The sequence below is a fragment of the Acinonyx jubatus genome, chromosome B4, assembly GCF_027475565.1.
Source record: "Acinonyx jubatus isolate Ajub_Pintada_27869175 chromosome B4, VMU_Ajub_asm_v1.0, whole genome shotgun sequence".
Taxonomy (NCBI): Eukaryota; Metazoa; Chordata; class Mammalia; order Carnivora; family Felidae; genus Acinonyx; species Acinonyx jubatus.
This window is the reverse complement of record NC_069387.1, coordinates 92532962-92602314: the sequence shown is the minus strand read 5'-3', so window position 1 is coordinate 92602314 and position 69353 is coordinate 92532962. Positions and strand designations below refer to the sequence as shown.

Below are 69353 nucleotides of genomic sequence, written 5' to 3'. Positions count from 1 at the left end.
TACAAAACTACAAAATGGAATATCAGGTAAATGGCATTCTCCCAACCCTGCTACCCCATTCCTGCCTCCTTGTTCTTCCCACCCGACTCCCACTCAATCCTGAGTAACCAATTTCACGAGGTTTAATCCTTCTTGTATTTCTTTTGCATAAAGGAATAGATACATGTATATTTTATCTCACCTTTTATCTTTCATGAAAGGAGGCATACTACAGGAACTCTTTCTTTTATTATTGAAGTACAATTCACGTAATATAAAACTATCCATTTTAAAGGGTACAGTTTGGGGGGCACCTGGGTAGCTCAGTAGGCTGAACGTCCGATTTTGGCTCAGGTCATGATCTCAAAGTTCATGGGTTCAAGCCTCACATCAGGCTCTGTGAAGACAGAGCCTGGAGCCTACTTCAGATTCTGGGTTTTCCTCTCTCTGCCCTCCCCCATTCTCTCTGTCTCTCTCTCTCTCTCAAAAATAAAACCAAGATGAAAAAAATAATTAAGTGTAAAGTTTGAGGTGCCTGGGTGGTTCAGTTGTCTGACTCTTGATTTCAGCTAGGTTCATGATCTCACAGTTCATGGGATCAAGCCCCGTGTCCAACTCTGTGCTGGCAGTGCAGAGCCTGCTTGGGATTCTCTCTCTCTCCCTCTCTCTCTGATCCTCCCTCACACGTGCACACATGCTCCCTTTCTTGCTCTCTCTCTCTCTCTCAAAACTAAATAAATAAACAAACATTTAACATAAAATAAAAAAATAAAGTGTACAACTCACGGGTGTTTAGCATATTCACATGTACAGCTACTGTCTCTGTTTAGTTCCACAATATTTTTATTGCCCCTCAAAGAACACTCATACCCATTGAGAAGGTACTCCCCAGTCCTCCTTCCCCACAGCCACTGCCAGTGACTAATCTGTTTTCTGTCTCAGTGGATTTACCTATTCTGGATATTTAATCTAAATGGAATTACACAGTAGGTGTGAACTTTGTATCTGACTTCTTTCACTTAACATAATATATTTGAGGTTCATCCAGATCATAGCATGTGTCAGTACTTCACTTCTCTTTTTGGCTAAAAAGTGTTCCATTGCATGGATATACTGCATTGTGTTTATCTGTCTGTCAGCTGATGAACATTTGGGTTGTTTCCACCTTTTCGCTATTGCGAATGGTGCTGCCATGAACATTCATGTACAAATATTGGTTTGAATATCTGTTTTCAATATTTTGAATACAAACCTAGAAGTAGAGTTGCTGGGTCCTAAGGGTAATTTCATGCCTAACTTTTGGACAGTTTCATGCCAAACTGTTTTCCAGAGCAGCTGCATCATTTCACGTTCCCGCCAGCAATGTACAAGGGTCCCAGTCTCTCCACATCCTTGCCAACACATCCTAGTGGGTGTGAAGTGTATCTCAATGTGGTTTTGATGTGCATTTTCCTAATGACTAATGATGTAAATATCTTTCTTTCCATATGCTTTTTTTCTATAGCTACTCTTTTGCATTTGCTTTTTTCACCCAATGCATCCTGGAAGTCACTCTATATCAATTTATAAAGATCATTCTTATTCCTTTTTGCATGCGTGTAGTATTCCATTTTGTGGATGACCATAGTGTATTCAACCACTTGCCTATGTGAAAGCATTTAGGTTCTTTCCAACATTTTGCAGCTACAAATAATGCTTTAATTAATTTCCTGGTACATATGCATTTTTGCATTATTGGAGGAATACATCAGGGTGGATTCTTGGAAATGGGATTACTGGGTCAAAGGTAAGTTAATATATAATTTTGTAGCAAAAGAACAGAAGAAGCTAGCAAGGAACAATTCTAGTTCTCATAAATAGTCTAATGATAAATATAATAAAATTAAACTTTTTTAATTTTTTTTCCTTTTTTAAGTTTTTTTTTAATGTTTATTTTTGAGAGAGAGACAGAGACAGAGCACGAGTTGGGGAGGGGCAGAGAGAGAGGGAGACACAGAATCCGAAGCATGTTCCAGGCTCCAAGCTGTCAGCACAGAGCCCAACACAGGACTTGAACTCATGAACTGCGAGATCATGACTTGAGCTGAAGTCGAATACTTAATCAATTGAGCCACCCAGATGCCCCAACAAAATTAAACTTTTTTTAAAAGGGTTGCAGAAGGGAAGCCCAAGAGAAAGAAGCACCCACCTAGTTGTACCACGAGGAAAAGGAAACTGTATATAGCTTACCTTTTTCTTTAGTCCTCTTACAGCAAGATAATACTGTGCTAAGGGAGAATCTGTAGTCTTGTCCACACACAAACACACTTCATTTTCCTGAAGGCAAGATTTATGTTTTTATAGGATGCCATGAGGTCTGGTAGAGGCTGGGTTCTATGAGTTGGCTTTTATGCAACTCATTTTTGTGTTTTTAATTTAGTCTAATCATGAGTCTATGTGAAAAACAGATGAGAGTGAACGTGAGTCATCCCCAAGCTATCAGAGTATGTAGAGGGTGGTAAGGAATGAAGACAGGAGATTACTTAATTCTCAATTTAACTCCATTTTTGTGTCACAGAAATATTGAAATATATCAGAATATGCTCTGAAATACCACCTTATCAGTGGATCTGAATATCGACACCCCTCATATTCTATTACTCTGATATTGGATTTAGTCATTGTAATTACCCTAAAGGACTTTTGTAATTTAATCTTCACCAAGAATCCTATCCCCTATCCCAGAAGGGCATTCAAAGTCAAGAACCTCAAGGCACCTTATGAGCCACAAGAATGATATCACCACCACCGAGACCATCATCAAAGAACATTTACTGTATTCATCCTTTCATTACACTGCTATTTTAATGGCTGTGCAATGCATTTGTCACCAGCAAAGTGAGTGCTCAGTCCCATGCCTGGAACAAAATGATGCTATGGAAGAAGTCAGTAGGAAGTAGAAGGAATCAATTTATTTCTGCCTCTTTCCTTATTGTTATTTAATGGACAGTGGTATCCTAGTCTGAATCTCCTTGAGGTCAGTAAAAGAAAAGAAAAGAAAAGAAATAGATAAAAGGTAGGCAGATGGATGCCTGAAAGAGGCCATTCACACCCCGATTCTCTAAATTCCTGAGTTATTTAGCTAAGGATAGAGAAACCCAGGAGAGAGGTGACCACACAATGCAGGTGTAGCTTCCCACAGTACAGAGAGAATGCAAAGTCGGTACTCAGAGGTCCCTAAGTGGTATCAGTCTTTAGTTTTCTGGTGCGCTGTAATAGTGCTGCAGAAAAAATACTGAGTCTTTTCATTTTCATTCTATAAAAACCATTTATATGAAAAAGATGGGCTAAATTCTGAGTGAAAATGTATGTTCTCTTACTCATTTCAGTAATATTTATTGAGTACCTATTAGATGCCAGACACTTTTCTGGGCATTAGATATAAAGCAAGTTACAAAATAATGGAATCTGTTCTCATGAAACTTACATGACAGAAAGTGGAAATCCCTCTAGTCTTTTTAGATTTATTCATTCAATAAATATTTATTGAACTAGGCATTGGATGCACTTTGTTCTCATCAGTGAACAAAACAGATGGCCCTCTGCCCTCATGAAACTTCCAATTTAGTACAAATACATAGACAGTAAACACAATAAATGTGTGAATTAGATGGTATATTTAAAGGAGATAAATGGCATGGATAAAAAAACAAAAGGATAAGGGGGGGTCAGGAGGGCAATGGAGAGAGAGGTGTGCTGGGTCAGTATTCAATTTTAAGTAGGATTATCAGATCATTGAGAAAATATTTGAGCAAAGATTTGAAAGAATGAGGGAGACAACCACTCAAATATCTGGAGGAAGGGCATCTCAGGCAGAAAGACGAGCCATTCCTAAACATTAGAATGGAACAATGCTGGATATGTTGGAGGAAGGAAAGGAGAGAGTAATAGGAAATGAGACCAGAGAGGAAATGGGGCAAGTCATGAAGACCTTGTGGACCACTGAAGGACTTGGGCTTTTACTGTGAGAAACAGGGAGCCATAGACGGGCTTTGGGCAGAGGAATGACACCACTCACCTGACTTACTTTTAGTATGAGCACTCCGCCTTTTTGTCAGATATTGAAGGGAGCAAGTGGAAATCAAGGACGCCTGCTGGGAAGCTGCTAGAATAAGCTGGGAGAGTGATGATAGTGGCTCTGGGGAGGTGGGAAGGGAGGAGACAAGGATGTGAGAAGAGAATGAAATAACAGATTCTGAGTACATTTGGATAGTGGAGAATTTGTGGATGGATTTGTGGAAGACTGGACAGCAGTACGAAAGAAAAAGAGGAGATGAAAGTGACTCCTAGGTTTTTTCTCTTTTGGAAGGAAGGAATTTTCATCAACGGAGATGAAAGGTTGCAGGGGGAGCATGTTTTGGGGAAAAGATCAGGGGCCTAGTTTGAGGCCTTTAGGGTTTGGGATATTGTTGAGAGTATTAAGGATATTCTGGAGTTGGGTGTAAGATCTGGGCTGGAGGAATAAATTTAAGATAAGATTTTTTTATTGCATATGATTAAATATGAAAATATGGATGGTATTTTAAAAATACAAAATTATATGGAGCACAAACTGAAGTTCCTTCTTCATTCTCTTACTCCAAACCCACTACTCTCCCCACGGTAGCCATTAAGGAGCAATCCACCTTATGGGAGAAGCAGAACCAACAACTGGTTTTCATATGCACGCGCATTTTACCGCAGATAAAAGGGTGTCTTAGACGTATCCAGATATTTATGCATAGAATTTTTCTATTTACCTGTATCTTCCCTTTACCCACATGATTTACCACATGATTTCCAGATGGCCATTGCAGTGGTGAAGTAACAATTTCTCAGCAGTTTGGAACAAACAACATACTTGGATTTGCGTGCTTTTTCATGCAAAATGAAACTGTTTTTGAATTGGTTCTATGTTGCAGGGGTTTTTTTCTTCAGCAATCAGGAATGTACCTGAGCTAAGCGGGGGTACCATCCATTTAAGAAATATTGATTAGAAAGCACAGGATACACTTTAAGTACCATAGTAAGAATTCTCTAGACTCTGAGCTTTCATCCCTAAAATAGAACAAAGTATCTGTACCTCCCATTAGAAAAAGGTAACCTTCAAAATTTGAACTAATGCATTTTGTTTTGCTGAGTTGGCAATTACTCTGTGTAAGGAAAGTTATGATGACTCCTCAAATATCCAGTCACTTATGAGCTTAGAGCTTCATCTGTAATAAAATTCAATAGTCTTTCTCATCCTAGAAGTTCTCTATTTGTCCCCTGAACTCAAAAAGAAAATAATTAATTAATCCCACTTGGATTTGATTTTTTCGGCAGATTTCTATCACCAACAACATGTATCAGAAATCTCCATTCATCTGGACAGACACAAGACTTGTCCCACTCAGCTGCTCATTTCGCAGCTATGGCATCAATCATGGCAGCCAATACACAGGGGAAAAATAAGAAAGAGTAAGGCAGGTGTTCCCAAGAGGCTTACAGTACCACTGAGCCAATAAAAAAATTGTCTGTAGGGAAAAATATCACCGTGAGTGGTTCTCAAACCAACTGAACCAAGGTATTCTGATGTGGGGGGAAAAATGAATGAATGAATGTTCTCAACTGGAAGTTTACTGTATGAATTTTTCTTGGGCCTTGGCACTGACTACCGTCTTTTTTCTAGAGAGATCCAACATATAGCAAAATGAGTAAGTGCCAGAAGAATCATTATTAACAGAATTATTAACAGAAAAACTGAAGATTAGCTAATCAAACATAATTCAACAACTTGACTGTTGATGCACACATGAGCTCCTCTTTGTGATTTTACTTTGCATCCATTTTTTTTCTAATCAGAAGTTTTTATTTGCAGGATAAACATCTGAAAGTTACATGGTGCCCTACAAAGAACTGTGTCATTTGAACAAATCCGAAATATTATGTGGTTCTCATTCTTCATGAGCAAGCGGGCTCAATGAACAAAGCAAGCGTCCTATCAGACTTCTCTTTCGTCCTTTGGCTCCCCCTTCAGTCGGCCCTCCTTTTTCTCCCCCCAGTGGTAGTTTTCCTCTGGACTTTATCTCACCATCCTTTTGCATTGCACTCACCCACCACCCCACTACCAACAGCCACAATAACTCCAAACTGGTTCCCTCTCTATGGTCCCTGCCCACTCAAATACATCACACACTCTTCTCACAGACTCCCCTTTCTACAACACAGATTTTTTTCAAGCCCTTTTCCTGTGCAAAACCTTTATGATTCATTGTTCTCCATTTAGTAATGTCCAAAAATCTGAGAGTCGGAATAAAATTCTCCAAAATACAACAATTTCTGGTCTTGGCATATTTATTTGTAAGTATTCTCTGCACCCAACGTGGGGCTCAAAATCACAACCCCAAGATCAAGAGTCGCATGCTCTTCCGACTGAGCAAAACTTGGAACTTATTTGAATGCAAAGTTTTGTGTGCACATGACCATGTTCAACCAAGCACTCAAAAGAAATTTAGCAAAGATTCCTCACATCAATGATACAAGTAAAAGAGTTTAAAATGAATGTGGGGCTTTTTCATTTTTTTTAATGTTTTATTATTTATTTTTGAGAGAGAGAGTGAGAATGGGGAAGGGGCAAAGAGAGAGGGAGACATAGAATCTGAAGCAGGCTCCAGGCTCTGAGCTGTCAGCACAGAGACTGACACACGGCTCAGACCCACGAACCGTGAGATCATGACCTCAGCCAAAGTTGGCTGCTTAACCAACTGAGCCACCTAGGTGCCCCTATATGTTGTTTTAATTATTAATAAGCATATGTTACTTTCAGAATCTGGAATATGTCTATTTTAAACATGAGACTTTAAAGTTTTCTTCAAAAAATCATATAAACAGTTAACTTTGCAATTTGTTTGGATATTTTGAAATAAGCTATAGTGGCTTGTCCCCTCTAATGAGTTCATTTCTGAATGGCATCTTTTGGTATGTGTTAGAAATAGCCGCCAGACTCAGAGCCCAATAATGAGAGTTTGTTCATTTAGTCTAGTCATTATTGACTAACTTGCATTTAGAATGCGTTCTCAACCATTAATTAGTCATTCCTTAAAAGAGCCTGATGGGAAATATGAACATCATTAACCTTGTTTAAAAGTGAGACCAGCCAACAGTGCCCCAAAGATGAGGCAGACTCCCCAGTTATGCAGTCGTGATTGCTGGGAATCATGCCACGTTTCAGGGCCAACCACACATCCAACAGGAGACACAAACGTGAGAGGTTTTTTTTTAATGTTTATTTATTTTGAGAGGCAGGGAGGGGCAGAGAGAAAGGGAGAGAGAGAATCCCAAGGAGGCTCTGCACTGTCAGCACTGAGCCCGACTCAGGGCTCTCATGAACTGTGAAATCATGGCCTGAACCTAAATCAGGAGTTGGTTGCTTAACTGACTGAGCCACCCAGGAGCCCCCAAAAGTGAGAATTTTTAAAACTACCTCCCACGTTTCTATTTCATAAGCACTTGGGTTTAGATTTGCTCAAACTCTATAACATTGATTAGTCTTGCAAACCTTTATAAATGCAATGTCAGGTCTATCCAGCCACTTTTCACGGCAACCAAATAGAAAATATGTGCTTTCAAAATGTTCACAAACTTAAATAAATAAATAAATAAATAAATAAATAAATAAAATGTTCATAAATTCCCCCAAATGTACTGACAGAAGTATCATAGTGACAAGGTGATAATCAAACGACAGATGCATATTGAATATCCATTATACACAGGGCTTCATGCTGGAACTATGAACAGGGATGGGGGCAAGAAATCAGACACTATAACTCTTTGCTCTAAGGTGCTTATAGTTTGATAAAGAAACCAGGCAAATGCATATAAAACTTAAGACTGCTGTAAAAAAAAAAACACCACCTTTTAAATGTATATATTCTCATTTTTAGAATGAGTGTCTTTTTACTCTTCTTTCCTCACAAAAATATATGGGTTTTTTTGGTAGTCATTTTAGTTAAGCTTAAGTTGCAACGCTGGGTGCACACATTACTTTAGAAGATTGCAAAGTCCCCAGTAATTGACCCTGAAATTATTTATTTCATTATCTAAAGAATACCAATGAACTCTCTCTTTCAAGAAGGAAACTATGGAAGTCATTTTGAATAATTTACAATTTTTCTTAGCTGACATGGAAGGATAACAAACGTAATGAATGAATCAGGGTGTTATTTTCCGCTACACTAAGCCATCACACATAATAATTTTCTATGCTCTGCTAAAATGCGCGCGCACACGTGCGCCCACACGCACACTGAAACACGTATGCTTGTTGCTTTTAATGGGAGAGCATTCTCAATACCTCTCAAATGAAAGGAAATTCTTATCTGCCCCAGTTTATGGCTTCACAACAGCTCATTCTTCATTTTAAGCACACACAGACTGTCCTAATTCCCTTTTTTGACCAGTGGAGCCTCTTCAGAACCTTGTAGGGGAAAATGGATCTCTCTTCCTTGATCCCAGGGTAGAACCAAAATGAAATAACGTACTTCAATGGCCCAATCTCCTTCACGTCACCTCCGACTTCTCATTCAAAGGGGTACTTTGGGCGGCAGGTGGAGTTATAATTATAGATGAGGAAAAAGCTACATCAGCAGCTGTTGCTTCTGTTTGTTCCCGGCTATAACTGTCATCAGTGGGCAAATTGGCATAAACAGGCCTCCACAAGTGGAAAAACATTTAACTCCTGTACTTGTCACCCTCTGGGTCTTCTCGGTGGCCAGGGAAGGAAAGAAAATCTGACTGTGCGTGAGTGAAGAGCGGAGCCGAACGCAACACCGACCTGAAGGCACCTCTTCAGGGGGAGCCTGAAATTGGAAGAGTTTCTTTCCCGTCGGAGACTTGAAACCAAAGAAATAGGTTAGTGCACAGAGAGTATATCTATGCATTTTAATTCTGATCTCTACTCTGTCTGATCTTAATTTTTCTGATAGCCGAAATAGAAGGGTGGATGGTTAAACGAAAAAAAAGTGGAGGACTGTTATTTAAAATGATGCTGCCCACGAGAACAAATTATAAAATGTGGTTAATTTATTAGGCTCCTCTCTCCCAGTTTTGACTGTACTCACATTACACAGATAGACAAGGTAAAATGGAAAAATGAAACTGGCTGTGGCATGATTCCCGTCCTCTCGTAATGCCACTTACTTATGCCAAAAGTCCTGGTTTCTTTACTAAAATCAGTGATGCTGAAGGCTTAAGTTTGTGAATATAGTGCCAGAGTTTTATTTCTTTAGGGAAACTAGGCAAATTAGAATTGGATTGTTTTCCCACCTCTGAAGAAAGACAGAACATCTTCCCGTTTAGATAAAATGTGGGTTGCAGGCTACTTTATATGAGAAATCTGCCCACTTCTACCTCAGACCTCCATAATTTCCATCTAAGTAGCTCTGGAAGACTCCCCTCAGAGATTCTTTGGAAACAAGAAAGATTTCCGAGAAATTTCATTTTCTCTGTATATGCTCCATGTTAGAAAGTGGTGGTGCAGGATTTTCAAACAAAGATTAGTTCGGGGCCGTCTCAGAACCTGAATGTTTGATGTCTTGTTGAAAAGCAATGAATGCCAGAGAACTCACTGAAACGAGGCATAGGGGTCCAATTCTCATTCTACCCGTATCTGTGGAACAGATCCACGTGGAGAGAGCCCTAAATAATGGCCTTATTTTGGTCGGCTCCAAACAGAAAGTGAACCTCCCTAAGCCTTTTACGCATGACTTCCAAAGGGAAGTGCACCTTCTGTATACTATCCCTGTGGCCCTGCCTTTTGAAATGTACAGTGTCAACCGTGCACTTGCAGCTCTGCTAGAGAGATACCCACATCCAACTAAAACCACCAAAAGTGACCCATCAATTAAATTCTCTTAAGAGTCTTGCTTCTTTTCAACAATATCTCCTGAGTTCTCAGAAGAGAGCCATTAAGTTCCCCTTATGAAATTTAAGGGTGAAATAAACACTTCTTTACATACTGTAGCAGATAAAGACCCAAACAGTAAGTATGGCCAGTGCCTTTGAAAATATCAATTAATATAGCGTATCAGTACCCTGAATCTTCCCGTGGGTTAGGAAAATAACATGACGGGTGATTCTACAACATATTTCATATATCATATTCATTCGTTCGTTCAAATATTACTAAGTCATGACTATAAAACTTGAAAATAATATTTATAAATTAAGCCGGGTTCTAATAATACTCTTTCCAGAGACTACTCTCCTCCCCTTTTCTACTAAAAGATTTAACATGGAGACGTTGGTTATCTCCAAATTCCAAATGGTTTAAACAGAGAAAGGCAAAATGGGGAGATGGTTGACTGGTGACCGGCTTGGGTTTCTTTGAGACACAGATTTATGCTCCATCTTAAGCACTGCTTTTTACTTGTGTTTTGTCTTCTTGCTCTTCTAGAAAAAAATAGAAAAGCTATCCGAGATGACTGTCACGTACTCCAGTAAAGTAGCAAATGCGACTTTTTTTGGATTTCATAGGTTACTCCTCAAGTGGAGAGGCAGCATCTACAAACTACTGTACAGGGAATTTATTGTCTTTGCTGTTTTTTACACGGCAATAAGTTTGGTGTACAGGTACCTTCCTTTGCATGTCTCCTTAAACGGCCATCAAATATCATGTAAGAATACAGTCTCAAAAATCTGAGCCTTGGGTTGCCGCTGACTTTTGCCTTATGTAATCTCCTCTTTTGCATGATCCTCTCTTGCATTCTTCATCTCAGGGTATTTTAATCCACACTTAACCCATGCTTAGGGATCTCAAGTAGACTCTATCATGTCCAGGTGGCCCTCATGCCAGCCCCATGTGAATTGATCACAATGTGATACTAGGCACCCTGCCAGGATTTTGCTGGAGGCATAAAATGGCAGATTTATTACTTAACTCCTCACTCAGTGGTGATTTTGAGTGGCAAAGGCCACGAACAAATAATCATCGGTGCCTCTCTCAGCTATGTCATTGATAGTTTGAATTTGTGACTTGGCAGCTTATAGCCACTGCCTACATAATTGAAATGTCCATGAAGGGTGTCTATCAGGTGACTTTCCTTTCTTTTGCCTGGAATGACAAGATCTCCTCCAGGGTGGTGCCGAGGCCTGAAAACGAATTTATTTTATTTTTACCCTCTGAGTGCGGGGTACATTATGTTCACAACAGAAGATGTTTATTCTTTATACCATCACAACCTAAGCCCGTCAGATCGACAGAAAATTTGAGCAAAATCATGTTGAGGAAATACTTGTGTGACTAAAATTATAGTCTAAATAAAATGTTACCAGTAGTGCAAATGGGAAGCTTTATGAGGTTTTTTTTTTTAACTAATTTTATTTTATTTTTATTTATTTATTTTTAAATACTTTATTGCCAAGTTAGCTAACATACAGCGTGTACAGTGTAGTCCTGGCTTTGGGAGTAGATTTCCCGTGGTTCATCGCTTACATGCAACATCCAGTGTTCGTCCCAACAAGTGCCCTCCACAATGCCTGTCTCCCATTTTCCCCTCCTTCACAACCATCACCCGCATCAACCCTCAGTTTGTTCTCTGTACTTAAGAGTCTCTTACGGTTTGCCTCCCCCTCTGTTTGTAACTTATTTTTCCTTCCCTTTCCCTGCGGTCCTCTGTTAAGCTTCTCAAATTCCACGTAGGAGTGAAAACATGTGATATCTGTGTTTAGTTTTTTTTTAATTAAAACTTATTGCATACATTTCTACTCTGGGGGAATTTAAAACTTAAAATAGAAAAGCTAAAGGTTTTTGAGGCTGTATTTCCACCTTTTCTATGTACTTCAGTTTGTTCTTTCTCTCCCGCATACTGATGAACGACTTCGTATTATCATTGCTCTTACTGACCTTCTTCTTTGCAGCCACAGGACTCCCTTTGACCAAGAGAGAGAGAGTAATTTGGTCAGCTGATAATTGTCAAAAATAGAATAGGAAGGGCTATTTTGCTGCATATCAAAATATCTGTAAAGGGACATCAGGGGTTTTATTTAAAAACCTCTAATAATTTTTCAGATGTGTCTTATAAGTACAACGTTATTTTGACAATGTATTTTTGTATCACCTAATGCTTCAGAATATGAAATAGTGGAAGACACATGACGTTTCAGAAGAATTGTCTCATTAGTTTATTTTTACTAATGTGAGTTTATTGCTGCTACTGCTGCAATAGCACTCTGAATAGCACTCAGAGCAGCTGCATCGTGGCCAGAAATCCTCCATGGGGCCTCCACTCTTGCTTCAATATCTTGCTTATACCCCACAAAATTGTATGCACGTATTTTTGCTAAAGACCAAAGAGTGCTTACATTTATAACAATGATCAGTCGTGCAAGTCATTCTTCATTTTTGTAAAGTTCAGCTATAAAATCTCGTCAAAATATCTTCTTAATCTTGATTGAAGGTATACCAACCACGATAGGTTGAATTTATCAAGAAAGTCAAACATACCTGTAGAAAATTATAGCATCATTCTCATGTCTACTAATCATCCTAAGTTTTAAAATTCTATTCTAAGCAAATAATGATACTTAGCAAAAATCATGAGACAAAACCAGACTTCATTACTTTTGAGTATACCTCTTTTTATTTTGGGGTGAATTTGACAAAAATCACCATTTTAGTACTTTTTAGCTAGTAAACTTTCTACGGAGCTATTAGCTAAATATTTTTTCCTTTGGCCAGCTGTTAATAATAACCACCACTTTATTATCGAAAAAGTATGACACTGTATGTTCAGTGGTTTTATATATGATATATTCTTTAATCCTCATAACATTCCTAACACATAGGCTTTATTGTCCCCATTTACAAGTGAGGAAACTGAGGCTCAGAGAGATTTAAAAATATGTTCCAAGTCCAAATTTGTAAGTGGCAGATCTGGGATTCAAACCTGGCTTTGTCTGACCTTAAGGTCTGTGCTTTCTGCCTTTAAATCCTCTTGGACCATTTCTATTTGAGTGTCGGAAACTGTTATGGCTGTGACTTGTCATTGGCATGACCTTGACAGGCCTGGGCAGCTGAATAAGAACAAGCTGAATAAGAATTTCTGAAACCTCCTCAAAGCTGAGGCAGGAACTCCAAGCCCATCCTGCACCCCAAACTCCTTTGTCACTACCAGCTCTTCATGCGCAATCTGATTGGTGGCTCGCTGTTACCCCATCATCCCTCTGCTTCCTCTATCAAAATTCTACTGACTCAAACAGGCCTTTTGACATATGTTGTAATGGATGTTTCCCAGGGATTTCTTCCTCCCTTGGAACAGCTGTACCATTCATTTATGCAAATTTCTTTGTGTTGCTTCTCCTTGTAGATCTCGACCATTACGATTACCCTGCCTTGGGACGTCTCTCCTGACTGCAAATCCCCTCCCTGTAACATAAATATCAATAATAGTTCCATTAAATGAACTTAGGTTTAGCCTAAGTTCATACCAGAAAATGGGTTTTGGTGAGATGCATAATATAAATTTTGATATGTGTATTATGCAAACACAAACCCACCAAATGCAGGAATAAAAATTTTTACTCCTTGTTGTTATGTGTTATTTTATATTTTAAATAATTGCGGGTTTTAAAATAAACGGTTATAATAGCCTTTGAAGTACAACACATATAATCAAGAATGTGCTAAGTAGCATACTCGTAAGATCAAGATGTCAAGGTTAGGGTTATAATTTAATCCTCATAATTACTTAACAACTGTAGTTCACTTAATCAAGACACCCTTTTTTAAAGTATACCTGATGAATAATGGAAAATTGGACTCTTTAATGAGTTATTTTGCTCTAAATCCAATGTATTCATCATATAAAAGTTTAAAATATAAAGTATTTAAAAATAAAAGTTAAAAAACATATAAGTAAATGGAAGTTAATAAATCCCACTGTCTAATGGCCAATAACATTTATGTACTGAAAACATTGGTACTTGAAACATTCAACAATTAAAAAGCTTTTGAGATCTATCAGCTTAGGTAGAAAAAAGCATTATCGCTTCTTAAAAAAAATTACAATTATTTGTGCTTAATTGTTTGCACTGAATATCACTTGCAAAGCAGGTGCAGAAGTATAATATCATAAAGGGCTGTGCATTTTATTTTTGCTCCAGATTGTTACTTACAGGAGCCCAAAAACGTTACTTTGAAAAATTATCAATTTACTGTGACAGATATGCTGAACAAATTCCAGTAACCTTTGTGCTTGGTAAGTATAGGTCACACGCAGAACGCAGCCACACTGTCTCTGTTCGGATGACATCAATGACTCTGCATGGGAGTGTTTCCAAGCTGAGAGGCATGCCTGAAAAGCCACTGCTTGCAATAGAACCAGAATCATCCATAAAGTTTGCCCTCAGGGCTGCTTTCGCTAAATTAACACCAAACAAGTTTGAGGTAATAATTTGCTATCAGACAATCAAGCTTTCTCTTCACTAACTGCCCATTTTTGCCATCAATATTTGAATTCTAACACCCACTTACTGGGTGCTATGACATTGCCAGGCACAAATTACATTTTTATTTTTTTTTTTGGAGGGCAAAGTCATAAGTATGGATAACAACATATTTTTACACCCCGATCCCTAAAGAGGCTGAAATTCTGCTAAAAGCATCAGTGTCAACAACATGTCTGCTATAAGAAATTGCTTTATAGCTTCCTGTTATTTTACAGGGTTTTATGTTACTCTGGTAGTGAACCGATGGTGGAACCAGTTTGTGAACCTGCCCTGGCCAGACAGGCTGATGTTCCTCATCTCCAGCAGTGTTCACGGAAGCGACGAACACGGGCGCCTGCTCAGAAGGACCCTGATGCGCTATGTGAATCTCACGTCCCTGCTCATCTTCCGCTCGGTGAGCACGGCTGTGTACAAAAGGTTCCCTACGATGGACCATGTGGTTGAAGCAGGTATTGTGAATGACTCTTCCCTCCACGGACTCCTCTCATCCTAGATGGGAACCTTCAAAATTCCTTTGAAAATGTCTTTTATTTATTCATTCATTCAAGGAACATTTATTGATTACCTACTATGTGCCAGACAGTCTTAAGAGGCAACGATGAATAAGATGTAGTTACCGCTCTGGAGAAGTCTGCCAGGGCGGCGAAGGAGGGGAAGCAGCAGTCAACCTTAAATTAAGTGGCAGAGAGTCACTGGCCTTTACATAAATATGCCAGAGTAAAAAGTATCATACTTATTAAAATCATCTTTAATATTGTATGATCTTTTCTTTTTTTTAACGTTTACTTATTTTTGAGAGACAGAGACAGAGCATGAGTGGGGGAGGGGCAGAAAGAGAGGGAGACACAGATCCCAAGCAGACTCCAGACTCTGAGCTGTCAGCACAAAGCCCGACTTGGGACTCGAACCCACAAACTGTGAGATCGTGATCTGAGGCAAAATAGGAGGCTTTCCGGATTGAGCCACCCAGGCGTCCCTAGTACCTGATCTTTTCTAGCACTTTATGGTTTATCCATTTTCATAAATATTTCATTTGGATCCAAAAAAAAAAACCCCAAAAACAAGACACGAGAAAGGTAGGAAATAGATTCAGAGGGGTTATAACTGGAGCACCTGGGTGGCTCAGTCAGTTAAGCCTCGCACTTAGGCTCCGGCCATGATCTCGTAATTCGTGAGTTCAAGCCCCATGTTGGGCTCTGTGCTGACAGCTCAGAGCCTGGAGCCTGCTTCGGATTCTGTGTCTCCCTCTCTCTCTGCTCCCCCACCTCCTAGCTCATGCTCTGTCTCTCAAAAATAAATAAACACTAGAAAAATTTTTTAAAAAAAGAGAGAAAAAAGAGAGGTTGTTACCGGCCCTGGACCATTAGTAGAGGAGCCAGAATTATGATACAGGCTCAAAACTCCTAAGGTGAATGCTTTTCTCCAAACAGAAGTAGATTCTAGCGGGAACCAGGAAGGTGAGTTGTCATCCAGGCCGTGCGGGTATGTCGTCTCTCTCATGCCTCAGAGTAGATGCAGGTGTTCTCCCTGGTCCTCCGGGACACAGTGTGCTGAGAACAAGTCATGGTGGAAGGATGGTTCTCTTCGGTGTGTTAATATTTAGGAGAGAAGCGGTTAAAGCGGCCTTCAATGTGGAGCGCATTAAATGAGATCATTGCTGGCACACACTGAATAAAAATTGGTGGTTGTGCTGGGCCGTTGTTAGCAATCTGCCAGTTTGTTGGAATATAGTAGTGAATACGTAGACCATATAAAAACCATGAGACGACTCTGCCTTTATACTGAGGACAGTCTCAAATTAGGTTGCCATATCCCGTCTCCTTTTCTGAAATGTCCTTGAAAACGGATTTTTAAAAAAGAATGGTATTTGGGATTTTTTTTTTTTGAGGCCTTTTTGGCCTGGATTTGGTTTTGCCTCCTTAGATAAACAATATAGGTAGTGACTCAGAACAAAGGAGGAGTTCAAATCCTTACTCCACCACTCACTAACTGCATGGCCTGCGTGATTTACTTAACCTGTTACGTTCAGTTTCCTCATCCATAAAACGCGCTGATGAGAACTTACAATACCACCTCACTCATATACCTCACAGGCTTCTGTGAGGATTAAATAAATTAATATTTGCACAGCGTTCCGAACGGTACCTGGCACGTGGTAAGGACGCTCTTGCTATCAAGAATGAAATCACCCAGCACAATGGCATAACGTCACCCTTCGCTCATTTTCGAAGACTCACTTGATGTGACATCCTGGGTCTTCTGGATCTGCTATGACCAGGTGGTCATGGAGGAGAGTAGAGGACGGTGTTGCAGTACAGGGTAAGACGTGAGAAAATAGTGCGGTCTGGGGTGTAGGCTAAGGATTCAGATAAAGGATACAAATGGCCTAGGCATACACACAGGTCTGTGATGATATAAAGCCAGGAGGGACTTTTAAAGAATTACCTGTCACCCCTCCTCCGAATTTAAAAGCTGAATACTGTTTCAGAATGACCTAGTTGAAAATGCCACATGATGAGTTAATTTTCTTACCCTGATGTCCTGAGGATCAAAAGCAGTAAGCGTTTCCACCTCTGAAGAAAGTCCTAAAAATGAGCAAGAAGGGTTTGACCTGTTCCAAATTGACAAGTGAGAGCTGAAGTTTACTTCGATGCATAAAGATGGTGTGTCGCTGGTCCCGACGCCTCCTTGGGGGAGAAGAGAGTGTGTTTGGACAGGAATCAGGCCGCCAGGCCCAACTCTCAAAGCAAATCCCTTCCAGCGTCACCTTCATATTCAAAGCACAGCAGGAGGAAGCCAGGATAGGTGGCGATGAAGAGGCCTCTGGGGCCTCTGGTCACAGCTGAGCTCAAACAAGGTCGAGTCGTGCACGGTTCTGAGGGGCGAGTTGATATGGAGGACGAATAGAATGATGTGATTTCATTTCCTGTACGTGTATCTTTCATAATGCCAAGGCTTACCCCTTGTCAAACTTGTGCAAATGCCTGTTTTGCACCTGTGTTTACCCTCTGCCCCTTTCCAAGGCGTTTGGAATATTGGACTCCTCTCTCCCCACCACCCACATCCGTGACCATTCTAAGCGAATCTGGAAGTATTCACTCCTTGATGTGCATTTAGACAAGTGTGTCCCAAGGTGTAGTCTGCGGACCCACAGGCACTTTACATCTTGAATTCCTTGAGTTATTTATTTAAAATGCATATTTCTGGGCCCTACCTCAGACCTGCTGGATCAGAACCATTGGCTGTAAAGCTCAGCAAATCAGCACTTAACCAGGCTCCTAATGCTGCTGTGTTAAACACTGAAGTTTGAAAAGAGTGGAGTCTTTTCTGGGATGCTTCTTTTTTTTAACCCCTTTTTCTCACCCCTGGGGTAAAAGGCTTTGGCATCCACTGAGTAATTCATTACTAATAGCAAAGTAGCAACAACTAAGAGAAGGGGGGAATTTGTGGTTTTGACCACACGAGAGCCTCCAGAATTGGAGAGGGGCATTGCCACCAGTCTGTTCGGAGGCTGCCATCCAGGGTGCTTGAATCAGACCTGCATGGCCATAGTGGGCATCATTCTGACTTCAATCTCTCGCTCGGTTTATGTGGAGCCTCTGAAGGAGGAGAGAACCGATGGAGCCAGGAGGGGGTTGAAGCCTTTGCAGGTGCCTCTGGGGTCTTCTCGGACCTCACAGTGGACACGTCCCCACTGCTCTCATAAGTAGTTTTTTTCTCAAAAAGCAGAAAAGGCAGCTTGGGCCCCCAGGAACATAAAGTCTGTGCATCAGGCAGCGAGGCAGAGGGTCCAAGCCACTGCCCTCGAAGCTGGGGGACACGCCCCAGAGTCAGGGTCCTTCCTGACCGCCCCATGGCCCACCCCACGACTGGGCGCCCTCTCTGCCGACTGGAAGCACTGACTCACCAGACTTCTTGCTCCTTTCCCCAGCAGAGAGGGCTGACTCAGTCTGCACATGGGGCTAGTGTCCAAGCTCCGACAACTGGACACACGCCTCCGCCACTGTCTGACTGTCTTTGGCCTGTGCCAACGTTTCTGGGAAGAACAGGAAGTTCAGGGATGGCGGAAAATGTCTGGCAGATGTCCTGAGCCACAGCCAGGACACCTGCTCCGCCTAAGGGCAGACAGGGCTGGTGAGTGGAGCACAGGGGCCCCCGAGGAGTGGGGGCAAAGGCTGGAGGCACTGTGGAGGACACAAAATACCTACTTCTTGCCAGGTGACTTTCCTACATAGAATCACCTGTCAGAAAAAAGTACATGTTCTCAAACCTCAGTGCACATTAGATACTGTTCAAAATCAATATTGCCAAAAATGCAGATCCCAAGACACCACCCCCAGAGATTTTGACTCAGTAGACCTGGGGTGGTGTCCAGGACTGAATGTATTTAACCTGCTCCTAGAGACTTTGAGGCAAGGGGTCCCCAGATCACATTCTGAGCAAAATAGGCTTTAAGGCCATCGGAGTTTCCTTCTAACCTTTTCTTTGCCTTGCTTCAGGAAGGGTCCCTGCCACAAAGATTCAGGGCTGGCCAGGAGGAACTGAGTGAGAGGGCAGAGAGAAGGAAGATCAGCATGTCCTTCTGAGGCACCTGGAAACCCCTAGACCAGAGCTGGATGGGCTGGGGCTCTCACCTGCTAGTCCCTAAACTTTCCTTGCTTTGAAGTTGGACAGTCAAGTTACATTAGCCTGGAAAATCAGAAGGACCAAATGCATGCTACCGGGGTAATGCATATGCTCTGATGTTACAGGTTAAATTTGTCAAATTAAAAATAAAATAGTTTTATTTCTGCTCACATGAAAATAGAAATAACAATTGAGTGCAAAATAGTATCAGTTACACTAAAAATTCCCTGAACTGGCCTGTCATCAGTTATTTACCAGAGGAGCTGTGATAGAAGAGTCTCTCTTATTTTTTGGCAACAAACCTGTCCTGGAAAATTCCAGTCATTCCAATCACCAACCCTGGAAGATGTCATTCATTCTAAGTCAAGTCAGGTGCACAATTCCAGACCTTCACCGAGTCAAGTGATGGCCTTAATTGGGTGTTTATGTTATGGCTTGAGACTGAACTGAAACATTTTATCTGGTGTTTCATGGTGACCAGGAAAAAAAAAATATTTCCCTTCAAAATTACTCACCAGAAGCACAAAAATAGGTAATGGGAAATTATATGCATTCCTCTAAAAGAAATGTTACTAAAGCTGTTGTTACATCTGTCTTGCATTTGCTTATTTAAAAAAGATCTATTGAGTGTATATTATATGCCAAGCGCTGTGCTGAGCACGGGAACACAGCGAGAAGCAAGAATAGGTATGGTCCCTGTCTTCAAGAATCCGTAAAAATTACTGTAAATCTTTTCTCACACGAATCGTTTTCAGAGACAAGTACAAATATATTTACGGCTAAACTTTATATCTCTGCATTGTATCTCTATTTCTCTAAAATAGTTTCCTTCTGTGTTTGGTGGCCAGTAAAAGTGGTCAGAAAAGAGTAAAATTTGAGGAAAGGGCACTCTTCAGTTTTCTTAAAGCCCTGGAATCTTAACATGATATTCCTCAAACTTCTTCTACAATGAGGAGACCCCACCAGCAATTTTAGCAACACTTACAGTTAACAGACATTAATACAACTAACCAAGCTCTCAATTGTCAAGTGGCTGTTAAGATACAAGTTCTGCCTTTGGATGCACTGGTTGGAAGGCTAGCCCCATACTTAGCTCACGTAAGCTGTGATCTTCTCTCACTAAGTAAAATCAAATAGATGTTGTATAATATTGACTTTCTGCCCTGTGGTCTGCTGTTCAATTCTTCCAGAGGCATTCCCTGACACTGGGGCTCCTTGGTCTCTGTAAAATCTCCAGCTGCTCCATGCGACACAGAGATGATCAAGGAGACGGTGGTATTCACGGGTTGTGCCAGTTTTCACTCCCTTGGCTGAACTTTTACAGGCTGAGTCAGTTACCCCTGTAGTCTCACATGATGTGCCCAGAACAGACAGAATGTCATCCTGTGAGTGAAACTTGGCTCACCTATGCACACTTGCTGTATATAGGAGAGAGAGTGCACGGTAGAACTAGCCCTACTTGAGTTAATGCCACGATGGGTAGTCTCAGCAGGTCAGTGTTTGAAGGTTACACACAGTTCTAAGAATTGAATCAAAGCAGCCACTCAATGTTACTCAAACTTTCACTGAATTATCAAAAGTACTTAATTTTTTTTAGATGTTTTTAGTGTTTATTTGTTTTTTGACAGAGAGAGAGACAGAGTGCAAGTGAGGGAGAGGCAAGAGAGAGGGAGACACAGAATCCAAAGCAGGCTCCAGGCCCTGAGCTGTCAGCTCAGAGCCCGACGTGGGGCTTGAACCCACAAATCGCGAGAACATGACCTGAACCACAGTCGGACGCTTAACCGACTGAGCCACCCAGGCGCCCTCAAAGGTACTTTAAATTTAAATTACAGGTTCCCAGACAGCTGACGGAATCAGAATATCTGGGGCTTACGACCTAGGAGTCTCCATTTTGAACAAGCTCCCGGAAGCACTGCAGGATGTTTGACTCGGGCCAAGAATGCTAAAATGGCCAGCTTGCCGTGTATTCTGTGCACAAGGGTGAATGATCCTAAATTTTGTCAGAAGCCGAAATCACTAGGGTTTTTTAAAAAATACTGATGCCTGGCTCCCACCCCCAGACATTAGGATTCAATAGATGTCTGATGAAACCTGGGTATCAGGAGTTTTTAAAGCTCTCCAGACCGTTCTAATATGCAGCAAAGTTTAGGAACCACTGCACTAGAGCATATCTATTAACTCCTCCAGCTTCACCTGCAGACGGCCTCGAATCTATTCGTTCAGGGCAAATGTAATTCTGGGCCACCTAGACGGGTAAGCACTTAAAAGCACTGATTTGGGCTATGTTATTTCCTGTGTGTCATGTGTAGAAGGCAGTGAACTACCAAATGGGATACTAATGTGGGGCCAGGGATATGGCTGAGTAGAGATGTTTTTCCCATATCAGAAAAAGAGAGGAGGTTCTATCTCTCTGTTCAGTATTACTCCCCCAGAAACTGATTTTACTCAACCAAATCCTATTTCAAGCTTTTCAAACTCTGGGCTGTAACTCATTATTGGGTTCTTAAATCATTTCAATGGCTTGCTAGCAGCATTTTTAATGGAATGGAATAGAATAGAACAGAGACGAACACTAAATATTAAAGAGCACATTATGTGAAAGAACCAATAATTGTTTGGGGAACCATACATATCTTACCGTGGTTCATGGTAAAAAAAATAAAAGTAAAAATAAAAAAATTCTGACATTCTGGCCAGGACAGTGGTTTCACAATGTGATTCCATCTCTCTCCCTCAATCTCATTTTACCTCCCTTTGATTTTCCCAGTTGACAAGGATTTCTAAACCCTTACCATTGAGTTTAAAGGAGAGTTATAGTTGAATCCGATGGCTTCATTCCATTCATTTAGAAAGTACAGTACAGAGATGAAAATGAGCCAGGCACGTTGCAATCTTCCTGAAAAAGCCATCTCTCTGGGAAGGGCTCAGATGCTGAACGCACAACTTTCTCTTACAGAAAGAACTGGCAACAAACCCATTCTGCCTCCAAGTTTTGAGATGCAGTGCTTTTAGCTCTTCTGCTAATAGAGGCTCATTTGCACACTCTGCTTTAACAGCTAAAGACACCTGCCTTGGCTTCAGCGGAGGCAAAATAGACCAACCATACAGCAGGCAAAATCCGTAAAGACTGGCATATTATCAGTGGACACAATTAGGCCTTTGGCTTGAGGGCTGTAACATTTTGCCTTAAAGTAACAGGTCTCACTTACTCCATCAAACCACAGTTCAAGTCGCAAGTAAACACTGTGTGCGTGTGTGCGTGTGTGTGTGTTACCCTGGTTTGAAATATTAAGGAGGTTTCCTGGGATAAGCAGTATGGAAATTGCCGAACAGAGCTGGACTGGCCAGAAAGCCAGAAGGAAAAGAGAGCAAGGAAGTTCTGGGCAGATACAACAGCAAGATGAAATAGTAACGCCAGGGGTGTGGACAGGGCCCGAGGGAGCATGGCATGAAGACTGACATATCAAGGTCATGGGGTTGTGTGAGGACCAGCCAGTTAACAGTGCTACCAAACTGTGGCGAATCAGTGCCTGTGGTTCACATAGTCCGAGAGATGAGGATTATGACTACATTCTGAAAAAGATCACTGGCCTGTGGTGATAATGACCTGACGTGCTGATGAGGATAACCTTGCATTTCATAATAAATGTTCTTTCAATTGATTTAACCAACAATCTATAGATTTCCTTTTAATTGCCCGATACCTTGATTTTCAAAGAGAGGGTTTACTTTAGATGAGATGTGTGACCATGCAGGGAATAACAAAAATCACCCTGCCTGTGCACTCTTGCAGGACGCGTCAGTGTCTCGCCATTCATCTTTGGTATTCATCATCGTCATTAGTGTCTTGTCATTCATCTTTCACGGAGCCTAGCAAAGCACTCAGTACGTTTGGGCTAAAAATTAAAAACCACCAGCTTTCCTTGCTCTACATGTCCCCTCCCAATTGGTGGATGTGCTGTATGGGGGAGGACCTAACTCTGGCTTTAGTGCACGCGCTGAATAAACCCTCACTCGGCATATTGCATTCTGCTAGCCAAAAAAAGAACTCACCAGCACAATTTGATCTATACTCCTGAATAAAAAATAACCAGAGGTAAAGTTATTCTTGGGTCAAATGACAGCGATTGCAGCCAGGATATAAATGGGGTAATTTTTGAAAATTGCAGTAGAAATCCCAAGAATAAAACTGCTAGACAATTGACATGAAATCTCCAAGAACAGGCTTCTAGGTAAAGGGTGACCCGTTGCCTCAAATCTTTAAGCACAGAGCCAGGACAGGTCAAGTTTATTAACTTCTCGTAATAAGGTTTACTCATGCTCTGCAAGTCTTTAAAAAGAAAAAAAAAAAAGCAGATTATCTGGATCATGCAAAAACTTGAGACGCACTGAGAAATGAGAAGAGAGTGATCAGGCTCGTTGTTATTTTTGACATCCGGAGAAAGTCCAATTCCTCAGGGATGGGCAGAACCACCACCCCCCCTTCTAAGCTAACATAAATAACCTGAGTATTATCTAAAATGAGTCTCATGTTGGTAAATATTGGCTTTGTAGTTGATACTCTGTTTACTTCAAATACTGAACAAATAGGATCTTCATTCGGTTGGGCAGTGATTTTCAAATATTGCTGTGTGCTAGAATTTCCGGCAGAGCTTGGTACATGTGTGACTGCCTGTATCCAATTCCATTAAGCCAATCAGGAAGATTTTACATGGATGCTGATGCCCGGATTCACTGTAGACCAATAGAATCAGAATCTCCAGGGATAAGGCCAAGACATTGGTATTTGCTAAAAGTACCCACATGAGACTCTAGGGTGAAGACCTGGGTTGAGAACTTCAGCACTACTGAGTCCGATTTAGTAGGAAAGGGTGGAGCCTCACCCTCTCCACGTGTAATAGATGTCACAAGTGACTCAGGTACCCATGATCTGTGGACCTTATTCTCAAAAACACTGACCTAGACCTAGGTATTTCCAAAATTCCATGAACCAGAGCACATCTCACTTCTCCTTTGACTTCTTTTCTGTTATGGTAACACCTCTGAAATAAAACTACATGGTAAAGAGGGCGGATTAGTTGAAGCAGGATAATCAGATTCATAGATTGATTACAGATCATTAAAGATATTAACTGTGCTACACTGGGGCAAAAGTGATTTTCATCTGAATGTGTTAGAATTTCATAAGCAAATGATTACATTCCTCCTGAGACAAAAGTAACTCAAAATCAATATCTAGCAAAACTCAGTTTTTGAGAACAGCATTAGTTCAGAAAACATTATTTGTACTAAATCATAATTAACATTGAAAAGTCCACTTAAAAAGTCAAAGGAGTAAGTACAAGGATAGTCATGGCATCATTGTTTTTGATAACAAAAAAATTTAAACAATGTAAAGGTCTACTCAAAAGAGGACTAGTTAAAATATCGTATAGAATTAACTAGAATGCAGCCATCAAAAACAATGATGCCACTCTCTATACATTAACAACAACAACAAAAAAGATCTCCAAGATATAAACAAAAAATAGAAGCAAATGGCAGATATGCATGTAGTAGAAAGCCATTCGTGTTCTTAAAAATTAAGCCTGTATAACTGGAAAGATACACAATAAATTCATTGTAGTGATTCCTTCAGAGAGGGAAACTGTGTGGCTGGGAAAATGAGACTTACTTTTCCTATTAATATTCTTTTGGCCCTTTTGGATTTCTGTACCATTTGAGTGATTCAATCAAATTTTTTTAAAAAAATAAAAAGTCAAGTGCAAACTGTAAGCTTTTAAAGTATATATTTGTATGAATGAACCCTGGCACATAGTAGATATTCAGTAAATGTTTATTTCTTAAATAAACCTACTTAATTTCTCCTCTCAACTTTTTCAAATCTCTTCTTTCCTTGGTGTGCAGGTTGAAGGTGGGGTGGATAGCTAAAATTTCATAATATATTATGCCTTTGCACGTATCGAGTGCTAAGTATGTGCTAAGCATTATGCTAAGCTCTCGACATGTTTCCATCAACTCAGGTAATTCTACAACATCCCTGGGAAGTAGATATTATCATCTTCCTTTGGCACTTGGGAAAACTGAGGCTCAGAAAGGTCACTGGGACTCAGGCAAACTGTGTTATACACACACATAAATAAAGATTATAAAAATTATACTTTTAAGGTATATGCAAACCGCTGTGGGGACTATGAAGACAGTATGCTCTTGGCCCTTCCAATGGGTCTTGGCAGGCAAAACCTTTATGTATGGCATTACTAAAATATAAGGCAACAGAGAGCACTGTGTGGGGAGCTTTGAAGGGGAGAAATTCCCGGGGAAGTAGAAGATAGAAATCAAGGAAGGCTTCACAGAAGGGGTCCTGGTTGATCAGGACTGTGCAAGGAGTGAGCAGTCAGGAGGAAAAGTATGTGATTCACGGGTTCCATGCTATACTAAGTGAGTTGTATGTGGTAACACCTTTAACTTTTTTAATCCTAACATTTCTAAGTATCCTTGTTCCCAATTTTAGATGAATAAACCAAAACCTAGAGAAGAAACTTTCCCCAGATGTTCTAGTCCACATTTAATGTCACCTTACTTTCTACTGGCCATCTCTATGAGGGATTGCCAACATGTCTTGCCTTATGTATTACTGATATAAAACTTGTGTGTGTGCACTCGCACAAACGCATTCCTTATCTCTAATACAAGCATAAACTACTTGAGGCAAGAACCATCATTTTATATATTTTTAATATTCCCCTCATTGTATGCTCACATACTAAGCATGAAAGTATTTATGGTAATGTATTAGTACTAAGCTAATTCTGTAAAATTGAGCTATCTTTATTTTGTGCTAAAGGTTTTATGACGGCAGATGAAAGAAAATTATTTGACCACCTCAAATCTCCTCATCTGAAATATTGGGTTCCATTCATCTGGTTTGGAAATCTTGCAGCTAAAGCCCGGAAGGAAGGTAGAATCAGAGACAGTGTTGATCTGCAATCACTGATGACTGTAAGTGCGTCACAAACCACCCATAAGAGATGCTAATCAGAGACCAACAGGGACCTGGATGTAGCAGGTCAGACCAGGATGTGTCTGCTTTGTTCATGCCTGGTTCCAAAGGAACCAGAAAGACTGGGCTAGTATTAGAACCCTTAACATGCAGGACAGGGGTAGTATACAGGTTTTGACTCAGGTTGATTGGGAGTGGTTTCTTAGAAATTCTGTCTAAACAGAATTTGGCTTTGTCATGGGCTCTGTAAGAAAGTGTCCCTTAATTGATTAGCAACAGCTGTCAAGGGCTCTGAATGACCTGGTGTCCACATGGCATATTTATCATCCCCCAGGATCCTAGAGTAAAATCTGGAGTAGAAATAAACCTGCCCAATCAGTTCCCCCAAACTAGAAGTTCCTGAGTTTAAGCCAACTTGTCAGATGCTCCAGGAAACAAAATTATGTTTTCATTAAACGAAATAACCCTGAATTCATCTGAGAAACAGATCTATGGAAGGGCTAGATATATATGCCCTATGACAGTCTCCTGCCTGTATTAGGCCAAAAGGAGTGAATGATATAAAAATAGCTCCCAAATTAACATAACACTTTTTCCCAGGCTTATATAGTAATTTATGTGTGATAAAGGAGAAATCAGTAGATTCAAGTCCTTTCCATTCCAGACAGATATTTTCTGCCAATATAAGTGTGCTAAAGTCCTCATTTGTGGGGGAGAAAGGTTTAGGAAGTACTTTTTTTCCCCAAACTCTACAGCAAGCATGTTTCCAAAAGAAGTAGAGAAACAAACAAACAAACAAATCTGCTCTCCACATAAATTTACCAAAATGGATAGAAATTACTTATTTAAAATACTAACCCCTGCCTTCCCATCAACACTTTGGACCAATATACATGTTGCAAATCATGGATTCAATAGAGTAGGCGATAGTTCTATAAAGTCCTGATTTATTTTAATATTTTTTTAAAAATATCCATCAGTCTCCATCCTTTTTGCACTGTTGAATGGCGTTGATTGTCATTTTCAGGATTTTCCTTTTGGAATAGCCTTCAGAACCAATTACCAGCCTTACAAAGTCAGCCTTGTCCTTCTACAGACATGTTCATAAAAGACATGGCCACGTTATGAATCCCAGGAAATATTTATTGCCACACGCATCATTTAGCAAACCATGTTTTATCTGTTTCTGGCTTAGGAAATGAACAGATACCGCTCTTGGTGCAGCCTCTTATTTGGTTATGACTGGGTTGGGATTCCGCTGGTTTACACCCAGGTATAAAATACTTTGCACGTGTGTTGTTTGTCCCCCCCCCCCCCACCCCAAGTTAGTTAGTTAGTTATTTTCAAAGAGAGAGAGAGAGAGTGCAAGTGGGGAAGGGCAGAGAGAGAGAGAGAGAGAGAGAGAGAGAGAGAGAGAATCCCAAACAGGCTCTGTACTGTCAGTGCAGAGCCCAATGCGGGGCTTGAACTCACGAACCATGAGATCATGACCTGAGCTGAAACCAAGAATTGGATGCTTAATCGACTGAGCCACCCAGGTGCCCCTGCATGTGGTTTTTAGCTACTTGCCCACTTAGGCACTCTGGCCTGCTGTGGGGGTCCAGCGCTGTGTTCTCACTCAGACTTCTCTCCGTTGCAGGTTGTCACTCTGGCTGTCTACACCTTCTTCTTTGCCTGCCTGATTGGACGCCAGTTTTTGGATCCCACCAAAGGCTACGCGGGGCATGACTTAGATCTTTACATTCCAATCTTCACTCTCCTACAGTTCTTCTTCTATGCAGGATGGCTCAAGGTAGCCCACCGTCTCTGTGCCTGAGACCTGCTCTGTAATCTGTCGTGTTCTGTCCTTTGCACCCTGGTCCTTTACTGAGTCACTCGCTCATGAGCGAGTCAAAGGTAGATTTAAGATTTAATCACTCAGAGATGTTATTACTTGTAAACTAGGGATTCAAGTGATGTGGTGAGTACCATATTGCAGCAATCTAAGCAAAGACGTTGCAGTAATACTCTTTTACGGCCAGTAATTTAAGTCTTTGTGTGCTCCCATTAGGATTATAATAATGTAATTAAAGTAATAACTGTGACTTCACTGATATTTTATGCCACAATAAGCAAGTAGGCAGAGTAAAAGAGAGTAAATAAGAAGCCTTGTGTATCAGAGTTAAGTATTCGTATTATATTATTATCTTGGTTCTGTTCAACTCTGTAAATAGTTAACTGTGATTCTCCGCAGTCCCACTAGCTGTCCCCCATTAAATGCATCCCATTTTCAAAACCAGAACCGAGACTCAGAAAATGATTCAACAGAATCAAAACCAGAAACACCAGGATTTGTGACGACATTTGGTTTGCCAGGAAATTAACAGGTCATAGCAGTGAGGGGAGGACTTGTCCAGTCATGGGTGTAGAATTGTATCTGCTCCAACCCCCGCCCCTCCCGGCACCCCTTACCCTTCCCTGGATGCACAGGTAAATACCAGAGCCGGAGCCTGGTAGTGAATGGAACACACACACACACACACACACACACACGCACACACACACGCACACACACACGCACAAAGACAATGGCTAAATCAAGGTAAATGAAATCTAATGACAGTTTGAAGATGAATAAAATCGAATTTTCAAACTTTTGACCTTTTGGCCAGCCACATGTTGACATGCACCGTGGAGGCCTTCCAGGCGGTGGCAACATTTTCCCTGCCAGTGCCTTTACCTTCACTGGTTTGAATCTTAACCAGGAACGATAAATACGTTGACATTTCAAAAAGTAAAAGCATGTCCTTTATAAATGGCAAAACCATTTTCAACCAGGTGATGGTAATTCTTAATTATTTTTACGCATTTAAGACAGAGAAAGAGTAAGAGAGACTAATAGCTCTCCTCTCCCATTAGTGAAAAAAGTAGACTCTAGTTTTATAAACAATAAATCACTACAAATGGCCCAGGTGCCCAATCATTCTAGTCTTTTATTGCCCTTTCCCCTGAGTTGTGCTAAGCTTCTTATTCTTTGCTTTGTGTCTATGTGAGGTGTTCGACCAGCCTGTTAGGAACAGTTAGCAGTTCCTGCCTTGGGAAATGCCCTCTAAAATATTTTTGGGACGAGCACCAGGTGTTGTATGTAAACGCTGAATCACGGGAATCTACTCCCAAACTGAAAAGCACACTGTAGGTTAGCCAACTTGACAATAAATTATATTTAAAAATTTTTTTTTCAACGTTTATTTATTTTTGGGACAGAGAGAGACAGAGCATGAACGGGGGAGGGGCAGAGAGAGAGGGAGACACAGAATCGGAAACAGGCTCCAGGCTCTGAGCCATCAGCCCACAGCCTGACGTGGGGCTCGAAATCCCAGACCGCGAGATTGTGACCTGGCTGAAGTCGGACGCTTAACCGACTGCGCCACCCAGGCACCCCTATATTTTAAAAAATAATAAATAAAATATTAACATTCCTTTCCTTTATAAAATATTTTTAAAGGCAAAATATGAAAATACCACATTAGCTCCTTTAAGAGATAGACAGTCCTAGGAGAAGTGTTTTCCCACTCAATGGATTATATCTCAATTTCTAAGCAGCTGTTTTATCTTGTCCATTCCAATATTTATAAATATTTTCAAAGTGTAAAAATCCCATCTTAACCTTATAAACAGTATATTAGTTACCTGCTGGAAATGAAGCCTCCAAAAGAGTAAAGGATATTTTTTGAGAAAATCAATTCTGAAACATAGGTATCATTTTGAAAGTTAAATGTAGACTCTCATACTATATGCAGGACTGATCCCATAAAAGTGAAATTCTGGTTATAACAAGAATATTTTCCAGGACTCTTCAGTGGCCCACTTAGGGAAAATCTCAGGCTAGGAAGGATAGACAGGCCCTGGAAAGGACCTTGACGTGGATGTCGCTGTGAGGCTGACTGATTCTGGGCTCAGGCCCTGCCCTGTCTGGGGAACTGGGGCAACGTATCTCTCTAAGTTGACTGTTCTCAACTCCATCCACATACTAAAATCTCCCGGGAGTTTCACCAGGTGCTGATATCTCAGCGCAACCTCACACCCATTTAATTAGAATCTCTAAGGGAGGAACCCAGGCATCAAGTTTTTTTAAAGCCTTCCTGGTGACTTTGATCTTCATCCAAGGTTGAGAACAACTGCTCTAAGTGGTTAGTGGTTAGACTTAAGTCCTAAAAAATAAGTAGACAGAATTTCTACAAAATGGTCTCAGAACATAGAAATTCAACTAATCAATGGTGTCTTTATTTTATACACTTTTTTCCCATTTAGACCGAATGTAAAATATCTCTCTCTCTCTCTCTCTCTCTCTCACACACACACACACACACACACACACACACACACACTAGATAATAAAAAGCAAGGGATTTAAAAAGAATAATAAAGGAGTCATATTTGGTAGCCTTCTCTTACCAAGAAGGCTATTCAATGCCAGAACATGGTTAAGATCATTTCATATTGACCAACTATTAGAAAATATACGGTAAGACGCTGCCTCAACTTTTCATAGTGGGGAAAACTGACCCACCAGATAAAAGTAAATCCTTTAGAGTAAAACAAAGTGAGACAAATTCCAGCTTCATAACCCCCCAGCTCTCTGACTTTTCATTCAACAGTTGGATCCAATAATTGTGAAAACTCCTTGACTTATTTTCTTTCATTGTGCTCTACATCTCTGCTGTTTTCCCTTCCTCATGGTTACATTTTGTCTCATCACTTGGGCCCTTGTAAGTTCCTTAAGCCCCCAGGCTACGTCGCCCTGGAAGTGCACCTTATCTGCGCTCCTTCGACATTCACGGGTTTGATTTGTACCCGGACATCAATCATTTGGCTCCTACATGGCACAACTTCTCCTGAAGGGCCTGTGCTGTCACCAGCTGAACAGACAGGTTCCGCTGGAGAGCAAACCCACGCAGGTGCCTCACTCGTGGTCTGAGAGCAGTGTCGCTTGCCGGTAAACATCGGCGTCTGTGGAGCCACCCACTCCCCTCTGGGCTTCGTATTATGAAAGTGGCAAAGGGCATCACCTCCGTCACCTTTAGCTTGCATTCCTAGTTTTCATAAGCATCACGATGGACGTATTCTATGTTCTCCACCGCAGGTAGCTGAGCAGCTTATCAACCCTTTTGGAGAAGATGATGATGATTTCGAAACCAACTGGTGCATTGACAGAAATCTGCAGGTTAGAGGAGCTTTTCCTTCCTTTACAAACATGAATAATGAATCATTTGTGACGTTTCAGATCTGAACAGACTCTGACGGCAAGCCCCTGAACTTCAGAACTGCAGCCACAAAAGAAAGAGGTTTGGCTTTTCAGTATCTTGTCTCTGCTCCTTTTGGAACTTCACAGGTCCTGGGTCTCAGTTGCAGTGAAATTTAGTCCCTTGTAAATAGAATTTATTTTTATTTTTATTTTTATCTAAATCCAAGTTAGTTAACATATAGCGTAGTTTTGGAGAACTTAGTGTTTCGTCACTTACATACAACACCCAGTGCTCATCATAATAAGTGCCTTCCTTCATGCCCATCACCCATTTAGCCCACCCCCCCCACTCACCTCCCCTCCAGCAACCCTCAGTTTGTTCTCCGTATTTAAGAGTCTCTTATGGTTTGCCTCCCTCTCTGTTTTTATCTTATTTTTCCTCCCCTTCCCCTAAGTAGAATTTCAAGCCAGTTTTCTTTGTAAGTTTATTAACTTTACACAGCCTCTTCCATCATACTGCAGAGCAATGTTTTAATTCATTCTTTAATCTGGTTTCTGTGGCCACCCAAGTGAGATTAGCAGGGACAGACAATGGCAGCCAGAAGTGATCTGGTGTGAGTTCCCAAATCCATGTCATGAAGTTCCCTGCAGTCAGATGTCCAAGCAGCTGGACACTGGAAACGTGGGCCATACCAGCCTATGTCTCAAATCTGACAGAACTAAACCTAATGGACCCCAGGACCCTTACCCCCAAAGCATTATTCCAGAGAGGTTTTTCTTAAAGAATCAGCATGAGAGAATTTTCCTTCCAGGCAGGACTCTCCTCAGACCATTCTCTGTCCTCACAGATAAGGAAAGAACTTCAACCTGGCTACTTGCTTCAGGCCCTTGCTCAGTTCTTAAGCAGGTTCAAATGTTTCACTATGTTTCACTGTTGGTTCACAAACTGGCCGCATACCTAGAGGGCTGGGAGAGATGGAAGAAAGAAGCTACTCCAGACTGGTAGGTGGCAGGTCTAATAAGCTAGGGAACTGACCTACAAGGCTTGTTTGGGGCGGCCACAAGACACGTAGATCTCCATGCCCACCTGCCAGAATTGTAAAAGTTTATACCAAGTCCTTAACTGGGTTCAGTCACACTTTCAGTCCAGATGGTCTCAATAATACACTGCTCTCTCAAGGCTGTGTCCTTGAAATGGCTCCACTGTGAGAACAGTGAGCAGAATGTACATTCCCATGACAGGGGAGGGGTGGGGGTAAAGGGCCTCCTGTAGCCTGGGTTCAGCTCTGAGGTCAGCAGAGGTTACATCCTCTCCATGACCTCCTCCAACAATCACATTGTCAATCTATCAAGGAGGAAGTATAATGGTTAGGACACTTGCTCTTTGTAAAGATCGGATTTGCAGGTTAATAATTTATTCATGCATTAGTTTGTCAAAGTCAAGGAGAGAGACCACTATATAGCCCCAACCAGGGGCACCTGGGTGGCTCAGTCAGTTGGGCGTCTGACTTCAGCTCAGGTCATGATCTCATAGTCCGTGAGTTCGAGTGCTGACAGCTCAGAGCCTGGAGCCTGCTTCGGATTCTGTGTCTCCCTCTCTCTCTGCTCCTCCCCTGCTCATGCTCTGTCTCTCTCTGTCTCAAAAATAAATAAGTAAAAATTTTTTTAAAAAATTTAAATGTTTAAAAATATATATATATATATATATATATATATCCCCCAACCAGTATAGACCTGCTGATATATGTATCCAAACAAACAAATAATCAGGGCACATAAGAAATGATATCAATTACAGGGTGCCAGGGTGGCTCAGTCCATTAAGAGTCCAACTCTTGATCTCAGCTCAGGTCTTGATCTCAGGGTTGTGAGTTCAAGCCCCATATTGGGCTCCACACTGGGCTTAAAGCCTACTTTAAAAAAAAAAAAAAAAAAGAGGGCTCCTGTGTGGCTTAGTCGGTTAAGCATCTGACTTCAGCTCAGGTCATGATTGTGCGGTTTGTGGGCTCAAGCCCCTCTGGCTGTCAATGCAGAGCCCACTTTGGATCCTCTGTCTCCCTCTCTCTCTACTCCTCCCCCTCTCATGTTCTCTCTCTCAAAAATAAATAAACATTAAAAATGATTTTAAAAAGAAATGATATCAAGTATAAGTACGTTTATGGAATCAACGGAATGGGATATTAAGAATCTTCTCCTTCCTATGATATCTGGAATTATGAGGTTGCTGTAAGGATAGCCACTAGACAATACGGTAACTTTGAACCAAGAAGGAAAAGGAGTCTCTCCTGCCTCCTAGTAAAATGTAGCTAGCTCCATTCTGGGCATGTGGCTTGATAAACCAAGTCTGGGCAGTTTTATAGCCCCACTTAACCCCCATTGCCAAGTGCCCTCACGCAATAAACATGTGCAAGTCTCTGCAACGGTCCTGGTTACAGCAAATATGAACAACGGACATTTGTGTATTTACTCTCTCAGACTGCTCCATCCTGCTGCAAATCCCATCCACCCATTGGAGCTTACTCTCTGTCTTTATACAATCCACATCCAAATTATTCTAACAATAAAACAATGATTTTAGGTCTCTCTTTTAGCTGTGGATGAAATGCACATGAGCTTACCCAAGATGAAGAAGGACATTTACTGGGATGATTCTGCTGCTCGACCACCTTATACACTGGCAGCCGCTGACTACTGCATACCCTCCTTTCTGGGGTCAACAGTCGAAATGGGGTGAGTGCATTTTTTTTAATCATCAATATTTAGAAAATAAGTTGGTCACTGTTCTGATTTTTTATGCTCTGGTCTTGAACTCACTTTCACGACAACTCTCAATTGGTAACATCTTATTTCAGATTTTCAGGTATAATTAATATGCCCGAGGAAGTTTGAGAGCAAAGAGACTATAGCTTCCAGTTTAAATGTGGTGTATGCGTACATGCAGGCATGTGTATTTGGGGGTAATTTGCATTTCACCTTGTTTTTATGCCACAGAAAACTTTTGCAATAGTTGTGAAATTATCCTCTTTTTTCCTTCCGATTTGAAAAGTAGTTTATTCAATTATATAATCATTTATTACTTAAGACGTTCATAACTGAATGTATTTCCAACAAGTGTTTATGAGGCATATACCACATGCAGGCACTGTGTTAGACTACTTGGAGACAAGCAAATCCTAAGGAATGAGATAAGTTTTCTCTAAGATTTTAATTCAACTATGTTTAGTAGACAAGTCAGTCTCTGTTCTGTGGTTTTAACATAACAATCTGTCCCTATGTACTTAGCTTTAAATAAATGGGCTGAGGCCTGAAGTAACTCACGCACACTTCTCGAATAATTTTATTAAATCTGATAATGTATTTGATTTTGGAGAAATGTGTGAATGTGGGGGAAGTTTAAGTATTTTTGCTCAAGGCAGCTGCCACAGTTTCCAAGTAACTTAAAGAGAAGACTGTGGACAAATTTAGAAAAATAAGGAGAACCCCCTTAAAAAAGAGGAAAACTTTTGCAGGATTTTTCTTACAACTTGTGACAAAACTGTGGTTTGCTGTTGAGACCAGCTCTCGGCAGATTTGTGAGGCAAGTTCACGTCCTGTAGTTGCTACCTGGGACCTTCTTTCCTCTCTCCCACGGTGTTCAGCCCTCCTGTTTCCCAACCACGAGGATATCCAGCTTCAGCCCTATTCCCACAAGGCTTCACTCTTGGCTGAATGTCTCTTAATCCTAACAGGTCTTCAAGACCCAAAGGAAAAGATGACCAAGTAGAATTTCAGGAGTGGGGTCAAATGATGAGATGATTTAGGAGCCAGGAGATTTGTCTGTTGTCTTCAAAGCATACCTGATAGAAGGTTGCACACCCCAGGCTAGGCTTGCCTTGGCTTCCAGATGGCCCGACAAGCCTGGATTCTCCTGTGCACATCCCAACCCCAGCTGGTTGCTCAGTCTCCACAAAGAGCAATTCACTGTTGTTCGCCCTTCTCGGCAGTTTGTGGTGGCAGTTTCATGGGTTTTGAAATCCTTCTCAATTTTAAAAATTAATAGATGCTTTTCTGTGGATTTGTTCTTGGATAACTCAACAGGCTTTAACCTTTCTCTCCCTTCCCATCACTGATTAATGCACAGAATTGAAGGTCTAATTTGTAAGAGAAAAGAGACTAGCACATTTGATAGGGCTGGAGAATCATTGTGGTATCACTGTTGGGACTGTAAGTGCCCTTGTGCTCCATATCTATCATCCAGTTAGTTGTTTTTGCAGGATGGTTACAATGACAGTTTTTGTTTGGTCTCAAGATTTTCATTTTGGTCTACATATTCATCCCAAGCATCATAATATTACATTCTTCTGTGTCCATGTTCTTTAGAAATTATTAAAATATCTATTTCTATTTCTAAATATAGAGACACAGAATTGGGGATTTATAAGACCTCGAAGAAAATATCTACCCCAAACAATTATTGAGAATATTAAATGAGATTGGAAACATCAAAACACTCTAGATGTAACCATATAGCATTGTTAATATTGACTCATGTAAGTACCCTGTTTGTGGATGTCAAAATGATTAAAGATTAAAGAAAGATTAAACAAATCTAAGCCATTTTTCATATTAAGCTAGCACTGGAAATTTGGAACAGAGAAAAAATTCTTGAGAGAAAACTGGGAGATGTGATATTTAAGAATGCAGCAAAAAGTTTTTAGTTATCAGAGAGAATTGAATTCCTCTAATTAAGACAGCCTATTTACTAGCATGATGGGAACGGCCACAGGCAAAGGCCAGAGTCTATTAGGGGAGGTTTCTGGGAGGCATTTAATTGGACTCTGGAACCAAATGATCAAAGAAACAATTAGGCAAAAGTTCACTTGATCTTGATTTTGTGCATGAATGAGGACCATTCAAAGGGAACCTCACAGTCCAGGAAAAGTCGCTACAGGAATGCAGGCTTTTGGAGTATTCACAGAAATGCCCACTGTTGATTCTTTCCAGGACTGTGCTGTTACACAAGTTGTTTCTGCTCACCTGTGTTGGAAAACCAACTCCAGCTAACTTAAGCAAAAAGGGGTTTCTTGGGTCACATCTGGAGACTAGCCTAGCTTTGGGTGTGGCTAATTTCAGAGGCTCAAAATATGTCACCGGGACTCACTATTGCCCTCTCTATCTCTTCAGTTCAGCTTTTCTCTCCACTGGCTCAGGTTTCAGACTGGCAAAACAGCAAGATGGCAGCCAGCAGCTTTACAACCTATCCTGTCAGCAAATCCTGTGGAAAGAACATGACTCTTAAAACTAAAGTACTGAATTAACTGGCTGGGCTTGGCGAACGTGCCCATTCTTGAACAGGGAAGCACAATATTTTGATTAGCTGAGGCCTGTTCACATGTCCATCTTTGGACCAAGGGGCATGTGTCAGCCCCAAGCAACCATAGGGAGGAGGTGATGTCTTAAGAAAATTAGAATGGTACTACCAGGAATAGGTGAATGGTTTGCTAGGCTGAAAGCAATGATTGTCCTCTAAACTCATAAAAGTCACTCCCTAAGAATTTCACTGTTCACTCACCAAATACAAAGTTAATATCAAGTGAGCCATCTGACGAAGGCTCAGGGGAAAAGGGAAGGTAAAAGTAAGGATTACTGTAGCACAGGTGATTTTGTTGATGATGACTGAGTCAATGAGCCCTGTGCATTAGGATAAAGACCGGGTGTCAAAGTAGTATGGATTCAAGTGGTTCAGAAAAATGTTTGCTGCTTGATGAGCATATAAAATCCTTTCCTGGTTGAGTAAGTTTTTAATTTTCTTATTCTATTTATGATGTACGTTCCTAGCATATTTAATTCAGAAATCAAATTTCCCTTACCTTTTCACATCAATGTTTCAAGCTTATGATCACAATTCCCATGACCCAGAAATTCTAAAATCAAGGCAATGCCCTTCAATAACTGAACAAAAGTACTATCCAAGAGAAACCTGAGAAATTACTCTGCCTCCTATTTTCTTTTACATTCAGGGGACTACTCATTTCCACATAAAAAGGAAACTCCTTAGGAGGGCCTGAGTGGCTCAGTTGGTGAAGCATCCAACTTCGGCTCAGGTCAGGATCTTGTAGTTCACCAGTTTGAGCCCCCCTATCGGGCTCTCTGCTCTCAGTAGGAAGCCTACTGTCCCCCCAAATCTGCCCCTCCCCCACTCTGCCCCTCCCCCACAGCGCGCGGGCCCACATGCGTGCTCTCTCTCTCTCTCCCTCCCCCACCATAGTAAATAAAAATTTAAAAGAAAAAAGAAAACTCCTTAGAGACGATTCCTCTGTTCTCTATATTCAGGGACATATTCAAAATATTGCCATATTTTCTACACATTTACCAAATGTACATTAGCGAAATAAAGTAAGATTTGCCCCATATTTTCATCTCAAATACAAATTTAAAATATCACGTTTTTCCTCGTATCTTCACATATGGAATGAACTCATCCATTTATTCAGGCAAATTTTCTTTCAGGGCCTGGTATACGATAGGTTCTATTTCAAATGCTAGGCATAGGCAAAAAAAACAAAAACAAAAACAAAACAAATACCTCTTCAGCTCACTGACACAAGGAGACATGTTCTGGTACCATGTGGTAAACCCAGCAATAGAGAAACGCTCAGTCTTATGGGAATAAAAGAAAGGTATGTTTCACCCAGCGTGGTGAATGAGAGACGGCTTCTTGGAGCTGAGGAGTCCAATGTGCATCTTTAAGACTAAATTAGGAGCTAGCACACAAATAGGAGGAGGAGATTCAGCAAAGGGTAAATTCCAAGCCAATATGCACAAACAGCAAGGAATGACAGTGTATTTAAAGTAACAGTTTTTTTTTTAATTTCAGCTTTATTGAAGTATAATTGACATAAAAATTATGAGGTATTTAAAGTATACATTGCGGTGATCTGCTGTTTTAATTAAGGTGTCTTTTCATCATCCTTACTGTTGGAGACACTATTAACCAAGATGAAGAGGTCACCCACAAGCAGAGGGAAGAGTTTTCTATAAGATGCGTGTGAAGAAAACACGCCCAAGCCCTGAAATGCAAATGACTCTTCTTTGGACAATAGCAAACACTTACACCTAACATACCAAACTTTACTAAAACAAACCTAGAATGTTTAAACTCAAGCCAGCATTGCTGAAAACAAATTTCTTTTTTTTTGTTTATTCATTTTGAGAGAGAAAAAGTACAAGTGGGAGGGGAGCAGAGAGAGAGACGGAGACAGAGAATCCCAAGCAGGCTCTGCACAAATTAGTGCAGCCTGACACAGGGCTCAAACCCACAAACCACAAGGTCATGACCTGAGCCGAAATCCAAAGTCGGATGCTTAACCGACTGAGCCACCCAGGTGCCCCAAATTTGCTTTTATTTTTATTTATTTATTTTTTTAAATTTTTTTTAACGTTTTACTTATTTTTGAGACAGGGAGAGACAGAGCATGAACGGGGGAGGGTCAGAGAGAGAGGGAGACACAGAATCTGAAACAGGCTCCAGGTTCCAAACAGTCAGCACAGAGCCCGACCCGGGGCTCCAACTCACAGACAGTGAGATCGTGACCTGAGCCGAAGTCAGACGCTTACCTGACTGAGCCACCCAGGCGCCCCCCAAATTTGTTTTTAAAACAAACAAAAAGTGGGACGCCTGGGTGGCTCACTCGGTTAAGCGTCCGACTTCAGCTCAGGTCACGATCTCACGGTTCATGGGTTCAAGCCCTGCGTCGGGCTCTGTGCTGACAGCTCAGAGCCTGGAGCCTGCTTCAGATTCTGTGTGTGTCTCTCTCTCTCTGACCCTCCCCCGTTCATGCTCTGAATCTCTCTGTCTCAAAAATAAATAAACATTAAAAAACAAACAAACAAACAAAAAGTAAGATCCAGGGCTAGCCCACCACAGCTAGCCAGAGGTAGAATGCTATTCACATGACAGCACCATGGGTCGCTCCAAAACTCTTGTTCTTTTTTAAATACTTAGGATTATCCATTAGCACAAATGTATAAGTCTCTGAGGAATGGAACACAAGGAAATTAAAGTCCTAAGGTCTCATAACTCCCTTTAATCCCATCTCGAAAATCAAAATCCCCAAGAGCAAAGAAGCAATAACCCCTTAAGGGCATTGGGAAAACCCCACTGAAACATCTATCCATAGCAGCTAAAGGATTCCAAATCCTGGAGAAGAGTGGCAGTAGCTGCTTATGAAATGGATCACTGACATGTGCACACATGGAAGTGTGCTCGCTCTAAGGGTCCTGCTGATGTAAAAGAGTGCTCTCAGCCCGTGGACTTGCTGCGATACCCTTTAATGAACACCGCTTTACTGGGCTTTCTGCTGTCATTCAAATATGTCGCAACTTCCTCACACTTAAGTGGTCTTAAGGAATGGATCTATGAAGTCAGTTAAGGATGCACTTAGCACAGAGGAGAAAGATACAGATTTTTGCAAGCGTTCCTTCTGGTTAGGAGCGGAGGGATTTATTTAGGATTTATTTGGTGCTGTAAAACTGCAAACACCCAGAAATAATGACTTTTACTTATCTATCTTCATTCCAAAGTCTCTCCGAATGTGTAGAAATAATATAATTACTTTTTTGCAATTGTACGTATGTATTTAATGTGTACAAAACATTCGGGTTGCGTAGCACAGTCAGAAGTCTTCTTGGCGGTATTAGTTCAAATATACCAAAATATGTATTTAACAAGCACGTCCTTTATTAAATTGTGGTTAAATATACCTCTAGATGGATGTTTTAGTAAGTTATCCTCTCTTAGCTAACTATATTCAAATATTATAGCTTTTACAAGAAAATACATAGTCTGATACATACTATTGCATGCGTGTGTTATAAACTACCAAAAATATCTCAAAATTCTGAATCACTAACTTCGACAAAAATGTATTCTTGGAACATTGATTTTCACTTAATGTACCAGAAAGGAAGGAGAAACAGAGCCTCCCAAGGAGATGATTGTGCGTTATTAACTTTAAAATTCTAGAACCTTCTCAGGGATTCTTTCATATGCCGACCTAGGCTCACCATTGGCACTCGATTTTCACCTTCTAAAAGACATGACAGGTATAGATGACTTAATGTCCTTTTCTCACAAAACTCCCACAGGATACAACAGCTTTGAAATGTGGGGGACTTTAAGTGAACCCCCATTTGGGGCCACAACTTATTTTTGCATCAGCCAGCGGAGGGCCCATGACCATAACCAGAGTAGTAACAGGAGTCTAGATATGCCCGTTCTTTTACCAGATTTGCTGTAATCCTTGGCCCAAACTAGCAGAGAGGCAAGAGAGTGGCAGCAGGAGGGTCACCAGCCCTGGGAGCCCCTATTGTGAGCTAAGCAAACCCCCCGTGATGCTCCCCTACTCCAAACTGTCCCCCAGCAAGGGAGTCAGGAGGGGGTGCTGGGTGGATACAACGTCTGTCCGCTGGGTTTTCCTCCCAGTGCTTGGCCCCCACCTCCCAGCTCAGCACGAGTTACCTTTCCCATCTTATAAATCCTAGGCTACGGCTCTGACAAGATTCTGCAGAGCAGAAGGTTAAAAATAACAGCACTTGCCCCTAATGGGTTTGAAGAGTACATTTTGCTCTGCTGTGAATAAATGTCCCTCCACACAGGCTCTGCCCAGATAGATTTTCAGGCAAATCATCAGCTCCCTCCAAGGCAGCTGCCTGACTTTGAGGAACACTAGCAATTTGAAAATAATAAATCTGACCTGAGAAGTAGAATTCATCATATTAAATATCAATTTCCTAAATTCCTCATTTCAATTTTGTTAAAATGGCCTAAATTAATTGAATTTAAAGTGTCAAAATACCACTTTTTAAAAATTTTTATTTATTTTTGAGAGAGAGAGAGACAGAGACAGAGCATGAGCAGGGGAGGGGCAGAGAGAGAGGGAGACACAGAATCCAAAGCAGGCTTCAGGCTCCCAGCTGTCAGCACAGAGCCCAATGTGGAACTCGAACTCATGAACTGTGAGATCATGACCTGAGCCAAAGTCAGACACTGTCAGACTGAACCACGCAGATGCCCCTCAAAATAGCACTTTAAACGTTGGCACAACAGCAAACAAAATGGCCACTGTGTGAGGTGAAGATGTTGACTGACCTTACTGAGGTAAACATCCTATAATATACACATATGTCAAACCATCACACTGTACACATTAAACTTAAAGAATGTTATATGTCAGTTATATATCAATAAACCTGGGGGGAGGAGGTTAAAAAAAAAAGGTGGCCCAGAGAAAGAAAGGCAAGCATTATCCAGTTTTATCCTTTAATCTTGTGAAGCTCTGTATTTATTTACCTGATCACACACATGAGAAAGCTTTGTGAAAAGCTTGCTTCGGGGGAAAAAAAAAATGCATCAGATCTCTCAAGTTAATGGGGCTGTTTTGGTCTTTCCATGTGAGACACACGCCATGAATTCTGAAAGTCACTGCCGTCTCCAGCAGTCCTGTCCCCTCTTATTATGGCAACAGGAGGTGACAAGTGTTCTTCTGTGCCCTGAGCAGCCCAAGGGTCTTTTCAAAAGCCCTGAAATCACTGCTGCCTGTGCCCTCAGAAATCTGTCACTGGCAAGGGAGACTGTGGGGCTGATGGTTCACTGGGTGCCCAGTAGATATTTTGAAAGTGCGGGTTGTTGGTCTTTTATAACAGTTGCGATTGAAATAACATATCCCAATCCTGACGCCAGTGCGACCTGGAGGATGACGCCTGCTCTCCCTCCTAGACTCAGCTACAACCAACTAGCCCGCCTGGCTTAACATAACCTGTTCTCTCTCCCACACCTACCCTTCTCCACCCTTTCAAAATAATGCCCAACACATAGCACAACCTTCCTCATTCTCATCTCTTCCGTATGGAGGATTTACATTGTGCAATAAATGTTAACTGCAGGATTTGGCAATGTCTGCAAGAAAGCCACCTGATCGGCCCCATCTTCCTTCTCCCAAATAATCAGCTTTCTCCTGTCCTTATGCTTCCTCTCCATTCACTCAGTGCCCTGGTCTAACCATTAAGTGACTGTGAGAGTCATCCCTTCTAAGGTGTTCATTGTCAGATGGCAGCACCAAGGTGTAGTGACACTTTTTTAAGTATATTTTGAGAGAGACAGAGAGAGTGCAAGCTGGGGAGGTGCAGATAATCCCAAGCAGACTCTGTGATGTCAACGCAGAGCCCGACAAGGGGCTCGAACTCACGAAACCACGAGACCTGAACCGAAATCAAGAATCACTTAACCAACTGAGCCACCCAAGTGCCCCCGGGTAGTGACATTTTAAAAATACACTCTCGGAGGAGAAAAGGGATTAACTTTCAGGCAGACGCTATCATTTCCTCCAAGCAGGTGCGAGAAGTCAACAATGACTTGGAAATCACCTCTGAAAGTCTGCCAGTCATTGACAGAGTCCTTTTCGTATTGCCTACTCTTCAAAGCTTTTCCACATCTATTACTCTTTTGAACTCCCCCACAGCCTCTAAGGCAGGTAGAGGAAGTATTGTTGTCACTAGTTTTCAAGTATGATGCTGAGTCACAGAAAGGTTAAGTGGCTCTCCTAAGGTCACACAGCTAGTTAGAATCAGCCCAGGCAGCAGAAATCCTGGCTCTGCGAGCTCCCGAATAAATCATTTTCCTCACCACAGAGGCAATTCTCAAATTCCATCTTCTGGACAATAATGGCTGCATGGCACTTTCCATGAATGTCCTCCTAGCTCTAATTACTTGCCTATCTAAGTCCAAGCGAATTCCAGAACCTTTTTCAGCTGACCTTCTCTAATGTATAGCAATATAATGAGCACGCTTATATTCTACCATATAATGTTTCCGCTATAGTTGTTTTGGAGTGTTTTAAGTGGTGTGATATTTGGGCCCCAGGATTGTACTAACCTTGTACTAAAAGTACACTTTAAAAACCAAATAAGGAGGAGAAGAAAGTCTGAAAGGACCTAAAAGGTACATCCAAGTCGCCCAACTTGGGAAATGGAGCATCTTTCAATGTAGTCTGTTCTGTGTGCTCTAAGCTTTAAACCATTTTGTTCTTAAACCACGGTTTCTGATGTCCTACTGGGAACCGTGACTTTCAGAGAAAGGAGATAGGGATTGTGTGCTGGCAGTGAAACATTCCCTCACGGACACATTTGGAAGAAAGGTCATTGGGTTCATCATGTGGGGGCGGGGAGCTTCACGACTGCTCTTTGACAACATAAACACCCAAAAGGCTTCCTTCACCACTTCAGCATGACCTCCATAAAACTGCCCCTCCCCCCCAGAGCACAGGCCACCAAGTGTTCCTCCAAAGACCCACCAATAGGTCTTTCTGACTAATAGCGTAGAAAGTTCCCATGTCATGTTTCTTACCCAAAGCATTTCTGGACGACAACATTCATCAATGTTGCTGTCCACGTAGTTCTTCCAGAACTACCACAAAATAGCACAAGTCTACCTATGCCCTTCGTTCACAAAGGCAGCCCATAGTTGCCCCCTGCCTTTGGGATAAAGTCCAAATCCCTCTACCTGGTACATAAGACTCTAACACAATCCAAGGCTACCTTTTCAGCTTTATGCCTGACATTATTCTGTGCTTGTACAACTCAAGTTTTTCCCATCTTCACACACAAACACCCTAAAGTTCCCCCTACTTACTTGTTCAAGTCACTTCTTCCATTGGCATGCTCTGCCCCTTCTCTGCCCATTTGATTCCTTCTCGATATCAAAAAGTCAGCTCAAAAACTTACTTTGTCCCAATTTAGCTAATTATATATGTGCCTTCTCCCTCCTTTTAAACTGTGTTATACAGTTCTTGATGCAACAGGTTTACTCTTAGTAGATGCTCAATAAATTTAGTTGGGTAAGTGGATAATTCTCATGCGTCCACGACACAGTCTCATGAGGCAGGAAGGTACAATAGGGTGTCACTGGCAGCCCTGCCCGGTGTCAGTTGGTGAACCAGTAGAACATTAGCAAGAGCCCTGGCCTTTTTGCAGTTTGCTCTTTGTAACTGGTCTGTTTCTCTCTAATTTGTGATGCAGGGCCTTAATCTTCTTGCCCCCATTGAATATACATGTCCATCATCAGCATAGTTAGAAAATTTTGTCCTTAGGATTTACAAAGTTTTGAAGTAATGATAGTATAAACATGTTTCCTAGAAGATTTTTTTTTTTAAACATTTATTTTTGAGGAAGAGAGAGACAGAGTGTAAGCGGGAGAGAGGCAGAGTCACAGAATCTGAAGCAGGCTCCAGGGTCCGAGCTGTCAACACAGAGCCTGACCCGGGCTCTAACTCGCAACCCATGAGATCATACAGAACCTGAGCGGAAGTCAGACGCTTAACTGACTGAGAGCCACCCAGGTGCCCCTGGGAGATTTTATCATTCTTACAAGGCAGTGTGATTTAGAAGTAGTTGAGGAAGAGAAATCCCAAATAAAAAGTCAAGATCTCAAATGGAGGACAGAGGCTCGCCCTATAAAGAGAGATTGGCAGCCCTACTTTGGATTCCCAGGGCGCATCCAGCGTGGCGATCTTAGTGAACAACTGCGCTTGTCGCTCCTCTGGTGTGACTGGAGATCTGACCTAATGAAACTCGGCGAGCTGGGTCACCGGGGCCGCTGAGACATGAGTCTGCATTTCTCAAGTTGGCGTAACCGAATCGGAGCCATGCACTGCCGAGGTGGGCCAGAGGCTATCTGGTAGCCAAGGGCACTGCTGGGGCTTTAGAATACCAGCACAAGGTTGTAATCGGACGCCATCCCGGGACACTTAGCCAGTTAATCATCTCGATCAGCCATCTTTTATTCATAAACACGGAGGAATGATGTTCTCTTTGCTGCTCACTTTACCCTTTCAGGTTACACCAACATCCTGCTGCCCCGACACTCCCCTCTGTGTCACACAAAGCGCACCTGGCATTGTGAAGGCATCTTGTCACCAGGGCTGTCGATAGGAACATTGGAACCAGGGCGGACCAAGCACTGTTGCTCCCGGAGCTGGTGTGAGCATTTGCGGTTTAAAGGCAAGGCTTTAAGTAGCTCCTCTTTGAACCCCATTAAGACCACAAATCCACCGACACATGAGACAACCATGTAATGTGAGGCGGGAGCAGGCCTTGCGACCCCATAGCCCTCGCTGTTATCCCAATTATCCATTTTATTTCAGCCTTGAAGGAGAAGGTTCAAAAGGCTAGGGTTATTCGTTTTATGTCTCAAATGTTGAAAGTTCAACATTACCAAATCTATCAAACTTCATCACAGGGGAGCCCAGCTACGTCGAGAGACCACACACCGCCCTCCTTGATGGATGTGTGGTCCCATTTCTCCTTCTGTAACCCTAGATGAGTGGACCAGGGATGTTAACAAATTACCTGTGGGCAAGGATTGTGTTTTACTCATTATTCTGCACCCTCCCCTCCCCTCACCCCCCCCCCCCCAGGCTCTACCTCACCACTTGACATCCAGGTAGCAAACTTTATATAAAAGGGACTAAGAACAAAGGCTTTGGAGTCAGATTTCTGGGTTTGGCCCTCAATGGCTACACTATCTTTAGCAATCTCTCTGGGCCCCAGTTTCCCCATCTGTAAAATCTGAATAATAATAGTACCAACTCACACAATGAATACAATAATTAACTGCATTAAGGCATGGGAGGTCCTTAAATAAATGTAAATGTGAGCTGTTTTTGCATTGTCTTGAATTTGGCTATGATGCATTATTGGGGGGGGGGGGTTTACAGATCCTTAGTTCATGACCTTGGTTCACCTGCAATAAAGGAGAAAGAATACACACTATATCTTCTTTTTAAGGTCCACGTCTGTAGATGAGTGATTTTCAAAGTGTGGTGTGGGGAACTCTGGGAATCCCCAAAAACCAACACCCCAAGACCCAAGTCCTTAAGGTCAAAATTATTTTTGTAACAACACTAAAATGTTATTCACCTTTTCATTCTCATTCTTCCCTGACTTTCTGGAAAAGTGGAATTTTCCAGAAGCTACATGCTATGTGATGATGTCATCACTTAACATTTCATGGTATGAGTGCTTGTACATTCTTATGTGTGCAATCTTTTTATATTCCTCTGTTATTTCTGACACAGTAAGTAGCAATAGCTGTAACCCACATAAACAAATCTTTTCGGGGTACTCAATCATTTGTAAGAGTTTAAAAAGGTCCTGTGACCAAAAGGTTGGAGAATCTCTGCCAGACAATCTCAAGTTAAAGTCTCCCCCATTTCAAAATCTGTAATGTGAAAATACAAAACTCAGTCCTGATCTCAGAGACTCTGCCCACAGAGCTGGGGCCCTGAAACTGCTCTGCCTGCATTTTGCCATTGTGTGTTTCAGACTGTCCGGGTCGGATCTCCCTGGTGAGGAGTGGCTGTGGAGTTTCGAGAAGCACGGCCAGCGCCATTCCATGATTAGAAGAGTCAAGAGGTTCCTGAGTGCCCACGAACACCCCGCCAGCCCCAGGAGGAGAAGCTATGGCAGGCAGGCCAGCGACAGCTCCATGTTCTTCCCCCCAAGTGGCGAGGTCAGCCCAGCCAGAGATCTGCTGGATGTGCCCTCGAGAAGCCCCCACCGTGCCTCACCTGCCCAAAGGCAACCCTGCTCCCCAGAGGGGAACCCCAAGGCGTACTCCAGCCTGGGGGAGCTGTCCACGATCAGGGAGACCAGCCAGACAAGCACTTTGCAGAGCCTGACTCCACAGTCGAGCGTGAGGGTCTCCCCCACCAAAATGCCACAGGTCCCGGAGGTACTGATCACAGTGACCGAGGCACCAGTGCCCACATCACGTGACTCCACTGCCTCCATCCAGAGCGCAGAGTTTACCGGGGTTGAGCCAAGCAGGACTGGACAGCAGGAGGTGCCTGTGGGATTGATTGCATTCCCCTCAGAGAAAGGGACACCTCCTACGGACCCCAGTCCTCAGACAAGTTCAGCCAAAGATGAGAGAAACATCCTCACGTTAGCCTCTGGGGAAGACCCTAATGATAATGACAAGTTCCTCAAACGGTGGAGCCTCCCCGGTTTCCTGGCGTCCAGCCATGCCTCCCTGACAGGCTTAAGTCCAGATCCCATCAGTTCTGAGCCCGTTCTTTCACTTGACACAAAAACATCCTCAGAGACCAGTGGAATCAACATTGTGGCTGGCTCGCGAGCCTCTCCTGATGTGTTATACTTACTGGAAAACCTGGACACCAAGGAAACAGACATCGTAGATTTTAATAATGAGAAAGCTGAGGCATCACCCAACGGAATACCAGAAAGGTCTAGGACCTGGTTCTAGCCTAGATTCTTACTTTCCCAGAAGTTCAGCATTAGTTCCAGAACATACCTAAGGACTGGTCAACTTTTTAAAAAGCCATCACACTGTATAAGCTACTTTTTAAACTGAAGGGCATTATGATCCTGAGTGTCTGAGAACTGAGAAAATCAAACACATTCACATCATCCATTACAAGGTGACTTTCATAAAAGTTACACAGACCACAGTGACATATCTTAACCAAATAAGGAATCTTAAAATATATATATATATATATATATATATATATATATATATATATGACTTATAATTCATAGATTGCTAGCTTTGTAGATAGATAGTCCAGTCCCCTGATTGTGCCTATAGGGAGACAAAGGAGTCTCTCCTCCCCTCCTTTTTCTTTTCTTCTGCGCTTCAATTATAAACAGAGGGAGCTGGGTCACACAATGCCTCAAAAGCCCCTTCCTAATTCCAACTCTTTGAGGCTTTCTGTCTCACTCCTTTCTAGAACTATTATCACTTCTTGATTCGTAAGCTCTATCAGCATCACAACTTCCATCTCCCTTCAATTTCCTTTTCTCTGTTTTCTTTTAATTCTCTCATCCCTTCATCCTTCCCTTCTACTCCATCCCTCCTTTCAAGTGGTAATATTTTCTCTTGCTATCTCTGCTGCTTACTTCTTGCCACAGTTTTCAAACCATGAGGTGTTGGCAATGCCTCCTACGGGGCGATCAAAGATGTCTGACACATGCCAGCCTCCTAGTGGAAGGGGTGTGGGAGCTGATGGCACCCCACCACACCCTCGGCCGCCATTGCTGTTCTTTCCATATCCACTCTTTGGTCTTGAACAATGGAGAAAAATTGGAAGGACAAGGAAACTGAATAACCAAATGATATGGAACCAAAGAATAACAAGGCTTGAGTGTGTTTAACTTGAACTCTTAAAGCAAAAATCCCAATCATGTCCCAATCTGGGTCCAGTTACCATGTCTTCCAGGTTGTTTGGCATGAGGTAGGATCTCGGAGCTGGGAGGTTAAGGGGGTCCAGGACTGCACAATGGGGATGGGATGTTGACCACCTCCCTCCAAAGGGTTGTGGGGGTTGCAATTGGCTGGGGCCTCCAACTTTGTCTGGAAGGCCATGTCTTAGGAGTACTGCTGTCACTATTTCTGTTGAATGATGAGGCTCAACTACATATGACTTACGAAATAAAGTAACCCTAGTTGCTACCCTTTATCAAGTGCTCAAGTCCAGGCAGCAGTGCGTAAAGTTCACAGAGAATCTCACTAATCCTCACAGGAATCCTATGGGTCAATATACTATTCTCACCATCTTATTCTAGTTTATTTTTAAAATTTATTTATTGATTGATTTTGAGAGAGAGAGAGTGAGCAAGCAGGGGAGGGGCAGAGAAGGAGAGAGAAAATCCCAAGCAAGTTCTGCACCGTCAGCATGGAGCCCGATGTGGGGCTTGAACTCACGAACCATGAAATGACCTGAGCCAAAACCAAGAGTCAGAGGCTTAACCAACTGAGCCACCCAGGCATGCCACGTTCTCTCCATTGTAAAGACGAAGAAAACAGAGCCTTTGGCAAAGTAAAGTAGCGTGACTAAAATCACATGGCCAGAAAGTGACAGAGCTTGGATTCAAACCCAAGTTTATTTGACTCAAGAGCCTACACTCTTACCCTGGGTGCTCCCTCACTGTGCTGTGCCATGCGTAAGGTGCTGGATCTACCAGCAGTTTGCCCAGAATTCCGGAGGATGCCCCACGTAAGCCATACCTGAGCTTCTCCAGCCTTGGCAACCCCTCCGGGTCCTCCCTGCTTGAGTCTACCTGGTCTTTTTTGCATGCACACAGGAGGGTGTCATCCCTCTTCCCAGCCATGATCCTCTCCATTTTTCTGACAGAGGAAAGTTGGCAGAACCCCTCCTTACCCCTCCCCACTCTTTCCAACATGCAGTGTTATCATTAGCACATTTTTGCAAGACGTTGCATCCAACTGGGCCACCCCAGCTGCATGACAGTAGTGACATTTACATTAACTGGTTTTTCTCAAAAGACTAAAAGGAAATAATATTGAAAGAAACACTATACATTGATGCTTCTCTATGTTGCTTGAGAGCATTAGTACCTAGGAAGGGACCAACATTCCCAAAGCGTTAAGTATGGACTAGAGCATCAAGCCCCGACATAACACCACTGAGAGGCAGGAACCCTAACCCTCCCCCAGCCTCTTAATGCTATTTTCTTGGCTGTTGCAACTTAAGTCCCTCTATTCTCTTCTCTTTGGCTTTAGCTATTGCTCAAATTCAAATAAATTTCCACTTCGCTGCTTTTGAAATATAATCAATTTTTGTTCATAAATCCAAGGTGATAAATTATACACAAACAGAATCATAGGTTTCATGGAGGACTAGAAGAGTGTTCGTTCGTCTCTGCTTCCATCCATCCCTTATGCACCTTTGTCCAGAGAATTATTGAATCTCCTCAATATTTCATCAGACTCTGAGGTGGCCTTCCATTTCTTCCTGGCACTGGAAACTGAATAATGACTCACTCAATGAGCCCGTGTAGTTGAATTCAGCTACAGATTCGAGCCAGCAACTGCCCAGATCAGATGAAGAAATCCTCTATTCATTCTAAAATGAGTTTTTACCCAAGACAGACCAACATTGCAAAAACAAAATTATTTCTTCTCTGGGGCCTGATTTCATTGCCTGCTTAGCCCCTTTTCTCCTGAGCTCTGGAAACTTCTACCCCTGCATGAATGGTCACATGGCCTGGCGGCTTAGTCTTTTTGGTTTGTCCCTTCCAAGAACAGGCTCGTGCATTAGATGTAATCCCCCAGCCAGAGAGTAGAGTGAGGCCAAACCCCATCTGCTGCCTTCTCTCTCTGCCCTCTGGACATAGCTGTGCCCTGATGCCTGCCCACAGGACAGTGAAGGTAAAGGCCCATGAGCTTTTTCTCTGTCGTCCAAGAATTTAGGGATGATTGGCCCTCCACGAAACAAGGAGAGCTGTTCTCTCCCCTCTTGAATCGTCCTGTGTACTTCATGGCTCACGGCCTCTACCACTCCAGGCGGTCACTTTTAGCCATGGAGAAAGCACCTTTTAAGTGGAATGGAGAAATGTAAAATTTACCATTCATTTGAAGACTCATACATCATCTTTTTCAGTGTGTTCCCCCTCTAGCTTCTTCCTTCTTCAGAGAAACTGATTCCGTGCTCAATCATTTTTCCAAAATCTTCGTATCATAACGTCTACTCTCTGAGAACCCGCCGAGCCCCAGCAGCCATGTGGTGTAACGGAATGAGGAATACCAAACTGGCGTGTGACTTCTGCCTGTGTAGCTTTATGAACTTGAACGAGCTCCATCCCTCTGAATCGCATAGTCTCAGCTGGGAATCTGCATCATCTCACTGGCCCTTGTGAGGGACTGAGGAGGGTTAAGAGAAAAGGCTGGGAGCCCAGGCAGCGATGTCTGGTTGATGGGCACGGCTGGACTCGATGCCCCCCACCATTCTGCAGAAGAAAGGACTTGTTCCTTTCCACTTTAGCCATTCACTTGTCAAGATCCCTTCATTCAAAAGGATTCTAATCTCTTTCATTCAAGAAAGCTTATCATTTCTCTTTTGGCTTCATTTTTTTTTTCTTTCATATGCTTCCCAGCATCTCCCACATCTTCCTTCTCACCAGTGTTTCCTGTCATTCCTTCACTCCTGACCCTACATCCCCAGGCCTCACCACCATGGCAACAAGTGCCTCTCCCTCCCCAGTGTGTGTACCAATCCCCTCAATCAAAACGTGGAACTAGATGGGCGCCTGGGTGGCTCAGTTAAGCGTCTGACTTTGGCTCAGGTCGTGATCTTACAGCTTGTGGGTTCGAGCCCTGTGTCGGGGTCTGTGCTGACAGCTCAGAGCCTGAAGCCTTCTTCAGATTCTGTGTCTCCCTCTCTCTGCCCCTCCCCATTTACACTCTGTCTCTCTCCTTGTCTCTCAAAAATAAATAAACATTAAAAAAAAGTTCTTTCCCACAAAATGTGGAACTAGAGAACAATTAATTGCTTCTGTTCTTTCCACTATAATCCTAGGGGATTTAGCACCCCTGGTTTGAAGTCAGAGGACCATCTTACGGCATCTAACCTCCCTAAACCTGGTCTTATATCAGTTAATTTTAGAATAAGAATGACAACTGTACTCCTAAGCAAGAGCCAAATTCGAATCTGATTCCACCTGCCCTTCCCTCATCACAATCATCATTTACACGATCCACAATAAACATTTTCTAAAGTGGTGTGGTATTAACAGTAATAACCAAGGATTTTCCTCGTTTCCTCTTATCTGACCATCTCACGGAGATCCTCAATCCTTTCATGTGTGTTCTGTTTTTCTTAGTTCTATGAACCCTAATTTTTAGGACAGTCTTCACCACTGAAATGGCCACTGAGTCAAAAGAATCAATTCAAGAATGCCAGCCTTGTTCTCTTATTGCAAATCATGGAAAACCCAGGAGAAGGATCCCAACCCTGGCACAGCTTGAGAGACGTGATCCCAACATTTACCTCTTTCCAGCCTCCCTTTGCACCTCTGCCGAGCGTGGCCATCATCCCTGGCCAAGGCAAACAGATGACAGGAACAATGACCCTGGAAAGTAGGGGCACAAGAACCACATTTTCCCTAATTACTCAAGTAGATCAGACCAGGGATTCTGTTTTTGTGTTGTTTTGTTTTGTTTCTGGATTAAGGAAGTAAACCCAGATCTTTTTGCCACAGGCAGATTTGGCCAGATGGCTACCTGGAACCATCTTCTCAGAGCTTCTGGTTTTAAACATTTACCTAACAGAGTCAGCCAAGGGAAGGCTACATCATGTATCCTGAAACAAATAAGAACCTTTCTAAAATACATTTGATACAGAAATGCTGATGTGTCCCCCGGGTTCTTTGTCCAGGCTAGTGCTTCTCAACCAGAGGTGATTTTGCACCCAGGAGATATTTGGCAATGTCTTGAGATGTTTTGGGTTGTCACAGTGGGGGGGGGGGGGGGGGGGGAGGGGGCGCTACTGGCATCTAGTGGGCAGAGGCCAGGGATGTTTCTAAACATCCTACAGAGCACAGGATGGCCCTCCATGACAACTATCGGGCCCCAAATACTTAGGTTAGGAACCCTGATTTAGGCCAATAGGAAGATTAAAACGAAACAAACACCAAGGAGATTAATGAAGAGAGACGAAGAAGAAATAGAACTAGAAGAGATCAGATGAACCCAGCCACTGGCTAAATTCCTATTCTGTGCACAAGCTTCACCCCTTCTCCTTGATGCAGAAGGATCTGATATGTCAACTCCCGAAATACTGCTTGCAAACCCTGAGGTCCGCCCTTAGAGAATTCCTTAGAAGGCTCCTACCAGTAAGAGTAGCTAAATGCCACAGCTAGCCTGACAGTGTGGCTCACAGAAAGGGTGACAGTAATATATTCTACCAAATATCACACAGGAACCCGTGCCAGTAAACTGCTAGGTAATGGAGAGAGATCTGCTCCAGCTTCAGCCTTTATATATGTCTCACTTAGGACCAAACAAATAAACCATATCTTCTAGAGAAATAACTTGGCATTTTATTTTGTAGAGAAGGGACACTTTAGAAGAAAGTTGTTATAGTGAGTAGGATGTCTACCTCCTTCCCACAGACCACACAACCTCATGGATTTCCCAGCACCTCCAGGAGAATAACATCCGGGAATTGGTAAAGTCCTGGATGAGGTCACCACTTGGACTTTTATTCATAGTCATTCATGAGACATTAGGCAACTCCTGAGTGTCAGATATTCAGCCTAAGCTTAGTGGTGGCACTTAGGACCCTGTGCCTCCCACATCATCTGTCACTGTCTTCTGTGGCTGTAGGGGAATAATACTTGGCTTGTTTGTATGTTTATATGTTGCCTTTCATCCCCAATCCTATTCGCCTCCCAACTATTTTTTTCGAGAATTCTTTTTTTAAAGTTTATTTATTTAGAGGGAGAAAGAGAGAGTGCCAACAGGAAGGGGCAGAGAGACGGGGAGAGAGAGAATCCCGAGCAGGCTCCATGCTGTCACCACAGAGCCCTGTGTGGGGCTCAGTCTCACCAACTGTAGAATCATGACATGAGCTGAAGTCAAGAGTCAGTCACTCAACCAACTGAGCCATGCAGGCACGCCCTCAGCAACTATTTTCACATGTTTAATGTAAAGCCCTTTGTTTGTAAACATTCTTCCACGATGTGTATTTGGGTGCAAGTGTTTTCAACTTATGTAAATGTTTTTTATTATAGGTCTCATCTGTTTGCTCACCTTAGTACAATGTTTTTAAGATCCTCCCTTCCAAGTTCCCCTGTGTAACACCTCTCATCCGTTGCTTCTAACACCCACATGTTCTAAGATGTTTTATAGTATTCATCCGTTCCCCTCTCGCCTCCACCCCCTCCACAGTAAGCTCCTTCAGACGCTTCCTTTATGGCCCCCATGGAGCATCTTATATCCAGGAGCAGAGTCACTGGGTCACGGAGCTTGGATATACTTAACCTGACTATGTACTGCCAGACGCGCTCCAGAATCACAGCGCTGACTTGTCGCCCACAGCACACTTTCTCCACCACCACCTTCCTGCCCCATGCTTGGCACCACCTAGGTTTTGGATTTTTCCAGTCTAACAAGTGTGAAGTGATCCCTGCTTGCTGTTGAATTGACATTTCCTTGCCAATTAAACAGTATTGATCACTGTATGATATTTATCTGATTTACTAATGACATTAAACATCCCTTCATATAATTCTTAATTCTTTTGGGACTTCTCATCTGAACTGCCTTGAGAGAAAGCGAAAGGAAAGAAAAGAATCCAAACTAGACCCGAAGTTAAGAGACCTGGAAATCTCCATCAAATGTGACCATAACCTTAGCTGTGTGGTCTCTTCGCTGTGTTCAAGTAACTTGATTACTTGACTTCGGTTTGCTCGGCTCCAAAATTAATGGTTAGGGGTGCCTGGGCTCAGTCAGTTAAGCATCTGACAGCTCAGAACCTGGAGACTGCTTAGGATTCTGTGTCTCCCTCTCTCTCTGCCCTCCCCTGCTCATGCACGTGTGTGTGCGTGCTCTCTCTCTCTCTCAAAATAAATACACATTAAAAAAATAATAATAAATAAATCAAATTAATGGTTAGATGAAGTGATTTAAGGTCTCATTCAAATGCTGGTTCTAATAACATTTCTGGAGATTCTATACATGGGGGAGAAAGGAAGAAATAGTTATGATGGATATTGAGAGTGGCAAAAAGAAACAAATGGCAGAAAGAAACAAAACGGGCGGTGGGACAAGGAAAGAGAGAGTGGACACCCATCGGGTACTGGGGTACGCCAAGTGTTTAACATCTATCACGTCAGCGGATCCTCAGGAAGCACTGTTACCCATTCATTACATGGGAGGAGACAGAGACGTTAAATAACTTGCTGAAGGTTACCCAACGGTTAAAATTTCAATCTTGGATTTCAACCCAGGTCTCTTGGGCTCATTGCTGATTCTACTCTTCCACACTGCATCTGAAAAACAATGAACTAGGATAGGATAGAAATTTCTGTATTCAGAACACAACAGATTAGCAGTCAATTGCCATAACTACTCAACCAGCTCTGTTGATTTCGCTTTCAAAGTCTGGTGGGGACTCTCAGGAAGCCAAGGTTGCTTGAATACCTATTATGTTTCAGTGTTATGGGAGGTGCTGGACATACATGATCCCATCTGATTCTCTTAATAGACTGTGAGGTGTCACGATGCCCATTTTACACCTAAAGACACTGAGGTTCGGGAAGGTGAAATAGTGTGCCCATGTCACAGAGCTGATAATTGGCAGAGCTGGGGTTCAGAATCAGGTCTGCACATAAACTAGGAGGCAGAGGTTTCATTTCCCTGAGGAATAGCCCAAACCTAAAGCCTATTTCTCCATAAACAGCTTTCTTGCAGGTAAACGTGTTCTCTTCATGATCCCTGTCTTCAACTGGGAACAATTTAAGCCCCTGAGTTTAATAGAAGATTGGGTGTAAGATTGTCCTTTGTCATTAGTTAAAACTGGTGTTGGTGCCTGAAACAAGTCTGTGGATCTGTGCAAGACACCAATTTCTTCTCCTTTGCGCACAGGTGAGCTGTGTAGGTGTATCCTTGAGAATGATGGAATCATATGCAGTGTGTGTGACATATATGAATTCAACTATGTGAGTTTGACCAAAGAAAGAGAAGCTCTTGTGTATATGTGTAAATAAAAGACCCTCTGGGACGCCTGGGTGGCTCAGTCGGTTGAGCTTCTGACTCTTGATTTCGGCTCAGGTCATGATCCTAGGGTCGTGGGATCAAGTCCCACATCAGACTCTGTGCGGATCGTGAAGCCTGCTTAAGATTCTCTCTCTCTCCTGCTCTGGCCCTCTCCCCCACTCCCTCCCTCCTTCTCTCTCTCTCTCTCTCTCTCTCTCTCTCTCTCTCTCTGAAATAAAAAGAAAAGACCCTCCTCACTTCCCCCCTCCCCCAGGGAACATATACCTCAGCGTGAGTAGGAGATGGAAGATGAGAATTCCATTCAACCAGCCTCAGTTCCAAGGAGAGTGAGTCTGGCATTTAAAGGCACAACAGTAGAACTCCTTAAACAGCTTGGCTCCTAAACACAAGCCAAACATCATCTGCTGTTCAACTGAAAAACTTCTAATGACTTTCAGCATCTGGGCACATAGGCTTCCTGAGAAAGATACAATAAAGTGCCCCATGCGGTTCCTCCCTAAGAGATTCTCAGTGGTCATTTCTACCCCACCAGTTTTCTCATTGGGTGCTGAGTTTAGGGCCGAACCTCTGCATAAGCTCGCTGTGATATGTTCATTACCCAAGGATTTACACTGGGGCATCCCGGAAGCACAATGGGGACAGAGTGCAAGGGTAGAAGTATGTACAACAATTTTATTGTCTGAGCCAGAGGTAGATGTAGAACTTTGGGCCGCAGTGGCAAGCTGGCGGCCTGGATCTGACTTCCTGATAGCTCTTACTCATCTAGGATTCTCCAGTTTACCACAGTCTCCACATCTCCCTATTGCCCTACACTGAGCCTGCTTCACTCAGTTGTTGTCTATTTGGCCCCGGTGGGTATCTTCAGTTGGCAATATTTTACTAAAGCATCAGCGGCTCCATGGGGACCTCCACCACCGTGAGTTCCCTAAACTGTGCAAACACGGAAAGAATAAGAAGGTACAAAGCCAATGATGTCAGGTCATCTTTCTCGTCACTGCTATAAACTCCGGCCCCATGCTAGCACTCAGACATCGTAAACCTGTATTCGTTCCTCTTTCTGACCTGCTTCTCTGGGTGAACTGTACACTCAGAATTCTCCCTGGCTCAATGACCGTGCGAATCATTTGAGACGCAGGGACTCTGACACTAGCCAACCGTGCCTGACCGGGCCCCGTTGGCTCAGGCCTTGCAGGAATGTCCCATCCAGACAACCCAGGAACAGCATGTCATTTCTGTGTCGTTCCCACTGGGGAAACTCTAGCCTCTCCACGCGGGTCTGCGCGGCCACAGCTGCCGTTCGTAGTCCCCAGCAGGCTGGCTGTCTCCTGCCACGGGCAGAGGCCGCCTGGAGCCCTCCTGCTATTTCCAGCTATTGACCTCAGTCTGAGGTCAGCTCCTGAGCAAGCTGCATGGAACACGGAATAATGGGGGCAGCTCCACAGAGAGGGGAGATAAAAGGTTCACCCCTATAAGGAAAATGGCAGGTCGGTGAGTAGAAGAATAGGCAGCTAAGCCCTAGTTGGTAAATTCTCTTGGTGTGGGGAAGAGATGGCTGAGAAGAAGATCAAATCTCCTCACTGCTTGGGAAAACCTCTAACAGCCATAAGGGACCAAAAGTTGATTTAAAAAAAAAAAAAAGTTGGGGGGGACACCTGGGTGGCTTAGTCAGTTAGTGTCCGACTTTGGCTCAGATCATGATCTCACAGTTTGTGGGTTCAAGCCCTGCGTTGGGCTCTGCACTGACAGCTCAGAGCCTAGAGCCTCCTTTGGATTCTGTGTCTCCCTCTCTCTCTGTCCCTGCCCCACTTGTTCTCTCTCTCAAAAATAAATAAAAATATTAAAAAAAAACAAAAAAAACAAAAAACAGAGACACCTGCGTGGCTCAGTCAGTTAAGTGTTTAACTTTGGCTCAGGTCTTGATCTCGAAGTTACTGAGTTCAAGACCCGCGTTAGGCCCTGTGCTGACAGCTCAGAGCCTGAAGCCTACTTCAGATTCTGTGTCTCCCTCTCTCTCTGCGCCTCCCCAACTCGTGGTCTGTCTCTCTCAAAAATAAACATTAAAATAAAAAAAAAACTGTACATCAGGAGAAATACCAAATAAATGAGGCAAGAATGCACCTATGTCTATGAGTTCTCTCCCCAATGAGCACTAGCTTTGTGTTCAGCTAATACCAAGTCCAGAGTCACTTTCCTCAGAATATACTTCAAGGGACACTCCTCCCTTGGCAGGGAGCCCTGTGGAGACTGAGAACAAGAAGTAGGAAGCCCAACATCAGATTAGAAAGGAGCCTTTCCCTCTGTCCCGCCAGCATTTGGGGTTGGGGTCAGGCCCCCAGCCACCAGGGCACTTCTCAGCAGCTGCCTCACCTCTGTTACCTGGGGCCAACAGGGTTGACGCCACCCCCCTGCACACCTTTTGCAAAGCCCACTCTTTTGTCACCCACCAAATGCACAGTGCGCTTCTGCTGAGATCCAGAGCTGGCCAGAGCTGGTGGCGGCGTGTAGAACTTTAAAGCTGCTGGTTACGGTCCCGTCCCTCAGGGCCTTCGGGGCATCCAAAGGAGCAGATGGGGATCCTGTGGGCCTCACAGCTGCCCAGGCTCCACCACATGGGGCTTCAGCTTTTTCGATGTGTTTTTCAGCAGATAGCTCCCACTTCCGCTGGTCAATGGGGAAGGTTGCACAAGACAAATCTATAGTCTTCTGCAATCCACAGTGTACCAGGGACACAGAAGGCACAGTGAGCTCCTGCTTTTACTTCATGTTCCATTCATAAAACTAAACTCCAAATGTGGCCTCATCAACTTTTGTCAAGAAGAGAACATAGGGGCGCCTGGGTGGGTCAGTCAGTTAAGCCTCCAACTTCGGCTCAGGTCACGATCTCGGGGTTCATGAGTTCGAGCCCCATGTTGCGTTCTGTGCTGACAGCTCAGAGCCTGGAGCCTGCTTCAGATTCTATGTCTCCCTCTCTCTCTCCCTGCCCCTGCCACACTTGTGCTCTGTCTCTCTCTCTCTCTCTCTCTGTCTCTGTCTCTCTCTCAAAAATAAATTTAAAAAATAAAATTTTTTTAAAAAGAAGAGAATATAAAGGGTATGAATGTGAACTTCTGGATTCAGACTGTGTGGGTTCAAATCCTGAATCAACCACTGCTTGTGCAAAGTTACTTAACCTTTCTGTGATTTGGTTTCCTCAGAGATAGAATGGGGATAATCGTAATGCCCAGGATTGTTAGCATTACATGAGCTAATACATACACAACTCCTAGTATATCATCTGTCATCTAGCAAGCACTTGGTAAATGTTTGCTACCATTATTGTATCATCACAGGATTAAATAATATGGGGATTAAGAGCTGGGGGACCAGGTACTATTCAGGCTCAAGTGCTTCCTAGCTGTGTGACCTAAGTCAAGTTACCTGACCCGTTTTAGCCTCTATTTCAGCAATGATAAAATGGCATTAATGCCCATACCTTCCTCACTGGGCTGTTTTAGAAATTAAATGAAATAGTGGGTATAAAGCAATTCACACAAGGCCTGATGCAAAGTTATGGCTCCATAATTGTTAACTGTAGTTTATTATTTGATGAAGAAGGCCTGATTTTAGAACAAAAATAAGATTTGAGACTGTATAATATTTCTTCCTAAAAAGTATAAAAATGACTCCTCTCCTGAATCAAAGATCTGTAGATAATTCCTTAAACTTCCTGCCTTAAAAACTGAGTTGAGAAAAAAGCATATTGCAAACTCCACTTGCAGAGGCAAAGGCCCACAAGGAGACCAAAGGGTGGCGGGGGGGCGGGGGGGGGGGTTCTCAAGCAGCACTGCCCCAACCTGCCTCCGGGTGGTAGCATTTTAGCATGTTGAACTTCCCGGAAGTCCCTGGTCAGACCATCCAATTTCATCCACCCAAACCAAGGGTCATCATGATATTTATCCCTGAGGGCTTCTGGAGATTTGCAGACACACTAGAAATTGCCTCTGGGAGAGGAAGTTTGGGACAAAGACAGGACTGGGGAGTAACCAGGGCCATGACTAGGGTGTGCAGGGCTCCTCTCTGTATAAACAATTTGAGTCACCCCAAATCGGCATGTCCTTTCTAGACACTGAATTTTGTGCCAAAAGAGGAAGCAACAGCAGAAAAACAAAACTACACTCACCCCAGGAGTGATCCACTGGCCAGGCAGGTCCCTCCTGAAACCAGGGCCTGGCCACAGGGCACAGGACACCTTCATTAGCCTTAGGACCCCCTGCTCAGATGGCATGGCCAGCTTCACCCTCACCCCAGCCCCAGCACCAGGGAGGGACTTAAACATGAGAAACCAGAGGAAGGCATTCCAAAGCATGGAAGGGCTTGGGGTGGGAACAAGACTTCCTAGGGGCAGGGATCCCCAGGTCTAAGGTGATGAAGGGGAAAATAAAGGAAGTATGGGGTGGTGTGAGAGAAAAGGGGAAAAAGCAAAAATGAAGCAGGGTATCCTACATGATCCCCCAGGCCCGCTCAGTAACCCCGGTGCCTTAGGCTGCATACCTCCTCCTTTTTCTGAATGGCCTGCCAAATGCTCCCTCCTGTAACCCAAAGACATTACCAGATAGGAACTAAGGACAGCCCAGTCACACATAATTTATTTCTTTTAATTTTTTTTAAATGTTTATTCATTATTGAGAGACAGAGACAGAGCATGAGCAGGAGAGAGGCAGAGAGAGAGGAAGACACAGAATCCGAAGCAGGCTCCAGGCTCTGAGCTGTCAGCACAGAGCCCGACGTGGGGCTGGAACTCACGAACTGCGAGATCGTGACCTGAGCTGAGGTCGGACGCTTAACTGACTGAACCACCCAGGCGCCCCACACATAATTTATTTCTTAAAACTTTGGTTAACATTTCAAATCTCTTCCAAGTGGGTCGTTTGCTGAAGAAAAACCTAGGAAATTGGCAACTAAGGGTCTCATCGGGAGGGAAAACAATGCAATAAAGTGTTGTCTGAGATCAAGGGGGTGGCTCAACAAGCCTCTCCAGATGTGCTCAGTGCCTGGGGACGTCAGTCAGGGTGAGGAAGTACATCAGGATGGGAACAGAGGAGGCAAGACTGCACCAGTAAAAAAAATCTGACACACCGGTCTGAGCAGAGCTAGGGAGGTTCGGCGTATTTTGGGGCCCCTCAGATCCAGCTGGCCCTCTCTTCTTGAATGGATGGGACATTATGGAATAGAGAGTCTCTTCATCTGCAGAACACCAAGGAAGAGACAGACGTCTGAGGCTGCTGATACCCCAGTGTCACCAGGCTGGTTACAGAAACGTACTCACAGTGGGTCTCCATATCACTGATCAGTTCCTAGAAACTCGGGGTGGGAAGGAAATTTTGGTGTCACCTAGTTCATTACCCCATTGTGTGACAGAATTCTCTCTACGGTATCACTGCCAAGATTGTTCCCACCAGAACTCCTCCAGCGAAAGACAATTCGCCCCTGGAGCACGGCATGCTGGGACATCACTCAGTAGATGGCCTTCTCCACATCTGCCTCCTGGCAACCATTCTCATACTCCCTCTGGGTTCATACCTAGATTGTCCATCCTTCTCCACACCGAGGACCACCCTCAGACATTTGAAGAATGTCATTATGCTGCATCTACATAAACCCCAACACACATACACACGCACGCGCCCACACACACACGTACACACACACCGTTTCTTGAGACCAAATCTTGCCAAATAATTCTTTACATCTCGTGGTCCCTTCACCAACGTTCTCTCTCTCTACTGGAAGTGTCATAATTTAACAATGGCCCTACTCACACGTGTCCCCAGAAGCAAACACAACACTCCTCATGTTTCTTCGCATTTTGTTTTTCCCACCAACGCACAGGGGAGCAGCACAATCAGCTTCCTTGTTGCAGACATTTGGCCCCTATCCACATAACCCCATAACAGGGGGATCGCGCCTGCTCTGTTCACCGCTGTACCCCTTCTCCCCAGAGATTAGACCACTGTCTGGCACTGGGTGGTCACTCAAGAAGTATTCGCTTAGTAAATGAGTGACATTTTGGGAGTGTAGGCTCATTTTGGGTTTTGTTCTAGTAGTAGTTGGTGGTGGTGGTTGTTAATAGTCAGGAAGAACGGTTTTATTTGGGGCATAGTTAGCCCTATCCAAGTAGACACGTCAAATGGACAACCGGATATCAGACATGTCTGGAGATTAGAGGAGAGGACAGGGCCAGAGAGAGAGAGGGGAGTCACCAACTCACAGGAACATGGCTTTTTCCACATGGCCTCCTGAGGCCAGTGACCATCAGCCTCTCCTCTGCCCCCCACACTCATCCCAAGCAGTAGAGCCCCCAGACTCATCCACCTTCCCCTTCTATCCCCATTATCCCTGGGAGATTCTAGTACTGAAGGGGAATGCTCGCCCTCCTTGCCCAAGGGAACGTCACAGGAAAGATCTGAATCAATCACATGTGCATTTCTGGGAGCAGCACAGGCAGCTTCCACTACTGCTAGAGAAAGCCACTTCCAACGCTAAAATGAATTTCTTTCTCAGCACACGGCCGGGAACTTAGAGATCAGCAATCAAGGAAGGGGCATTTCCGTGCTGTCCCCTTACATCAGTCTCCATAGGACAGGTGCACGATATTGGGGTCCTGGTGTCCCCTGGTAGGGTGGGCTCTGGAGGCCAGCAGTGCCCTCTGGTGGTCATAACAACACTGATGCTCATGAGAGTAACTAACACCAGGAGCCAGTTAGTGATCAGAATGACTACCACTTGTCATGAGCATTTTACCATGAGCCAGACTTGTAATAAGAATTTTACCCAGGGCACCTGGGTGGCTCAGTTAAACGTCCGACTCTTGGTTTCGGCTCAGGTCATGATCTCATGGGTTCGTGAGTTTGAGCCCCACCTCGGGATCTGCGCTGACAGTGCAGAGCCTGCTTGGGATTCTCTCTCTCTGCCCTCCCCCACCCCCACTCCCACTCACGCTCCCTCTGTCTCTCTCAAAATAAATAAACTTAAAAAAAATTTACCCAGATTATCCCCTTAAATGCTCATTCTAACCTTATCAAGCCCTACTACTCTGTTTGCCCACATTACAAGTGAGGAAATTGATCACAGCAATTAGATGATTTTCTCTAATAAGTCACAAAGGGCAGAGGAAGTTGGCTGGTCTGTTCCTGTCTCCTTCAAATGCCTCAAAATAGACATAAGCCACCCCAGAAGGAAAGGGGGGAATTTAAAGAACATATATTTTCCATTGTAAAAGTAAACACAGTAACTATTTTGGAAAAATTGGAAGGAAAAATAAATATCCCCAAGTCAAAACAACTGATAGCATTTTAACGTGCTTCCTTTCAATCTCTTTTTTTTCTCCTTTCCATCTTTTTTTCCCCCTAACTGTATTCAAGGTATAGTTATAAATTCTTCAATGACAAATATTCTTAAAGATTTTTTTTCTCCAAGAATTTTCTGTTCTTAGATGTAAATTTCACATTTCCTAGTCAAAGCAACAGGTATTTACTTGAATTTCCAGGAAGAATCTGGCCCAGAGGTCCTCGCCAGGACTTCTATGTCCCAGCCTGCCCAAGTGCGCTTCCCGGAGAGCCAGCATTACTATAGAGACAGAGTGTGGCCATGGAACCTCAGGACAGGTCAGGGCCAGTCAGCCAAGTGCACTGCCCTCAGGGCAGGTGTCGAGGGTGAACTTCAGGGACTTGTGCCTGGCTCCCTTCCAGCAGAGGTTAGCACCGAGCTCTGAGCACGGCAAGCTCCCAGGCAGCCATCTACAGGACTTGAGATTCTTGGCAAGTTTCCTTCTGGCTGCCATAGGGACATGGCCATGTGGCAGCCCTCTCCGCGAATCTGTTTCACTGACCAGAATGGCTACCATTTATCATGAGCATAATGTTTTTTGGAAAGTGTGTCTACCTCTCCAGAAGCTCCTGTGCCTCTACCTTAGAACTAAGATACTCCCCTCCAGAGTAGTCCCTGTAGAGCTGTGGCATCTGAGGCAGACTCCCAACTCCGCCACTTACCAGCTCCATGACCTGAGCATGGCTGACCGTCTCAGAGCTGTTTCTTCATCTGGAAAATCAGGGTAACTCTTCAGATTCACAGAGTTGTTAGGAGAGGTAAATGGACATTTATCTGAGTACTGAGTACACAGTAAAAGCTCAATAAGTGGGGGCTATTGATCCGGAAACCTTCTCCAGGGAGATGGCTCATGAAGGAATGCGTAGAGCGGCTGTCTATGCAGCAGGTAGCTGGAGACCACGGGGTGAACAACTCATCATTCATCTGGAATGCCCGAAGTCCCACATCCTCTTAGTTCCATGCAAATGCCAGGGAGAGAGGCATACTGCCTGAATCCTTTCCTGCTCCTCCTTGCCTTTCTCCCCTCTTCCCTGGACCCTTTCCCAAGAACATAGGAAGGACTCTACCAGGGGCAATACTCAAATTATGTAAAAACTCAGACTGAAGAAGTATGACGTCAGCCATGGAGCTGAAAGAGGGTCCTGGAAGCCTTCTGTTGCACCAGACATCACCACCCTATTTTATAGATTTCAGGGAAGTAAGGGGTCTCAGGAGAGGGTCCAGAGAAGCTGGCACACTGGGGAGATTCCTCAGCAGACTCTAGGGAATGGTTCTTTACCAGCCAATATAGCAACGTGTTCACATTTTAACAACAAATATGACCACACCACCATGTGCCAACCAACTTGCCTCCAGTTGAGACCCTGAGAAGGTCATTATGGGACCCTCCTCCCAAGAATACAAGGGGCCAGAGAATGGATTAAGTCCATTTGGGGTTCATGCCCTGCTTGCAGAGTGAGTGAGTTGGGGAGAAGAGCTTTAGTGCCTAAGATGCTGCTTGAGTGTTAAAACACCCCTAGCCCTGTCATTCCTCACTGCATGCCTGGCTGTTGCAGTAGGAAGAAGAGATCCAGAGGTGGGATGATCCCAAGTCAAACACCATGGTGAATTCCTGAGGCGGGATGTCAGTGCCGGTGACCCTCTAGCCTGGGCCTGAAAAAGAAGCACCACACTCAGTGCTGCGGTCCAGCACCAGCCCTTATGGTCATTCAGTCATGAATTCCACTAACACTTGTTAATCCCACATTAGGCGCCAGGTGCTGGCCTGAGGGCCGCGCAAATGACAGTGAGCAAGACAAGTAGCGTCTCTGCCCTCATGGAGCTCAGCCTAGCAGAGGAGCCAAACATAGAAGCATAATACAGGGTGACAAGAGCTACAATAGGGAAAAGACAGGGTGCTAAGAGAGCAAAGGGGGGGCACCTAACCCAGAAACCTCACTGCAGGAAATAACGTGTCGGCCAAGATCTGAGGGCAGAGAGGGAGCTGGCCGCGTGAGGAGATGGGAGAAGCAGGCAGCAGCCCGTGCAAACACTAGACACTGGCTGAGCCCCCAGAAGAACAGAACAGTTGACATGAACTTCAACATAATCATTTTGATGTGTCAAGATTGGGGTGCAATTAATGTTTAACTTGTGAGCCTAACTTCTTGCTTAACCAGAGAATGGTCTGGAAAGACTATAACCCTGTAAGTCTAAATTTCCAAGCCAAAGATGCAGGTTGGCAGGGAGACCAGGTTGGGAGGAAGGCAGTGTCGCAAGTGTTGGATACTGGTGTCACCCGAATGCATGTTCGAGCCCCACCCAACTCTACTTCTTAGCTGGGTGACTTTAACTGAGTCAGTTCAACCTCTCTAGGCTGTAACTTGCTCATCTGAAAATGGAGAACGATGCTGGTATCTACTCTGTAGCACAGTAGTAATCAAATGAGAGAGTATATGAAGTCCTCAGCATGGGAAAGAGCATGGGGCCAACTCTATTAAAAAATGGACGCTCAGTCCATTCAGTGTCCGACTCTTGGTTCCAGCTCAGGTCATGATCTTGCTGTTCATGAGTTCAAGCCCTGCATTGGGCTCTGCACCAACCGTGTGGGAGCCTGTTTAGGTTTCTCTCTCTCTGCCTCTCTGCTCCTCCCCTTCTCTCTCTCTCTCAAAATAAATAAATAAAAACTTAAAAAAATAATAAATAGGCGCACCTAGGTGGCTCGGTCAGTTAAGTGTCTGACTTTGGCTCAGGTCACCATCTCACAGTTTGTGAGTTTGAGCCCTGCACTGGGTTCTTTGCTGTTAGTACGGAGCCTGCTTTGGATCCTCAGTCTCCCTGTCTCTCTCTCTGCCTCTCCCCCGCTTGCACACACACACTCCCTCTCTCTCTCTCTCTCTCTCTCTCTCTCTCTCTCTCTCTCTCTCTCAAAAATAAAACTAAAAAATAAACATTAAATAAATAATGAAATAAATCATGGAATCCACCCCCAACATAAACATCACTTTGTGCCCAAGAATCTCAGGTGTTTTTGAGAACAGAAATGCGACCTAATCCAAACATCATATAGCTTGTATTTATTGAGAGTTCACACACGCCAGCCCTGTCCTACATGCATTATATGGGTGGTTTTACTGCATTCTCATGACAACCCAATAATAAAGGTGCCCCTGTTTTCCAGGTTTTGCAAACTAGGAAACCAAGGTGGAGAGGTCTAGTAACTTGCCTCAGGTCATCAAAAGCTTCAAAAATGTAGAACACTGACAATACCAAATGCTGGCAAGGATGTGGAGCAACAGGAACTCTCCTTCATCGCGGGTAAGAATACAAAATGGTACAGCCACTTTGGAAAACAGTTTGACAGGTTTTGACAAAACTAAGCATTCTCTTCCCATAAGATCCAGCGATCGTGCTCCTCGGCATTTACCCAGAGAAGCTGAAAACTCTATTCAAAATTGCCAAAAAACAAAAACAAAAACTGGAAGTAACCAAGATGTCCTTTAATCAGCGGAGGGATAAACTATGATACATCCAGACACTGGAATGTTAGTTGGCGCTAACGAGGAATAAGCAATCGAGCCATGGAAAGGCATAGAGGACATTTAAAGGCATATTACTAAGTGAAAGAAGCCAATTGAACAGACTACATACGGTATGATTCCAACCATTTGACATTCTGGATAGGGTGAAACTATGGAGACGGCGAAAAGATTAGTGGTTGCCTGTTAAGGGAGAGGGAGAGATGTGTAGGCAGAGCACAGAGGATTTTTAGGGCAGTGAATCTACTCTGTATGAAACTACAATAGTGGATGCATCACCGCACATCGACCCAAACCCATAGAAAGTACCACCCCCAGAGCAAATCCCAGTTAGACTCTGAACTTTGGGCACTAACGACACGTCAGTGTGAGCTCATTGATTTTAACAAATGTACCGACCGCCGCGTGGGGGATGTCCATAGGGGATGCGGCATGTTCACGCGTGGGGAAGGGGGTATATAGGAACTCTCTGTACCTTCTGTTCAATTTTTCTGTGACCACAAAACTCTAAAAAATTAAGTTTACTAATTAAAAAAAAACAAACAAAACCAAAAACACAAAAAACAAGCTTCAAACCCAGGAAGTGGGGCTCTAGAGCACATCTCTTTAACCACTAGACTATACTAACCTCCAGCTTCTAGCAGAAAGAAAAGTCCAACTTTGGATAGAAGGACAAAAGAAAAAACAGGTACACGTGAAGGGAAACAAAGAGATTGGCGGGGTTTGGAATGTACTCACAGCTCAGGACGCCAAGCTTTCCTAATCCTTTCTAGAGGGCCGGCCAGGCTTCCAGGCTGATGTTGCCCGGGTGTTTGACAAGAGGCACCTGACATGTGGCCTGAGGCCAGCATCCCCTGGGCCCTTTGGTCTGGAAAACAGCTGTGAGTAATTGGGGCACCAGGAGGAGAGAGTTTTATCAGCTGGCCTGTCCCGAGGCTGCCGGGAAGACTAATGTGCTGGTGCAGACATGCGTCCGGAAACTGCCCTATTTTTAGAGAAAGGCATTCTTTCACGGGCTGTGCTTCTGACAAAGGAGCAGGGTAGCCCTCTGCCCAAGGGGCAGCCAGCGAACATCAAGCCACGTCCACTGGTTTGCCTGACGTGGGGCTTGTTTTTCTGCGGGTGTGTGGACCACCATCCAAAGCATTTTACCAAAGGAGTTATAAGGTGCTCACTTGGGGAGCCTGGGTGGCTCAGTTGGTTAAACGTCCGACTTCGGCCCAGGTCATGATCTCGCACTTTGTGGGTTCGGGCCCCACGTCCGGCTCTTGTGCTGACAGCTCGGAGCCTGCTTCAGATTCTGCGTCTCCCTCTCTCTCTGCCCCTCCCCTGCTTGCACTCTGTCCCCCAAAAATAAATATTTAAAAAAAATAAAATGCTTGCTCACTCTCCAGCTGAGAGAACCCAGTGTAATGCTGATTTCTGCCCCTGGAAAGGGAACATACAGACGTTGTAAGGTACTGTTCAAACGGTAGCATCTTGCCAACGTTTCAAAGAATACCATTCAAGGTCAATACAAAGCTGTCTTTGCTGTAAAGGGGCAAATGTCTGCAAGGGAGACCATAAGATTAATTTCTGTTTTAATACACCTGCTGGGAGGAGATGTTGGGGGAGTCCATAGTGGACCAAAAGATATAGGCTTGGCCCAGTAGGCTTTGGGTCTCCCCAACACCAAATCAGGAAACCAGCTAGGGCCCAGGAACAGAGAAATAACACCAGGGCTGGCCCAGGGCTCCACTCTCTTGATCATGCATTAGGACTCCCTGGAGGAATCCCAGCCCAAGAGCTAATAATAACACTAATAATAAAAGGATAATAATATCAACCATTTTTTTAAGTGCCTTCTATGTGTAAGACACTTTAAATACATTATGTCCTGGCAGCCTCATGCAGGGGGTATAATTACTCCAGTTTTGCAGGTGAGTGAACTGAGGCTCAGAGAAGGGAATGGCAGAAATATGTTAAAAAAAAAAAAAAGTAAAAAAGGAATGCTGGGTCAAGGTCTTTGCCATCTTAACCTAGTGTCTGGAATTTAAAACAAAAACAACGCTGTGTTTCTCAAGCACAGTCCCCGCCCCATTCACCCGCCCTGACCTGCATTTGCCATGAAATGTCATGCGGAAATCTCCACTGCCAAGCTGGACGGGGACCTTAGGGACCATCTCGTCCAACCCTCTGGTCTCCAGATAAGGGAAAGGAGAGCATGAGAAGTTAAACAACTTGCCCACGAGCACACAGCCGTTTAGAGAAGTTCGAACACAGATCCCTGGAGTCCACGTAGGGGTCTCTCCCATAGCACCAGCCCACCCATCAGTGTGACTCAGGATTCACACTGAGCCCCACTATCTGAAAGACACCCTCGATCGTGGAACACAGAACGAATGCTCCTCCTCCCTCCAAAAGTAGATGGGAGGAACTCTCCAACTGGAGAAAAACACAGCTTGCCCTGGGCCTCTAGGGAGCCCAAGTTGGTTTGTGGCCTTACAGAGCAAGATGTCTCCAGACCCCCAACAATCTACTCACAGAATGTACCCCCATAATCACATAACT

General features: G+C 43.3%; 1 protein-coding gene across 3 annotated transcripts; it reads left to right on the top strand.

Annotated features, from left to right (window-relative positions):
- Nucleotides 1-8617: 8617 nt before the first annotated feature.
- Nucleotides 8618-47876, top strand: BEST3 (bestrophin 3). 3 transcript variants are annotated; one of them, XM_053226483.1, is made up of 10 exons: nt 8618-8892; nt 10436-10611; nt 14143-14237; nt 14703-14936; nt 25964-26118; nt 27315-27392; nt 27759-27911; nt 31242-31322; nt 33922-34073; nt 46701-47876. In XM_053226483.1, the coding sequence occupies exons 2-10, from the start codon at nt 10460-10462 to the stop codon at nt 47641-47643; spliced, it is 2043 nt and encodes a 680-aa protein (XP_053082458.1). In that variant the 5' UTR covers nt 8618-8892; nt 10436-10459; the 3' UTR covers nt 47644-47876. The 3 variants fall into 3 exon arrangements, with proteins under 3 accessions (XP_053082458.1, XP_053082459.1, XP_053082460.1); XM_053226485.1 differs by lacking the exon at nt 8618-8892 and having other exon boundaries at nt 10570-10611; nt 14703-14881; XM_053226484.1 differs by lacking the exon at nt 8618-8892 and having other exon boundaries at nt 10490-14881.
- Nucleotides 47877-69353: the final 21477 nt, after the last annotated feature.

What these genes read in the sequence shown, in the direction of transcription:
- BEST3 (XM_053226483.1), top strand. Translation starts at nt 10,460, where the DNA reads ATGACTGTCACGTACTCCAGTAAAGTAGCAAATGCGACTTTTTTTGGA. An exon ending in TCCAGTAACCTTTGTGCTTG is followed by an intron (nt 14,238 to 14,702) that starts GTAAGTATAGGT and finishes GTTATTTTACAG; the next exon opens with GGTTTTATGTTACTCTGGTA. An exon ending in TCTATGCAGGATGGCTCAAG is followed by an intron (nt 27,912 to 31,241) that starts GTAGCCCACCGT and finishes TCTCCACCGCAG; the next exon opens with GTAGCTGAGCAGCTTATCAA.